The sequence below is a fragment of the Mesocricetus auratus genome, unplaced genomic scaffold, assembly GCF_017639785.1.
Source record: "Mesocricetus auratus isolate SY011 unplaced genomic scaffold, BCM_Maur_2.0 Super-Scaffold_6730, whole genome shotgun sequence".
Taxonomy (NCBI): Eukaryota; Metazoa; Chordata; class Mammalia; order Rodentia; family Cricetidae; genus Mesocricetus; species Mesocricetus auratus.
The window spans coordinates 108,597,447-108,658,912 of NW_024429184.1; the positions used below are offsets into that span (position 1 = coordinate 108,597,447).

The 61,466-nt window shown below is 42.2% G+C and overlaps 3 protein-coding genes and 1 long non-coding RNA gene across 4 annotated transcripts; 3 read left to right on the forward strand and 1 right to left on the reverse strand.

The window, feature by feature from the left end:
• Window positions 1-2,116: 2,116 nt before the first annotated feature.
• LOC101832785 (eukaryotic translation initiation factor 1A) lies at window positions 2,117-15,029 on the reverse strand. The gene is made up of 2 exons (XM_013112649.3): window positions 14,876-15,029; window positions 2,117-3,802 (listed from the first exon to the last, which is right to left on the reverse strand). The coding sequence occupies exon 2, from the start codon at window positions 3,583-3,585 to the stop codon at window positions 3,151-3,153; it is 435 nt and encodes a 144-aa protein (XP_012968103.1). The 5' UTR covers window positions 3,586-3,802; window positions 14,876-15,029; the 3' UTR covers window positions 2,117-3,150.
• Window positions 15,030-15,128: 99 nt separating this feature from the next.
• Tmed7 (transmembrane p24 trafficking protein 7) lies at window positions 15,129-24,494 on the forward strand. Its single transcript, XM_005069144.4, has 3 exons — window positions 15,129-15,556; window positions 19,116-19,361; window positions 21,718-24,494. Exons 1-3 carry the CDS (start codon window positions 15,362-15,364, stop codon window positions 21,952-21,954), a joined length of 678 nt encoding a protein of 225 aa, XP_005069201.1. The 5' UTR covers window positions 15,129-15,361; the 3' UTR covers window positions 21,955-24,494.
• A 5,785-nt stretch (window positions 24,495-30,279) lies between these two features.
• Window positions 30,280-47,066, forward strand: Ticam2 (toll like receptor adaptor molecule 2). The gene is made up of 2 exons (XM_013112742.3): window positions 30,280-30,545; window positions 44,158-47,066. Exon 2 carries the CDS (start codon window positions 44,215-44,217, stop codon window positions 44,914-44,916), a length of 702 nt encoding a protein of 233 aa, XP_012968196.1. The 5' UTR covers window positions 30,280-30,545; window positions 44,158-44,214; the 3' UTR covers window positions 44,917-47,066.
• Window positions 47,067-54,382: 7,316 nt separating this feature from the next.
• On the forward strand, window positions 54,383-58,680 carry LOC121139001. Its single transcript, XR_005875873.1, has 3 exons — window positions 54,383-54,487; window positions 58,061-58,159; window positions 58,618-58,680. It is a non-coding gene; the product is annotated as an uncharacterized LOC121139001 (long non-coding RNA).
• Window positions 58,681-61,466: the final 2,786 nt, after the last annotated feature.

The following is a 61,466-nucleotide window of genomic DNA, read 5'->3' on the forward strand; positions in this document are numbered from 1 at the left end:
GGTGAAGCTTTAGGTGGCTGGAGGGTCAAAACGGGTTTTCTCGTGCAATGACTCCCATTTGCTAAACAGGGGCAGGGTTAGGAGGCACCTCTGCCATGGTTGGAGGTGATCGTTTCCAACATATCACTCACCTTTGTGGAAGATCAGAGGAGAAATGGGGTAGTGTGGATCCTAGGCTGTGGTTCTGTGAACACAAGAGAAACACACACAGACAAAAAATTCAAGTGACAGAATAAGAGGGAGCGATAGGGCTCTTAAGTATTCCACGCTGTAAGGACACATTTGTATTTCATGTTGTAGGAAGGAATTTGCACATACATGCTGGTCACAGCTTAGCATGTGCATACTGTAACGGGCTTCTTTTTTTTCTGCACTGCTCCCTGGCCCCGGATCCACAGGGTCTTAGAGGAGTTCAAGGTGGACACTAGCAGACAGCAAACTCAGTCTGGACTGAGAAGATTGAGAGAAGGGACAGGGGTGAGGAAGGAGGGGTCAACAGAACAAAGGGCATGGCTGGTCACCTGACCAGGGCGGGGCCTGCTCTGAAATGATCAACTGCCTCTATGGCCAGCTCTCCCTGTAACATCTACTGCTTGTCTTACTCCACTGTCTTCTCAAGACTGTTAGCACTGAGCGAAACACAACTTTCAAGATCCAATCCATTGGTTGTTGTGACGGTACAAAGCCGTGATTTTCATTAAGCAGAAGTAGAGCAATGTACCAGCTAAGGGGAGGCAGAGAACAGGGCACTTCAAAGTGGATATGGACAAATGGGAGGTATTAGGATAAAATATTACACAAGAATAAGAAGATGCCAATTAAGGGCACACTATTCATGTCTGAGCTATTACTCGGAAAGCAGCTCTAAATCCTAATGTGAGCACAGCAAGGATCTCAAGGTTCGCCTGGGACAAGTGAATGACAGATACCATGATACATCCTAGGATATGAGCCACATGAATTGTTTCTGTGGTCTGACTGGAAAAAAAAAAAAAAAGCACTGGCACTGAGGGCAAGGAACGCTGAAGCTAGAATATCTGATTGATGATCTACAGAGGCAGTTTGGCATTTCCATTGCGGCCAGCTAGGGAAACTGAGGAAGGCTAAGAGCCACAGGCTTTTTGAGAGAGTGACCTTCAGGAGGCTGGAATGTGATGTAACAAAGTTGTGGGAAAGAAACACTTAGATATTTCACTACAGCTAATTTTAGTTCTAACACTGATGCCAACACTTATAATAAACACCACAAATCATTCATGTTATAAAAGAATCATTCCTTGATCTATAGAATAGTTAGAGAAAATGCAGAGATACTGACAACCAGGAGACAGGAAATGTGAATGTGACCTCAGTGTTTGCCTTTGATGGTTCAACATGAACAAGACAGCAGATTTCATGTGTGCTGATGTGTAATATGCATGTGTGCATGCTGGATGGTTGTGAGGTTAAAGGACACCTTCAGGAGGGGTCCTCACCTCCCAACTGAGACAGGATCTCTTGTTTGCTGTTGAATATGTCAGGCTAGCTGACCATGACCAAGTGATGACAGGATAAATCTCAGCCAACAGATATGCTGTGTAGAACAACGTAAAGCTCCAGCAGCATGTTCTCTTTCTAGAAGACATGCTGTCTTCCTGGGGAAAGGGACAATGCCTCTAATCTAGCACAGTGTCTAGCTTTATTACAAAAATTAGCCTTCACAAAGAACTGCATATCCATCTAAAGAGATACACCCATTGATGACCAGGAAAATTGTTTCCTTTTCTTTCTGTCTGACTGGGAAATTTTCTTAAGCTACATTATCATGGGCTAACAGGAAAAAAGATAAAGTGAATACTGTTATTTTCATGTATTTATAGGTGTTTAGAACAAAGCCTGAGAAAGGAACTATTCTTTAAAAGGAAGGCATCCTAAGATGATAGACAAGGTTTATACTTCCCAAGCAGCAAGAGTTAAACGGCAGACCATTGATACCAGCATCACTTAATGAGCAAATAATATCTTAAATGTCAGAGTCTAATTTAAAAACAAAAAGCCTCCCATGATTAACTAGAAATCTAGTCATTTATTTTTGTTGTATACCAGAGATATAATGAACACAATAAAAAGAAAAAGATTTTTCATATCAACATATTTTTATTGTCTTTCTACTTCTGGACTCCTCCACTCAGAAAATAGAAACTTCCTTTTCATTATGCTGTGGCTTTAACCTAAGCTTAGTTGAAAGAACACTTCATTTATACAATTATATAATTAACTTTAATCTAAACATAGCATTAAATTTATTCAAAGCTTCAATAGAGTAGCTAACTTTTTGAAAATGATTTTTTTTTACCCAACCTACTTTGCAAAGTAAAAAAAAATGTTATGTGCTATTAACCACCTTCTTTGAAAATTTCTCTATGCAAGTATCAAAACATATTTATTTCTCTTTCAATTTTCATTTTCTATTTTTGGGTATGCATTAGAAAAGTAAAAATTACATATAAACATTGTCAACTATTGTATTTCTAAAGTCAAGATAATTGATTATCACCTAAGCCTTTAATTTCTGCAATGACTAATTTTTAAAACTCAAAATTGCTAGCCATGTAATTTGAAAACTGCACTATGAAATGCCTATTTACGGGCGGCAACAACAAAAAAGCTAAAATGAGTGTGTAGAGCATGAAAAGTATAAAGTGGCATGGCTCCATAAATATAAAAACAGCTGCATTCTATGACTCCAAATGCAGACTGAGATTATCTGTAAATCTGACTCAAGTCTCAAAGCACAGCCAGATGTCTGAACAGATGTGTGGGAACTAGGGCACACTTCAGCCCATGATGCTCACCATGCAGAACTGCTGACACAAAACACTCGCACCAGAGACAAAGCGTCACGGATGGAAAGGCAGTTTCAACAGTGCAAACTGCTGTACCCTAAGTTCAATTACATCTAGAAGAACAAAGTATTAACACTTCATTTAAGATAACTCAACATCTTTGGTTTTCAAAGAAATATAATACCTTAAAAATTAAAACTACATCAATCTGCTTTAACAAGTCATACTCATGCTAAAAGAAGTTTTACTTAACAGCCGAAGGTCAAGATCCCAAGTATGCAGAACTATCTTCAGAAAACTTGGAATGTAACATGCTGAGTTCAGCTTAGATATCATCAATGTCTTCATCATCATCTCCAATATCATCAAACTGGATTTCATCATCATCCCCTGGACCAAATGTGTCCGTTTCATTGATTTTAGCATGTTCTGGAAGTTCTCCATATGCCTTCAGACTTCTCGCTTCATCTGCATTATACTTCAAGATTACATCAGCCTTGTTATCTTGATAGTCTCGTAGACCAATCAATATAATGTCCGAGGTATTTATCCAAACCTTTTTTCTCAACTTTCCTCTGATGTGGCATAGCCTCCTTACACCATCGAAGCACATGGCTTCCAACCGTCCATTTCCTAGCATTTTGATCACCTGCGCATACTCTTGTCCATCTTCTTTAAACACCAACTCTCTTTTTTCAGATTCATTTTCATTTTTACCTCTGCGCCTGTTTTTGCCTCCTTTACCTTTATTCTTCGGCATGATGGTAAGGGCAACCACAGGAGTCTGGGTGCAGACGGCTTGCTGTTATTGGCTGTAACTCCTTCCCAGGAGCTACTAGTAGGATGGGCAGCAGGAAGTATCTAACAGTGGTAGATCTGAAGTAACTGTGTAGCTGCTGGAGATTTCTGGTAAACGGTAAGTATAGGAGGAGATCAACAGGCAGCAAGCAGCGTTCCAGAGTCCTGGCTTCTGCTAGCTGCAAAAACAAAAATATTTTTAGTAAAAAGTCCTAGGTAAATATTAAGTCACTGTGGAGAACAAGCAGGCCAGGCCAGTTCTGTGTTGCACTATGTTGTTTGGAATATTGACTTCCTTTTTTTTTTTTTTTTTTTAGTTTTACAAGACAGGGTTTCCCTGTGGCTTTGGAGGCTGTCCTGGAACTCACTACGGAGACCAGGCTGGCCTCGAACTCACAGACCTCTGCCCAGCCATGGCTTGATGTGTCTAATGAAGCAAGCCTTGACCTGAGCTACTCCATTTTCGGTGTAAGTGCCAAGAAAGAATAGTTCCACATCTTGTTTTCACAAGTAAACACCATCATCTGCTAGCACATCAGAAGACACAAACTGATACTTTGTGCCAATAAATAATGAAATCTATCAAAGTACAAGACAGATTAGCTTTCCAAGCACAAAGACCGGAACTCCTCTTACCTGGGACTGAACCAGAAGGTGTGCCCAGAGGCCAAATGCAGCAGCACGCCTACTAACCCCTTGGTCACCTACCACAAGCTTGTCCATGACTCCTGCTTCTGTGCCAGGCCTCCAGCACAGCACAGCTTCTCCTAGCCAACATTCCACCACTTCAAACTGCCTCCTGAATGGCCTGCCTCCCAGAGCTGTATCTGATGTCCTCGCACTGTGGTCTGGTGCCCTTCAGGCCTGCCCTGCTCCTGCAGCTCTCTATCTTCAGGACAGTCCCTCTACAATATGAACACAGGCAGCCTCTCTGACCCTTTCTTAACAAAGATTCTGCAACTCACCCATATACAGTGAGGCACAGTGTGTGATCTGGGAGTTAATATTAGTAATTAAGGTTGGAATAAAAGAAACTGGAATTATCAGTGATCAGCTACCAACCAAATCTGGAATTCTTACATCAAATAAAATTAGTGTGGGCTTATGAATTTATTGCATTCAATAAATTCTGACATTGTATAATGACATAAACATGTCCATCTCTGCTTCTGACAAAACACCCAGAACACTCTTGACAGATTGTTTATTAAAAATTTGAATATTATCCTTTTGATAAACTTATGCTTTTGTTTCAAATCTGAATTACTTTTATGTGTTTGTGTACATGTATTCATGTGTTACACATGTACACACACAAACATGTTCATTTGGAGGCCAGAGGTCGTCACTGGATATCTTTCTCAATCACTCTTCATCTTGTTTTTTGAGGCAGGGTCTCTCACTCAATCTGAAGCTCACGGATTCCGCCAGAAGAGCTAGTGAGCTTGCCCCAGGGGTCCTCTTCTTGTCTCTGCTCCCTAGTGCTAGGCATGCTGGGAGACTAAGCCCAGAGTGCTGGGGATCAAGGCCTTAGGCTTGCTAGCAAGCACTTTCCCAACTGCCCCATCTCCCCAGCCTCCTAACTTTTCAGTTCTTTAGGGACTTTAGACACAATACCCCACCACACACACTTTTTTTTTAGCCTGGGTCTTGTTATGTAGCTAAGACTTGCCTGGGGATCCTCCTGCCTCAATCTCATTAATACTAGTTTATAAATTACTGATTTCAAACTGATCTAATACCATTTATCAAAAGAGTATTTGAAACATTAATCCTTCCAATAAATTGTAGTGGCATTACCTTTTCACTATTTCTGAACTAACTTGTCCCCATGTCAGTCTATCTGAATGTAGCTTTATGGCATATCTAGGGATGTGTAGTCCACATCTTTAGAATCTTTTTTTCTTCTGTGAGATTGATTTGGCTAGTTTAGCATTACGCAGCACTATATGCATTTTAAAATCAGATTGCCAATTTCCACAAACAGAAAACCTACTGAAATACAGACTGGAATTATATACCATCCACAGACCAACTGGATAGGATTAACATTAACCGAGTCTAAATGTCATATTACTCCCTTTATGTAGATATATTTTAAAGTTCTTACCTGGTGTTTTTTTTTTTTTTTTTTGGCAGAAATTATTTCTAGATTTTATTTTTTGAACTACCCCAAAACTGTCATTTAAATATTTTGAGTATTCTGATATTTATATAAAGATGGCCAGTACTTTTACTAAGCTCAAAATTCCTATTGGTAGTGGGTTTGAGGAGGGGGATGAACAAGTTTGGGTTTTACAAATAAAATCTACAGATAATAGTTTTCTCACTGGCTTTTCAAGCTCTGTACTTATTTCTTCTTGCCAAGGAGATATTGGTGAATTCTCTGTCATCTGCTTTTCTTCCTTTCTTTTTATGGTTTACAATTACTGAAAAACAAATTGTGTGGTATCAATTCCTAAGTATTTATTAAGTTTTACTTTATGGTCTAGTACATTTGTGCAAACACCACATTTCTTTTGTTACTAGCTTAATTCAGATGCTCATTTAAGGCATATATCACAGTGTATAACAGCCTCCTATGAGCATGCTTTCTTAGAATTACATCATCAACAGGCTCTTCCACTTCTTAGCAATCCAGCTCCTTTATGGAGATGGAACACATGGGAAAGTAGTGAAATCTGGGTGTGATGCATTGGACCTTTCTTTGCTATTAAGAATACCTCCATTTTGTGATTCAGGTCAGTCTCCCACTCATTTCCTTACATTACCATAAGCAACCACATGCATTTGAGGGCTAATTGGTGCAACTCTGTAGTCAGATCCTAAGCATAGTGCTGGGCAATATTGTCCTGCAACTACAAGAATGAATTACGTTTATAGCCATGACTGTTCACGAAGTCTGACTATTTCATGTGTCCTTTTCTCTACTTATGCTCTCTAGGGTGCCATCAGAATAACCCACATGAGATGATACTTTAAAAAGCATTATCACTGCAGCAATCAAGTTCCACAGCTACTTGATTTCTTAATACCTTGCCATTCCAGGTCATCAGCAGTGACAGTTGAGCAATAGTGTCCATTTCTTCCTCAAATATTGCAAAACACAATCTAGAATCTGATGCTGTTTCAAAGACTCTGCTTTGATTTCTGGGGCTAGTCAAAGTTATCAAATCCCTGTGCCAAGCAGACTGGGAGAAGACTGTAGTCAAGTTGAGTAATTTGAAGAGAAGGAATATTTATAAACATGCAATAGCAAACCACACCATAAAGAATAGTGCAATGATCTATCTGATAGTGGTGGCCCATGCCTTTAATCCCAGTACTTGGGAGGCAGAGATAGGCGGGAGTTTGATGCCAGCCCAGTCTACAGAGTGAGTTCCAGGACAGCCAAGAGAACAGTGCAATTCTCTAGGACTATAAGCAATAGAGTTTTGTATTTAGTGGAAGCGGGGACAATAATGGGTGCAAGGTTAAGATGTTTGGGCAAGAAACTGACACCTTGTTGACACTTCTGGTTTTGGCATAACTGCCTGTAACTATGAAGTTTCAATCCCGGTCTCTCAGTTCTGGGCTCTCTGTGGATTTGGAAGTCTATCCTGATGCCAGTACCACAAGCTGTGTACATTTCCACAGTAAGTTTAAAATTATGAGGTGTGACACTAAGTTTTGTTCCCTGAGGGTTTTTTTTTGTGGGGGGGACTGCTTGAGGTCTTTCCGTATCCCCATGTTTGATCCATCTGTCAATTTCAACAAAGATAACTGAAATTTTGGTAGAAATGCATTTGATATAAAGCTAATAATTTAAACTTTCTCATATATACATGGTATGCAGGTCTCCAGGCCCCACACATGAGGTTATGTCTAACATTATTCACATTATTATTTATGATATTATGAATAAAATCTCTTAGTATCACTGTTGGAAAGTGACTACAATGGAAAACCAATTCTGGTGTGTTCACTTTCCAATTTTTTTATGGTATCATGACATTTTTAATAAAAACATGTTTTTATATAGTCTCTGACTTGCTGTCACAGCACCCTGTACATTGTAACTATTATCACATACCTGGATGTCTGCTTTATGTTATGGGAACTCTCTTCTCTGCACAACTGTATGTGCCTTAGGGCAGAAATACTTGTTTCCTATGTCTCCACTTGGCAATGAGAAGGACTGTGATAGCGGAATAGAGAACTGTTTTATCTTTGACCCTTACCAATTAGAACATTTGCTTGTGCAGTTCATCCCCTCAACTAGTGTAGAGGAACCGAAGGGGCAAAGACCAGAGTCTTATTCAATTTATGAAACTGATAGCCTTAGCCACATTCTTCCAGGACCCAAGAAGAGTCAAGCAAACAAATCTTGAGAAAACAAGGACATAATAGTGCTCAAAGCAACAACACTGAGAGGCCAGAAAATAGGAAAAGACGCCCAACCTAACTACTGATCAGAGAGATGCAAGTGTATTAAGAGAATTCTTCTACCTATACAATTAGCATAAGTTATGTCAGTAAGACCCAGTGTAAGTTGGGGAAGCTGGCTTTCCTTGATTAGTTCTGCTGGAAATGGAACTTAGTGGGTATGAAGACACAAAATGTGAACATGCTTGGATACTACAATTCTGCATTTGGTAACGTGAGACACAGTGTCCATGGACCACTTGTCTTCTTCCAGTGTGCCAAGTCTGGAATACCCTGACTGCCCTTTTCTGGCTTTGTCTCAGTCATTTTTTGAGCTGCTAAATTTGAGAGCTAAGGTGTCATCTTACTTCAGACCAAGAGCAGGCTTACTTCAAACTTACAGTAAAAGCAGCTGCCCACTGAATGGACAACTCACCTTAGACGCAACACAAACCCAATCTGTGCACAGCAGCCCTCTAAGGCACCCGGATCATTCTTGAGGACTTGATGGCAAGACCATTCAACAAAAACAAGGGAGGCTCATGCTGACTACTGCAAAATGAGCAACAAAGTCTGAAAAAACCTAACACCCCAATTTTCTACAAATAATTAAACTTGGCCTATTGAAATTAAATATTTAAGTAGCTCAGTGTACAGGCCCATGCCTGTAATCCCAGCACTTGGAGGCTGAGGCAGGAGGATCGTAAGTTTGAGTTTCAAGCCAGCCTGGTTTATACAGAGACCCAGGGACTAGGGGAGTGTTTCAGCCAAGAACAGAGGACTTCTAGTGTAATGACGTCAATGTGAATAAATCATACCCCATTTCAACCCCATAGTTTCCAGAAAAGAATAAAGAGTGCAGAATCCCCGAATTAAATGTGGTGTCAGACTCTGGCTTTACCATTATTAGTTTTACAATCTTAATTTCTCCATTATTTTTTTAAAAATTGTCAGTTGTTTATGCTGAGAGATACATGTGTCTTTCTGTGTTTTGCTTCCCTAATGTGGACACTATGAACAAATATATCTGAGCCTATTATATGAAAAGAACAGTTCTGGGACAGGGTGTATGTAGCTCAGTGTTTCAGAGCTTGCCTAGCATGTGAAAGGGCTGCATTCAGTCCCCAGCACCACAAAAGCAATCTGTACCTCACATAGCAGTTAGCCATGTTTCTTTTTTTTTTTTTAAACTAACTGGAGCTAGTGAGAGGGCTTAGAGGAAAGGCCCTTTTTTCCAAGCCTGAGTTCAATCACAGAGACCTACACAGTAGAAACAGAGAACCAGGCTTATCTTTTGGCACATGGGTTAAACCTATCACTTTATGGTTGCCTCGTGTAATGGTCTGACTGGGAAACATCTCCTACATGCTCACATATTTAAAAACTTGGTTCCTGATTAGTGGCACTGTTTGGGGAGACATGGTACCTTTGGGAAATATGCCAACGGAAGTTTGAGTTTATAGCTTTGCCCCTCAACCAATTTAATCTATTTATGGTTGTAGTTTAAGACCTGATTTCTTCCCTTAAAGTAAAGAAAAAAAATCCTGACCAACAGATGTTTAAATTGCAACACAGAAATTCAAGAAACATAAAAACTGAAAGAAAAAAGCAATGTGACTCCTGGGAAGTGGGGTAAACTGTTCTTGGAGGCACCAACATAAGTTAGCTTCCTGTAGCTACAACAAAACACTTGGCATAACTAATTTATAAAGAGGAAAGGGTAGCCAGGCGTTGGTGGTGCATGCCTTTAATCCCAGCACTCGGGAGGCAGAGGCAATCTCTGTGAGTTTGAGCCTGATCTACAGAGTGAATGCCAGGGTAAGCACCAAAGCTACACAGAGAAACCTTATCTCGAAAAACAAAAACAAAAAAAAATGGGGGGTTATGCTTTGCAGGCCCAGTTTCTCAGTTTCCAGTCCACAATGAGCTTGACCCCAATGATTTGGTCAACTGCAAGAAAGCGTAACTGTTGACTTCATGACCAAGAAGGAAGGGGAGGGCTAAACATTAGGATCCCAAAATTGCCTTGAAGGCATCTAAATGCTCTGAAGCCCATCCCCCACCATACCCTGCTTTTTCAGCAGTGTATTACCTACCTACCTCCTAACAACACCTCTACCCAACCTTTCTCTCACTGCAGCCCAGAAGACTCTCACATATTCACAATTAGACTAGTGGGGAGCACACTGAACTATTTAAAGAATCTGTATGTAATTAGACTGGTGGGGACAAGGTGCTTTATGAGTTGTCGTTAGTGAAGCAGGAAATGCTGAACAGGAATGAATTCGCTGAAGGAAGGATGCACTCAATGTTAAAGTATGTCTAACATGCACAGAGCCCTGAGTTTCATCTGGGGAGTGGGGATGAATATACAAATGAGCATGAACCGGCTCCGAGTCCAGTAGAGTGAGGACATTCCAAAATAGTGACTTAGCAACTACGAAAGGCAGAAGTTAATCAGACCTAAGGGGACACGCATAGTTAACAATATATACAGCGGCCTTTCAAAGGACACTCTTAACTGGGGGTTTTTCTGAATTGTAATGTCCCTCATATAAGCTATCCCTACCCCATGGCTTACATGAGGCTAAAATACTTGTTTATTATTATTTTATTTTTTTTTTGGTTTTTACGAGACAGGGTTTCTCTGTATTGTTTTGGAGGCTGTCGGTCCAGCCCAGCCTCGAACTAACAGAGATCCGCCTGCCTCTGCCTCCCAAGTGCTGGGATTAAAGGCGTGAGCCACCACCGCCCGGCAAAATACTTGTTTATTATTATTCTTTCCAATGGTATTGGATGCACAGGACATCTCATGTAAATCCTAATTAAGCCCAAGAATTGGGATACTTTTCAACTACTTCCTATCTAGAATAGTTAAAACTATCAGCAGCTGTCAATGCAGCTTGCTTTCCAAGATACACGGCACTTTAAATAAAAAAGATAATCACATGTGATAGACGATAGCCTGGTAAATACACTGTTTGAAACATGCACACTACAAAAGACTAATATGTACAATGGTTAAAATAGCACTATGATGTACATCAAAAATAAAAGAGCAAGATTTTGGTGCACTACATTTACGCAATCATTATTTATCTTCTCTATCATTCTATAACATCTCTTTAATATTAGTTGAGCATTTGTTATGTGCCAAATACTGGAGCAAGAAGAAAATGGTCCTATATTATAAAGTAGGAGACTAACGCTGTCTTACGTAGGAAAGGAACAGACAAAGGAATGAAGTGTCTTACATGAAATGGGGGACAGTACCCTGGGCAAAACCACGAGACACCAACGTGGTGTCCAGAAGATAGAGATGACCACTTACAGATGAAAGATGCTCTTTGCTGGCCACTGAGGGGGACGCCACAGTCTCTTCTGTGTCTGCTACTGCCCCACCGTGTTCTCCAGGCCTCCCTTCCCACAAGCAGTCTCAGCTGCCGAGTCTTTTAGCACCTCCGAGCTGACTCAACCTTTCACCCCACCAAGTCGCCTTGCAGACACACTACCTTCAGCCACCCAGCCAACCAATGATTACCCTTTTGCTAACGACCTTTTCTTTCACATAGATTAATCTTACTTCCATATTTATATACCTCTAATCTAATCTAATGGGTCCAGAATGCTCCTTTTAACAACAGAACTCCAATAGGTCCTTTGGTGTATGTTTCCACTGCCCTGGAAAAAGCTTAAATTCCTAACATGACTCTCAAGAAGCAGTTGGTGTTTTTTATCCATTACCCACTCACTCTTCATTCTCCCTTTTGTTGGTCTGGTGTCTTTAGCAAGTTCTGCTCAAATGTTTCAGCTGTGTAATTTCTGTAAACCCAGAAAGCACATCAAGGCAGCCTCTGTGCCTGTGGAGAGATCTGGAAAGTGAACAGCACCACCTGCTGGCCACAAAGCTGTTGGAGCAAAGAGGTTGTCTAAAAAAGAAAGTCAGTGAGTTTCTTACTACCTTCAATTTCCATCTTGTTACACGAAGCCTTCCAATTGTGGATTTAAAATATTGGCCCCAAAACCCCAAATCTTAACTCTGCTGTGTTGAGGAATTTCTACAGGGAGATGAGCAACATGGTCTCCCATATTTTCTAACAAGTTAACCATCTAACAACTGACTGGATTCCCAGCTTCTACAGATTTCTTGCATAGTTTCTATTTCAGCTATTGGTTGGTAGCTTCTGAAAAATAGTGGCTTCTGGCCCTCGGCTTTTTCCTTGAGACAAATGTGACCTGTTTGACAAATTGATTCAGGGTTTCCTTGTGCCTTTGTTCTCCATTTAATATCAAGTAGGCTGTCACACTCACACATCAAATTCTGAATTTCAAATTTATTGTAGGGAAATCACAGGCTTGTAGAAGCACTCAGAGATTTAGGAATTCAGACTCCATGTGTCTGTCTGTCTGTCCGTCCGCCTGTCTAGCACTTGAACCAGAAGTTATGAAAAGGGTTGGGTCGATGGCCCTGTTGGTAAAGTGCATGCAGCAGAAGCATGAGGACCTGAGTTCAGATCCCCAGAGCCCACAGAGAAGCCAAAGTGGATAGCCTGTGCCTGTAAACCCAGAGCTAGGGAGATGGAGGCAGGAAGACCCCTGGGGCTTGCTAGCCAGCCTATCTAGCCCAATCTGTGAGATCTCAAAAAGCCCAAGAGGAGAGCAAGGAGGCACCTGATAACAACTGCTGTCCTCCACACCTGCACGAAGCCGCTGGGCCCATCTGACATTCTCTTAAGTATGAGAGATATTCACAAGTTTTTAAGCCAACTACCCTCATGAGGTTTGTCCATGGCCCTTATATTCCGAATCAAAAAGCCACAAACTCAGTGACTTAAAAATAACAGAAACGTCTCTGACAGCTGAGATGAAGGCACTGGCTCACTCTGTCTGGAGGCTTTGAAGAGCTTCTCTACCAGGTCCTCATGACTATGGACGAGCTTTGGTGTTCTCTGGCCTGTGCACACATCACTCCAATCTACGTGTGTGCCTTTATGTTCTTCTATGTATCGTTAATCTTCTTTTCTGTCGGGTTACCATTCATTGCATTTAGGGCTCACTCTAAATTTAAGAGAATCTCTTCTGGGGATCCTACTTACAAATAAAGTTTATCCACAGGGATGGGGATAAGGTCTTGGAATTGTGTCTGAAGGTATGCAACTCAACCCATCATACATAGGCAATATATTTGAAAATAAGGTATAACTACATCAAATAAAAGGAAAGAAAAGACATTGCTTTATATTTTTGTAAGTCTAGATTCATAGAAAACCTTGAGAGCTCACCTCCTTCAATCTACTATGGTATGCTGTTCTGATTGAAACACATCATGAAAAATCCAGCCTCAAATTACTACAAAGCCTCTGAAAGATTTTCAGAAGACACTTTGAGAATCACTGCTCTAAAGTAAATACTCTACAGTATATGTACGAAATTATAAAAAGTGGCTAAGAGGTTAGCACTGGCTGCTCTTCCTGAGCTCACAACCACTTGTAATGCCATCTGATGCCCTCTTCTGGCATACAGGCAAACATGCAAACAGAACACATATACATAAGAAATAAATCATTAAAAAATTATAAAAAGTCAAACTTGCAGGCCACACATATATATACATTTATATATGTGCATGTATTACATAACATACATGTATCTTCCGTTTTATTACATGTTGGCTTTCCCCAAATTGGTTGTCCCTTTTACATCTCCACTAGCAGTGCACAACAAAGTCTAGCATTGCTACACTTTAACATTTTTTCCTGTTTGGTGATACTTGTGATTAAAAGTGATGTTGCATTGATTTTTTTTATTATTTTATTTTTTGAGATTCCAGTTACATAATTTCCCCTTTCCTCCCTCACAAACCTCTCATATTGTACTGAGTTTTTAATCTTCCTCGGACACCGTGGACAATCCTCCCACACCCACCCCTGCAGTGCTGAGGCGTCAACCCTGGGCCTTGAACAAGCTTTGCTGGTGAGCTAGATTGCCAGCTCCGAGGTTGGTTTAAAAGAGCTATTTATTACCTGTCCAAGATCACAGAGAACAGAACCTACATTTTTCACTGTCAAATTCAGTTTTACTTTCGCTCACCAGCAAAATAGTGTTTGTTTCTGGCTTGGTCCTCAGGAAGGTGTAGTCTCCCCAGACTAAATGAAGCTGAGACTGTAACCTCTGGCCTCCATTCCTTTGTCATTGCAGAAGCTTTGGTTGCCTCGGGCTATAGAAGAGACTTCCGTCTCTCCTTTTAAATATCCTACCCCACCCTTACTCAAGACCCGGCCTCACTCTTACCTTGCCTGTTAATTACTTTTCATAAATCCTCCGCAGCCTGAAGCCCACCCCTGCCGTTTTCTAGCACTTGAAGAAACGCCATGTTGATCACAGGCAAATCGGTAACTTTGCTGCTGTTGGATCCTTAACTCCCTAATCAGTACAACGGACACAATGACCACTTATTAGTGGAAGGGGCCTGATCAAGGGTACACATCAGATGCTTGTGTTTATTAAACCGAAGCTTAGCTCGTGCTTACCACGTGCCGGCCGCTCGCTCTCCAGACAATGAACTCATGTAATAATCGTGTGTTTATCTTAGGCAGCGCGATCAGCACTCTTTAGACTAAGGCAGAGAGTTTCAAGCATCCAGGCTAAGGCCAGAGGGCCTTGTATTCAACTCTGCGAACATGCGCTTTTTGCCCGAGCTGCCTCCTCCAAACACGACTACACATTCATGAGACAAGCTCCTGCAAACTAGGCCGCTCTCGACCCCCGGCGACTGGCCCCCGTCCCTCCTGCCCCGCCCAAATGAGCTCTTCGGAGCCCCTCGGAGCGTCCCCAAACTCGGTACTCACGGTGACAAAAATGCAGCGGAACCCCCCTTGTACCAGCGAAGCCCGGCGAGCGGCGAGACGACGCGCCCCTCCTAGGCAACGGCCGGCCACGCCCCTTCCCGTGGCGTTCCCGCGCGGGCCCCGCCCCTCGCCCCGGGAGGCCGCCCCAGCAACGCCGAGGCCTCGCGCGCTTCCACGTACTCCCTCCAACGCCTCGCCCCGCCCCATATCACATCCGGGTCGCCGCAGCCTGCTCCGGCCCCGCCCCTTCCGCGTAGGCTCTCTCGCTGGGCTTCCGGTCAGCGAGGCCTCCTCCTCCTCCTCTTCCTCCTCCTCCTCCGCTGTCCTGCCGGCTGTGCCCCCTGCCCCTCCGGTCTTCCCGGCGCGGCGCCGGTCCTCCCGTGCGTCTCTTCGGAAGCCCGCGCTCGCTCCTCGTCGCACGCGTCGCCGAGGTCTGCGGGCCGCTGGGGGCCGGGCCTGCTGCGCGCGCGCGTCGAGGCCGCCGGGATGCCGCGGCCGGGGTCGGCGCCGCTCTGGGCGGCCGCCGCGGGCCGTTGGGGATGCGGGCTGCTGCCGCTGATGCTGCTGCTGCTGTCGGGCCCGAGCGGCGCCTCCGAGATCACCTTCGAGCTGCCCGACAACGCCAAGCAATGCTTCTACGAGGACATCACTCAGGGCACCAAGTGCACCCTGGAGTTCCAGGTACCCTGGGCCCCAGCCGCCGTGGGTGGCTGACCCGAGAGTCACTTCGGTTGCGGAGGCAGGGCTTTTGGCTTTTCTTTTAGGAGCTTAGAGAAAAGAAAAAAAAAAAAACCTGTGAATTCCAGACTAGCTTTTTGTGACTGTGGCATTCTCCGGTGTCGTTCATTGAAGTTAAGCCCTATTAAATAGCCTTTTAAAAAAGAAATTGTGATTTTATATTTTTAGCTGTTCCTACATACAAATGCCCGGCACCCTACTCCTGTAATCCACAATGCCAATTTAATAAGATTTGATATAACTCCATGATCCTTTCGGGTCTTTTGGGGGTTTGGTTTGGGTTGTGCATGACACCGGGACTCTTGGTCGTGATTGGAAGCTCTCTGTTAGAGGATTTTAAAAGACCGTCTGTCAAAGGTGTTGTAAAAAATGTGATTAAGAGGCCCCTTCTCAGTTTTGGGACTATGTAAAACAAGAACTTTTCTCATCATTGTGATTTCTTAAATAGTCTAAAACAGTCTACGGTTTTTGTTACTAGGCTCATTTAACATTCCAGCAACTCTTGAATTCCAGGTCTCTCTCAGTCACCTGTAACTGGAGCTACAGGGAGATTCAACAACCTCTGGCCTCTGCACTCATGTGCACATACCCTCTCTCCACACACACACACACACACACACACACACTCACACACACAGTTGAAAATAGCAAAAATATTTCTTAAAAGAAGCGACAATAGCTTACACTCGGTTAGAATAATGCAGAATGAGAAAGATTTTACAATAGGTAAAATCAACAGGACTTGGTAATATGTGTTTATATTAGTGGTAGTAATAGGTGAGAATTGAGGATATATATGTGTATCGATTCTCAACATGTATAATTACAAAGGCATTCTAAGCTATGTCAGAATTTCCTGTAAGTTCAATATATATTTCTTGAATTTTTATGTCTGTAGATACTATAGTGCTGAAACAGGTTTAAAAATCTGTTATGTGTAGACAGTATCCGAAATGTTTCAATTACATTAATTTTGAGGAAAACTAATATGAAATAGAGAAGAGTTTTTATTCCTTTCAATTGGTGAAACAGAATCCAAGATGGGTTCAGATCCAAGGTCACCCTTAGAAGTAATAGAAATGGTAGCCTCACGCTGAACTATTGTAGTAACCGCCTTAGAGTAGACACGGTCATATATTAAAGTCCAACACTACAAGTTCACACAAGCAGAATACTGGCTGGGGACAAGGGGATCATCAGGACAAGTTCAGAGGAGCACTGAGGTTTGAGCTGCATGAGGAAGGATAATTAAGGTTTGGCCTGCAATATGGCAGAGGGGAGAAAGCATACTAGCCAGATGAGTTGGAGACTAACATTAGCCTGAGCTCTTGGGCTAAAGTATGAGCAAGTGGCACTGAAGTATAAGAATACTTCTGCTCGGTGGCTGTGGAGGCTGAGAGTTTTAGGAGATAGTTTTGGATCAGTTTGCCACCCCCCCCCCCAACTAACAAGATTTGTGCTTGGTCTCTTTGCTGCCCCATAGCCCAGTTTCTGCCCCAGAGCTCTGCTCCTGAGTTTAGTTACCTGTGCCTATATGACCAGAAGGCAACTCAAAGCTCAGCTCTAGAGTCCCTGGTTGCAGGGTGTTCCTTACACACTCGAATGGCCCTGATCTGAGAGAAAGTAATCTGGCCCAGACTTCAAAGGGGAAGGACAAAGGCCCATACCTGATCTCTTCTTGTCTATGAGAGCTTTTGGCAGTGATGTTTTGTATTACATTTTCTTGTAATAAACTAGGTTTATAAGCATTTGCATTTGTGCTTCTTGGGCAAATAAGTTCTGTGGAACCCATTGTTAGTACAAAGTGAGGCGGAGAGCTTGCGAAGTCTGACTGGTAGGGAGTGGTAGATAACAGTCATGAGCTGGAAGTTGCTGAGGCCCAGAGCTGATGACAGAAGGGAGTGCATGCTGCTATTGACAAATCTGCACTTTTGATAAGTTAGACTGAGTTTTCAAGAGATTTTAAATGAGTGCTTTTTTATTTTAATGAAGGATGAAAAAAGATAGAACACCCCCACTCCCACCCCACAAGGAGAAATTGCGGGTTGTGGGGTGCTGTGATTGACATCTAATACACTAAGATTGCAGGGAACATTAATGGTACATGTGGTGTATTGCCCAGGACAACAGTCCCTGCTACCAAGTTGGGGAACCCAAGGTTAGAAGAGATTAGATTTGGAAACCTTTAGGCATTTGGGACCATGGTATATCATGGATTAGTAATGGAAGATTTATGATCAGGAAAGTGTTGTGGTCATGTGAACAGGTGGTAAAAGCTGAGTTTGAAATGATACCCAATTCCAGTCGTAAGTGACAGACAAATTTAGAAGAGGTACTATTAACTAAAACAAGGTTGCTTGTTTTAAATTTTAATAGAACCAATGTGGCTGGTAATCCATTCTGCTTTTTTTCAAGTTATTCAGAGTACTGTGATCAGGTATAGTTGAATAAAGGGCATTTTTCTCTAGGAAGAAAGGGTATTTACTTTTAGAGAGAAGAGTAAATGCCCGGTTTATAAAATGCTTTTTAAAATTGTGGTCTCAAACTGTTTCATCAGGCCCTGGGTGCTGGCAATATGTAATAGTGCCTTTGGAACTAAGGCAGTGGATTACAAGTTTGTAGTAGGCCAGGCAGTGGTGCCTCTTGCCTTTAATCCCACCCAGCACTTGGGAGGCAGAGGCAGGCAGATCTCATGAGAAACAGAGCCAGGTTTAGGATAGCCAGGGCTACAGAGAAATCCTGTCTCAAAAAACCTTGAGCTGGCTGGAAAGAGAGTTTGCCTGTTAAAGACTCTCAACCAAAACAAGTTTGTAACCATCCTGGTGAGTTTAGCCAGCTCTTGTCCACAGACAAAAACAGGCTAGGGTGTAGTTCAGCAATACACAGCCCTAGTCTTAATCCAAAGTAATCATTCATTCATTCATTCATATTTGTACTTATGTATGCATATGTGTATAATCATATGTACACACATATAGCTCCTTAAGTACAAATTGTATCTCATGTAATTATTGAAATGATCTTGTAGCATAATCCTATTAGTCATCATCTCAAGTGACAAAAGTTCATATAAGTAATAGAAATTACTTTGAAGTCTAACTTTGACCTCTTTGTTTTACTGATGTATAATGTCAACAGTATGTTGGCCAAGAGAATTAAAGCCTGAAAATAACAATCCTGTCCCATTCACTCTCCTGGGTAGGGTTTACCAAAACTGTTGTCTCTCACCATTTTTTTTTTCTTTTTTGCTATATCAACCAACACAGTTGTCTGAATGGTTAATGTGATTATGCTTCTTCTCTGCTGTTAGGAGGAAACCACTTCACTTCCTATAAAGCTTTAGTTGAATGGGAATTTTACCTCTGTTTAATCCACTGGTGAAAATCATGGTCTGTGAAATTGTGGTAGGAAGACCTCTGTATACAGCCTTGTTGTCATTTTAACAAGAAACATGGTTGACTTTCAAATGCATTAGCTGCAGTGATCTCTAAATCTCTTACAGGTGATCACTGGTGGTCACTACGATGTAGATTGTCGATTGGAAGATCCTGATGGTAAAGTGTTGTACAAGGAGATGAAGAAACAGTATGACAGCTTCACCTTCACAGCCTCCAGAAATGGGACATACAAATTTTGCTTCAGCAATGAGTTTTCTACTTTCACACACAAAACAGTGTATTTTGATTTTCAAGTTGGAGAAGACCCGCCTTTGTTTCCCAGTGAGAACCGAGTCAGTGCCCTTACCCAGGTAAATAAAAAAAGAGCAGAGCAATGATAAAAAGGGGGAGGAGTTCACAGTTTAATCATGTATGTACTCCTTGATGAAATTGAAAATTGAGACTATTTAAAAATCTAAATTCTTGCAGATTAGACATTTGAAAGGTATCTTGAGACTTGCGTGGTAAAAGATTTTATGAGCCCTGAGTGTAAAGAAGGGAAGCAGTGTTGACAGGGTGGGAACTCACAGCTCATTTTACATCGCTAATCAACTTAGCAGGGACAGGGTTTAGTTTGGTTAATGTTCCAGAAGTTTCTGGCTCTGGTCAGCTAGCCTGTGGAGAAGTAGAACACTGATGGCCAAGAATGCTCAGTAGAGGAAGGTTCCTCACCTTCACACTAGCAAAGAGAGAAGGGGGACCCAGGATCCCAAGGTCGCGCCCCCGATGACACAACTCCCTTCTGGTAAGCATTGTCACCTAAAGATTCTTCTCCCATCAGTGCCATAGACTAGTGGCCAGCGCTTTAGCATATGGTCTTTTGGGACACTGAGTATCCATACCACAGCAGCCACTAGATGGAAAATGAGTTGTAAGGAAGAGTGGGAATGCTAAGCAGTTCCAGTGTTCTAAAGCGGTTTCTTTCAGCTGTGAAGATGTTGCTACAGCATTGTAGAATGTCTTTAACTAGGATGGAATGGATGGAGAGTTGTCGTAGTAGTTAAGAGCACTTGCTGGTCTGTAGAGGACCCAAGTTTGGTTCCCAGCATCCAGATAGTAGTTCATAGCCATCAGTAACTCTAGTTCCCCAGAATCTGATGCCTCCTTCTGGCCTTGCCAATGCACCATCATGGGCGTACATACATACATACATACATGCAGAAAAACTCATACACTTAAGAAGAAGAAAAACAACTTAAAAAAAAAGAAAGATTGAAATAAGATCAGCTATGCATTAATAAATATTGATATGGGACTCACTGCTTTATTCTTTTAATGTATATGAAATTTTTCACATTAAGGGTTTAAAAAATAAACCTACATCTTAAAAATTATAGGAATAGATTTAATTTCAGTAATTTTCAGTTATTAAATCAGCTTCTTGATGTAATCCAAGGGGTTCTTACATGTTATTTGCCTATTAAAAAGTTTTGTTCTGTAATCAAGCTAGCCTGCAACTCACCACATAGTCCAGATTGATCTACTTGAGCTTGGATCTTCTTGCCAAAATTTTCCCAGGACTCATTATAGGCATGCACACTTGGCAGTAAAATTTCATTAAATAGGTTATTTCCTATTGTCTGTCTGTATACTTTAGTTAAAATTAAGACAAAGTCACATATGTCTTTTAAATTTTTCCTACATGGTTTGTGAGATAAAATAGTAATCATGGCCCGGTCTACAGAGCAAGTTCCAGGACAGCCTCCAAAACAATACAGAGAAACCCTGTCTCGAAAAACCAAAAAAAAAAAAAAAAAAGTAATCATGTATTTCATCCCCAGGGTTAGAGTTCAACAGTAGAATATTAAACCCTGCTATATGTAAAGACAATGTATAACCATTTTAAAACAGATGATAACGATCATAGAAAAAATAAAGTCGTCCGAGTAGAGGGTCACAAGCCAATTAACAATGATACTGAAACTCGAATGTACTAGGAATGTTGCTGGACTGACAGAGACTTATTTGTGGGAAAAGGTCATGCGGGAGCTGGAGAGACAGCTCAGCAGTTATGAGCACTTGTTGCTCTCTAGGAGGACCCAGGTTTGGCTCTCAGCACACATGTGGTGCCTAAGGGAATCCAGTACTCTCCAGTACATGGTACACATGCCCACATGCATGCAAAACACTCATAAAGATTAAAAAACCTACAAAAATGTGAAGGATAAAGGACATTCTCTTACCACTTTCAGATTTGAAAGTTAGCTAAAGATGTGATCGTACTTTCACTAGTTAAGGTTTCAGATAACTTTGAGTAGTTGGGCTTGGGTCTTTTGCCATATTTGGGTTATTTTTAAAGTATGTTGGCTGTGGCCTGTGCTCCCATTACTGGTGAACTTACTAACCCACTGTTGTATTCTTCTAGTTCTTAAGAATCTTTTTGAAATTTAGTAGCTACTGGCCTTAACTGAAGAAGAAAAATGTTCACTTTTGTCAGTTTGTGTCCCGTCACTGTGGCACCCTGGTTTGGGGAAAACAGACCTGTGTCAGTAGTTGTCTCGGGAATGTGCAGAAGAGCCTTGTTGCCAGGGCAACTGATGTGAGTGAAAGAATGCGAGTTCACTACAGCAGCGGTAAACCAGTGATAAGCTGAGGTTAAAAATAGAAGAATGTGGTGGGTACAGAGCTGTGAAAGATGCTAAACTAACTGGAAGTATTTCTGTTCAGATGGAATCTGCTTGTGTTTCCATTCATGAGGCACTCAAGTCCGTCATCGACTATCAGACTCACTTCCGACTGCGGGAAGCTCAAGGCCGAAGCCGAGCAGAGGATCTCAATACAAGAGTGGCCTATTGGTCAGTGGGAGAAGCCCTCATTCTTCTGGTGGTTAGCATAGGGCAGGTGTTTCTTCTGAAAAGTTTTTTCTCAGATAAAAGAACCACCACAACTCGTGTTGGATCTTAACTACGCTTCCAATGCACCATCGCCACTGTAATATTACTGTCCTCTAATTTTAGGTACTGAAGAACTTAACATTGGCAACATTCTAAAACCCTACTCACTCTTGTTGGGAGACATGTACAATGCATATCCCCATGGAGAGGACACCTTTTTTATTTGTAAAGGTGGAAAAACTTTGGACCTTAATGCAGCTATTCATGTGAAATATCTAACACCAATGATCTTCTTTTTCTTGGTTTATATCTACTCTTCATACACTAAACTTTGCTATTCTGATTCCTTTTAACCATTTAAAAGTACTTTTCTTAATAGGTAGTTGATACTTTAAAAAATTTTTAGATTTAATGTCTGTATTACAGAGAAAGAAAACTGCCTTTTAATTGTTTATAGTGAATAAAGTTGTGTTTTTAAGAAAACCAAATGTGATTAACTGTAGCCAAGCCCTATTCTGCACTGCTTAATTTTATGGGGGAAAATAATCTACCATAGAACTATTAGTTAATATTGATATAATTTTCATTGCTATATCATGATATAATTTAATTCTTGCTAGTTTGGAAAATGTACAGGTTTTTTGGTTTCTTTGTTTTTTTCCTCATCCTATGATTTATAACTAGCTATGTCATTTGTTTAAAAGTGTTACCACCACTCAGAAAAATAGCATAATGGACCTTAAAAATCACACTGTTGTAACTGTTAGGATAAAGAATAGGATACTACAGTGTGGGTGAATGAAATAGAAGCATGTTTAGTGAGTTGTCTGTGTATTGCATTACTGGGGATTTTACAAAGAAAAGAGGGTGTCTGAGTCGTTTCAACATTCTGGTGACTAGCTCTAGTCAGGTCCTTTGCAGCTTCAGTCGACACTTGTGATCCAGTGTCCCACAAGTGCCATACATGTTGTCTTCATGATGGGACGCACTGAGAAGTTAGCTTCCATCTCTTCATTTTTGTCGTTTCTACAGTCTCTGATTAGCAACCCTAAAGTTACAGTCAAGAATGCTGTGAATACTTCCTATTTAAATTCTTTAGAATTGGTTTGTACTGTTTGTGTCTTACACCTTGTGTGGATTAAGCTGATTGAAATAAGATTTTGATCCAAGTATTCCGAATAGAATACATAATGATGGAAAATTATATAGATAAGCAGGCTTCTCTGCTGCTTAAAAAAGAAACCATGTCATTTGCTTTTCAGCCAGGCCTCTTCACCACAAGTGATGAGAACTAAAATGACTCTCGTGTGTGGAGACTTTAACATGTAAACATTATAGGATAGTGACTGAGTAGCAATTCTAGTCACTTAACCATTACTGGCTAGAGGTAGACTCTTAATTCTAAGCCATCTTAAAATGTGCACACACACACACACACATCTGCATGCAAGAGCCAAATGAATTTACGTTATCTTGCGTACTAATTTCAGATGTCCCAGTGTAGAAGGAGTAAACATGTTTTCAACTTTTAGGACTCTTGAAAACCAGTTCACTACTCCTTAAATAACAGTTACAAAAGGTTAAGAAGATTTAAGATTTTGCAGATTTATCCATCTAAGTTCTTGTATTGAAGTTGTCCTGCGACTTTTTAAAAATGTCCCATCTACTTAGCAGTGAGTGTCTTAAGCACCAATGTTAATGTGATTACTAAGCATGGGCACATGTAAAACACCGTATCTGGTTGCCAGTGGGAGATTTGGATACTTACACTGTAATTAAATGGAGTCAGGTATACATTTTGTTAGATTTGGCATAAATAATGCCCTTATTTAATCTGTGCCTCTCAAAGGTCATGATAGTAAGCTATTACTGTAAGTCTTTTTTAATGAAACCATGTCAAACTTGAAATCAGCAGTTACCCATTGTCAGAAATAGTATGAATTTAGTTTCATCTCTCAATAGCTGGTTAAATTTTCTGACAGCTATCTGTTCAACTGGTATGAATACATAAGAAAATACTCAAACAAATGCTGTGTGATTTTTTTTTTTCCTCCTATGACATAATTTACAGCTTGTCTTTTTCTGTAATCTTTATATAAGTTGTTGCAGGAGTTTGGATTTTCCAAATATTTTTGTTTGGTCATATGACTATATATTTGAATATCATAATTATATTTAAAGTAGAGTAAATAATGGAAAGCAACTTGATGTTAGTTAATACTGAAATTTCAACTGAGTATATTTTAAGATATTGCTTTGCTAATAATCTAAATATTCTTTTGTTCTATTAAAAACCATAGTTTGTGGCTTACAACTTTTCCCCTGGGCTCAATAATCACCTTTGAAAATACAGTGGACTGAAAGTTTACTGAAAGGTCTCTTTTATGTCTCTGTACTTACTATCCATCTCTTGTTTCAATTTCTAAGTGTAACATTCATAGTGAAATAGGATAAAGCTGACTCTGAGTTTTGTTTTCAAAAATTAGACAAATTAATATATAAATAATTCAAAGGATTTTTGTTTACTTTTGAAAAAGAATTTTCTCTAAAGATGGTTCCACAGGATTGCACCAATCAGTTCCATGTAAAATAAAAAACATTTAAAAATCAGCAAACTGACTTCACTTGTGTCTAAAACTTAGAAATACTCAGCTCATAGACCTGTTTTAGGCTGGGCCGTGTTAATAATGTGTTGAATTGTTTGGGGGGGGGTTGGGATACAACGGAATTTTAGAGATTAGCCAGTGTATAGAAACTAGCTAGGTGTGGTTGGCACACACCTTGGATCCCAGCATTAGGGAAGCAGAGGCAGGTGGATCTCTTGAGTTTGAGGCCAGCTAGTGCTACACAGAGAAACCCTGTCTCAAAACACCAAAACAAAACAAACAAAAATGAAGAAATACACAGTTCATAGTACAGTTCTGCAACAATAGTGTTTGTTTTTTTATTTCATAAAGGAGGACATAGGAGGTACTAACCAAAACAGATTATAAAGAAATGTCAAGTGACTGCTTCAATTTCCATCTTTACAGTCCTTAATGAACATGTTCATGGAAGACAGTGATACCATCAGTTGCTCTAAAAGGTTCCTAATTTTTAAGTCTGTCTGTCTGTCTGCCTACGTGCGTGTGTGCGTGCGTGCGTGTGTGCGTGTGTGTGTGTGTGTATATACATACATACTGCTTCGTGTATGTATTACCATTTTATCCATCACAGTTCTGGTCTCTTGATCTTAAAACTTTTATTGTGGCATGAATAGAATCGAACTCTCAAGCAGGTATGTGGCAGATGCAAAAATGTGAATGTCATCAACATAATTATCTGCCAAAAGTTTGAAAAACTAAGATAGTCTGACTTCCGGTAACAAAACTGTTAAAGCAATGAACTACAGAAAGAGTGCATAGGTTAAAGTTCACTCCCTAAGGAGTTGGACCTTGTCTTCCCACAGTGGACGCCCATGGTCTGAGACCATGCCAGTACCTGATTTCATTTCTTGTTCAGGGCTTTATGGTGTGGCCCAGCCCTGTTGCTGCAAAACAAACTATAATTTTTAGCTTTGTTGAAAATAAAGGCAATATTTGATTTCCCGAATGATTTTATCTTGGAGTTTACAAATTTGGGAAGAAAATACAAATATGTATTTTCCCTAAATAAGTATGCAAATAAGATCTCATGGTTTAATTTGCATTTTTCTGATGATTAATAAAGCTAAGCTCCTTGGCTTCTGCTGCTTGCCAGTTTTATTTGATTGGAGGCAAGAGGGGAGGAACGAAGACTGCCTATTTTTTAATTATCAGGGTGCCATTTGCAGGCGAATGCTTTGCAGGCCAAGAGCATGGGCTGGTTTTACATGCTGTTGAGTGTGTCCTTTAGTCTGAGTTACTATTTGTTTATTTCTGCTTTGACTGCCTGTATTTGTGTACACTAAATGCCTGTTAGGAAAGAAGAAAGGAAGAGTTCAGCAACCTCAGCTTCCAAAAGCCAAGGAGGAAAAGTTAGATATAAAGCAGAAATAAATGAACTAGAAAACAAAAAACTATAAAAATCCATCAATAAGAGATGATCTAGTGAAGAGGTCAAAGTTGACGAATTTCCAGGCAGGGAAGTCAGGAAGAAAGATAAAGTGGATCTAAGATAGAGATTAAGGAAAGTCATATAAGGCCTACTGCACTTCTACTGCTAATACTACACTTTCTAAAGAATTAGGAAGAATGTAAACATGACAGTTCAGCAATATAAAGGAAGTAGAATTTAATTTTTAATTATCAAGAATTTTTTCTGAGATACTTCATCAATGAATTCTAATCTCATTCCACTGGAGTAAAATAATTGAACTACTTAGCTTTCTTGAGAATCATGTTATAAAAGCGTCGATTTTGGTAAATTGCTGATCCATGGTTCTTGTTGGGTGGAATACTTTCTAAATATCTATCGCATCAAGTTGGCCATTCCTGCTGAGTTTTTACTTGCTTTTTTAATTGATTATTGAAAGAAAATACTCTAGTTGACTTCTGTAATAAATGTAGATTTGTAAATTCCTCTTTGCAGTCTGTCAGGTTTTGCTTCATATATTTTGAAGCAATCTTATTGATGCATACATGTTTAGGGCTGTTGACTAAACTGGCTCCTTTGTCATGCCGTGTCCTTGTCTGGCTAATCTTAGCATGGCATATAAAAAAACTTTACTGAATTTTAACCAGTTGAGTCCATGTATTCAAAGTATGTTTTGCATTTATTTTACTTCATTTTAATTAATAGTAAAAATTACGTTTATGTATAAATATCTTTTGTTTCCAAAGTCAATTTTATTTGGAAGCTATTTAATAAGATTTTCTTTTGTGTAGCTGTACTTACAATTTCAGTATTGTTCATTCCTTTGTAAAGGTCTAGACTTCAGCCTTCTGCCTGCTGTCATTCTCTTTTTTTTTAATCTAAAGTGTTCCTGTAAATACATTACTAGGTCCCTGGTATACTCATGTTTATCTCATTTATTCTCCTGAACTTTTTCTGTGAATATTATGGTTGTTGATGTTTCCACTGTTTTTATTTTATTCATCCCCCTCCATGTGTGTGTGTGTGGTTACATGCATGTGTGCCTGTGTACCAGGGGTCATTATTCTGCCAGCATAGCTTAGTGGTCAACTAGTGATAGGTCAAAGGCTGTGTTCACACACCTCAGTCTTGTAAAACTACTCTGGTGAATATGTGTCTGGGCTGAGAAATGTATCCAAAACTCTTGCTGTTTAAACTCTAGCTTCACTCTGTTGGTCCAGATTTCATCTCTCCATACAGTGGCCTCCCATTCAGCCAGTGATATCCAGAGGACTTGAACTCCTAATTCTCTTCTGTATAAACATAGCCTTATGACTAGCCAGGAGTATAATGAGACCTGGAGTTCTCTCCATCTTCCTTGTGTGTGTGCAGGTTCCTTCCTGGCACGTAGAGATACTGGAGTTTACTGAGATCTTCAGTGGCTCTCATTTCCAACTTCTCCCTATTAATTTCTTGTGTCAAATCATGAGTCTAGGCTCACATAGCCTTGGGCTGTCCCCATTTATTCCTCTTAAGTTTGTGATTTTTTTTAAACTGATAGTTATCGCTATGTATTGCTATTCAAGTGAGGTTAGCTTGGCTTCCAACCGAAAACTTCCTGATTTGTATTGTCAGCCCATGCTAGTGATACTATATATAGTGATGAACAGTATTCTGCATGATGGTGTCTTCCCCGTACCATCACTAAAAGTCTCATTTACTTGTTACCCTTACACTAATAAAGTCGCTTGTTTCCCGGATACAGGCAAAAGACACAGAAGTCTTGGGTGTGAGACAGTGGACTTTATTTATCTCATGGGAAAACAAGCAGGTTCACTCAATACCAGCATTGTTTGCTTGGGTTCCTCTTGCCCACAAAGTCCATAGAAGTGCTGTAAGAGCTGGTGGATAACCCTGCGGTGAGCCTGAGCAATCTGCTACCTTTCGAGCAAGCACTAAGCTAGGCTTTGTCTGTCTGTCTGTCCTGGAGTTAAACATTAACCTTCCTGTCTCTGGGTTGCTCACATAAACACTACCTCAAGAAAACAGTGGCTAGGGTCTGGCATTGTTGGCAGATGTCTTGTGATCTTCATTGATATCTCCTTTTTATCCCCTTGTGTTCCTTTGTCTCTCTTCTCTTAAATATGTCCACCAATAGTTTATTTATTTTACTAGTCTGTTTCAAGTAACATTTCTTTCAAGTAACTATTTTCTTATATTTGTTCTTTATTTGAATCCATGCCCCATAGATTTTCATGGGTGTGAATGTTTGGTTAATTCTCAAACTTTGTTTTCTTCTCCTTTTTAAAAATTTAAGTTTATATGTGTGTGTGTGTGTGTGCGTGTGTGTGTGAGTGTGCGCGTGCGTGTGTGTGTGTGTGTGAGATCCATTTTAACATTTCCTTCAAGCAACACATGTATGTATTGTGATGATCAGTGTAGCATTTGAAGAAATTTAAGGGAGTGGGAAAGTGTGAGCCACCTTTCCCTGGACGTTAATGACTTCTAGCTCATTAGTGCATTTGATGTAAGTGTCAAATGGGGAAGTAGGTGTTTGTTAAATCTGTCAGTAGCAGTCTTGAGTGTTTTGGAGGAGTGGCAAGTGAGGCAGCCGTATTTATTGATGAGGGGAAGCTCTGTGGCAAACCTTGCAACTAACTCCCCGGGTTCAGCACCTTCATCTTACAGCAGGAACACACGTGGAAGAAGGTGAAGTTAGTGGTGACAGGTGGCCTTGTTTCCTTTTTGTCACACCCTAGATGACCTATCCCTTCCTACTTGATTACTAAATGGCCTGGCCCAACAAATGACCAACCTCACAATCAATCACAGACTAGCTGTTATTTTAACTAATGAAATAACAACGAAGACTGAACAAAACTAGAAGGTGCTTGTTCCTTCATTAGGAGAAACTTGGGGACATGCTGCTACAAAGGCTAATTTTCCATTGAGAACAAAAGCAAAGGTTTGCAACATTGTCCAAGTCGCCACAATACGGTTTCGGGTCACACCTCGTGTATTTAGAGATGCTGGCTGGCCTTATTGCTGTTTCATTGCAAACAGGCGGCTCTTTGAATTTCTGGAACTGGTTAGAAGCAGAAGAATCTCAGTGCATACAGTTAGATTGTATACACGTGATACACATAAGTAGTTTATATTTTACTATGGAAGAAAGAGGAGGAGGGAAAGGGGATGAAGGACCAGCAAAAGAGACTTGAGAAGAGGCAAGAGCTTTTACAAAAGCCAAGTGGCACAACGCCCAGCAACACTGGAGAAGACGATGGTCACCTTAGACAATGACCAGAGAAAGATGGAGAGTTAAGGAGCAGACAGAGGGTTCAACATGAGATCAGTCACTGCATGGCAGCAGTTGGAGTGGTGACTGTCTGCTAGCTCCCGAGGCCCAAGCTAAGTCGAGTTGGCTGCTTGGAGAGGAGAGTAACTTGGAGCTCTGTGTGGTGTGTCTCTGAGAACAGGCCCAGACTTCCAAGCCCAATTTGCTATTCACGGGCTCCCTGGATTTGGCTAAATTCCACTCCTTGGCAGCAAATGAAAATTTTCAGAATTTGCCAGGTACACATGCTTTAATCCCAGCAGAGCCTGGATCTCTGAATTGGAGGCCAGCTTGGTCTATGTTAAGTCTCAAACCCTGGGATGAATGGCTGAGGTGCCTATTTAATATATCAAAGTGAACCTGGTGGCCAGGTTCTCAGCACCCCAGTGCTCTTCCCTGTCTAATCCAGACGTTGTGGTATTCACCCTTTCTTTTACCTTTGGCTGTGTGGGCTGCTGCACCTGGTTCCCTCTTTTCTCTTCCCCAGCTCCTCACAGTCCACTCTGCACTCTCCCAGACGTCTCTGCCTCTGACTATGCTCTCCTTTTGTCTGCAATAAACTTTCTCCACCCCCGTAGATCGCGTCCGTTTTATTTCTCTTATAAATTCATCCTATGGAGTGAGTTCCCAGACAGGCAGAACTACAGAGTGAGATCCTGTCTCAAAATCACCAAAATGTCAGAATTAAAAGGTCGAGGAGAGAAGATCTAACTGAACTTTTGAAGTATGACCAGCATTGGAGCCTGAAGTTTGGGGACTATGGAAGGTTTGTAGTTTTACTTGATTCTTGTTTTGGTTAGTTTGCTTGTTTTGTTTTGTCTCGCTCTTGGGCCTTATTTGGACTGTAAGGGACAGAAGCCGAATTATTTTCCGGGTTTCTGCTACCCTGGAATTTAGGACTTAATTTAAAAGGAAGAAAACAGAAACCAGGGAGCCAAGCCAGCATTTGCCTGGGTGGTAGTTCCCCAAGGCATTTCCCCTCCTCCGCCCTTGGCCATCTGCTTCCTCCTGGGGACAGTGCACCCCACCCTCCACTCGGTGGCCCAGTCTGTCGGGGCGGAGCACGGCCTCCAAGGGCCAAGTCCACTGCCCTGAGGACTCCATGGCCAGTCCAGGTCTTCTACGCTGCAGCCTCAGTGGGCGTGGCATTCCGAGTCGCTGAGGCTTCAGGACAAGTTCTCTGGCAGTCACATCCTAACTTTCAGAGCTCTGCGACGAGCCACCTGTCAACAAGGGCTTGCTCCGTGGAAGAGGAAGACTCTGGAGGCTCGTGGCTGTGCAGCGCTGCTTCCCAGGCAAGTTGCGGGCGCCAGGGACGGGCTGGCTGGGGAGTAGCATGCAGCCCAGGTCGTTCCACATTGTCTGCTGGGCGGCCGGTGCCTCATGGTGCCTCCATCCGAGGGCTGCCCCTTTCTGAAGGGAAAACCCGCGCATCTGTTTGCCAGTCATGTGTTTCATCTTGACTAGGAAACTTTTTTTTAAAGACATGTAGTCGAGGCTAGCCTCCATCCCTATGTAGCCCAGGAGGCGTCAAATTCCAGTCCTATCCCTTTGGAGTGCTGGGAACATAATTTTGAAAGACACCCAGAATAATGAGTAAATAGCCCAGCACTGTAAGTGACTTTTTTTTTTTTTTTTTTTTTTTTTGGTTTTACGAGACAGCGTTTCTCTGTATTGTTTTGGAGGCTGTCGGTCCAGCCCGGCCTCGAACTCCCAGAGATCCGCCTGCCTCTGCCTCCCGAGTGCTGGGATTAAAGGCGTGCGCCACCACCGCCCGGCTGTAAGTGACTTTTAAGAGCTTCAGCCAGCCTTGCAGAAAGTTTTGTGGTTTTGCTTTTGGTTTGTTTGTTTGTTTGTTTTTTCTCCTTTCTGCTTTGCCAGGACTAATTTGAATGGAAGTCATTTGGGTTGGCTTCTGTGAGCTGGTTTCAGTATTGCATTAGTTAGGACCACTCAAGTCTCCTAGAACAGCAAACTTTTAAAAATTATTTTAAAATATGATCCTGAGCTAACATTTTAGTAGTGTGGTGGACATAATTGAAGTTAACTCCATTGTGTATAATTTATATCAGAAAATAGATGAACACGTATAGAATCATGAGCTATATCTGAGGCAGTCAGTGTTACTGTGTGGGACTTGAAGTACAAACCACGTGTCTGCTGTACAGTCATACCTCATTTGCTTCTCATTTATCAATTTAACAAATGTGTAATGTTGCATACCACCTTTAAATAATGCCCCCCAGGCCAAATGTCCCCATATCTCGGTTCCTCTTTATTAACTAGCCTCTTTGAAAGGCTTGCCTCTAGGCCTCTTACTTCTTCTATTTTTTTCTCCCTCTCCCTTCCCCCTTGCTGGCTCTGGGTGACATCAGGGACAGTCTTGTGAAATCTTCTCAGTTCTCATCTTTCCTGAGAAATCAGTAGCCATTGTCATAGATGTGCTCCTCCTTAGTAGTCCCATCAATCCAGTGGGCTCCTGAAAACCAGATGAGAATTAAGGGTTTCTTCACACACAGGATTGGCCTAATGTATCAATTAAGCAGTGTAAGAAATTAGTAACTGATAAAATAGAACCATGATAACAGTATGCTGTAATAAAATTGCCAAAATAAGGGCTACCTGGACACACCCTGTACTACTCTCCGACAGTTGTCTGATAATCTACATAGTGACTGCCAGGCAAGTAGCATACATAGTGTACAATCTAGATAGTGACTGTCAGGCCAGGAGCATAGACTGTAGATATTCTACATAGTAACTGCCAGACAAGGAGCATATACAGTGTGCATATGCCAGACAGGATGACTCAGGTTCAGGTGGTACACTGCTCAGAGTAGCAAGACATTTAAAGCAATAATTACACATTTCTGGATTTTTCCATTTCATAGTTTTGGATTGTGGTTAAACCCTTGAAACTGAAACTGAAGAAAAGCAAGCCTAAGTGAGCAGAGACTGCTGTACCCTGTGAAGCTGTGTGTCTATAAAACCCCAGGCTGCTGCTAATGCTAAAACTGTGCAGCCACATTCCTTTTGAGTATCATTCAGACACTACCTTGCCTTGAAATTAATTCTGGTTTTTAAAATAAATCATTTTCCTTGTTTGGAGATTTGGTTTTTATACAAGTTCTCGTTTTGTCTTCTAAATACAGAAAATTAAAGAAAAGAGCTGGATATGGTACCACTTGTCCATACTCCTTGGGCCTTGAAATGTGCCAAAAAGAATAGGCAATAATTTGGTAGAGGGCAGAGAGGAAGCCTAAAAGATAGGAGTCCCAAAGTTAAAAATATAGATATCCAGTCAGGCATTGGTGGCGCACGCCTTTAATCCCAGCACTCGGGAGGCCAAGGCAGGTGGATCTCTGTGAGTTCGAGGCCAGCCTGGTCTACAGATCGAGTTCCAGGACAGCCTCCAAAACAATACAGAGAAACTCTGTCTCAAAAAACCAATATATATATACATATGTCCAGATGAAAATCAGTTTTCCATTTCTTTTTTTTTTGTACTCTGACAGAGATATTTTTAAAAATAATTCATTTAACTTTCTTTTATATGCATTGGTACTAAGATGTCAGATTTCCTGGAACTAGAATTACAGTTAGTTGTGAGCCGCTGTGTAGGTGCTGGGAATTGAACCAGACTCTCTGGAAGAACAGCCATGCTCTTAACCACTGAGCCATCTCTCCAGCCCTAAACAGAGGCATTTTTAAGAGATTATTTATTTATTTATTTATTTATTTATTTATTTATTTGTATGCAGTGTTCTGCCTGCCTATATGTCTGTGCACCAGAAGAGGGCACCAGATCTCATTACAGATGATTTGTGAGTCACCATGTGGTTGCTGGGAATTGAACTGAGGACCTCTGGAAGAAGAGCCAGAACTCTTAAGCTCTGAGCCGTCTCTCCAGTCCTAGCTTTCTTCTTTTCCATTCAGAGTTGTAGGCCCTTGGGCTGCTGACGCATTCGGGATGGTTCTTCCTCCTCAGTTACACCTGCCTCTCTGGAAACACCCAGATGTGTGTTTCCTAAGTGAACCCAAAGCCAGTAAAGTTGACAGTGAGCATTCGTCATCACAATCTCTAATAGAATATTGGATAGCCAATGTCCAAGTTCTCTTTAATAAGGAATATACTCACATTACTCATACTGCAAACAGAAATAAAAATGTTTTCATAGGTCCTGCTATAGGAGACATTAAGCCAGTTCGATGAGTTAAAAGGAGTCCATGGAGACCCAAAGGCAGAAACACTGAAGAAGTAAAGGAGAGAGGCTTGAGATGGAGCAGAAGGAGCAATATAGGACATTGTTTGTCAAATTAAAGAGTTTGGATTCAGCAGGGCGGTGGTGGCATACTCCTTTAATTCCAACGCTCAGGAGGTAGAATCAGGCAGATCTCTGTGAGTTCCAGGACAGCCAGGGCTACACAGAGAAACCTTGTCTCAAACCAAAAAAAGAAAAAGAAAGGTTTGAATTCTAAATACAATGGGCCATTTCGGGGTTGCAAATGGGAATAACCTGATCAGCCTACCTGATGTGTTTAGAAAGATCAGTCTGGCTGCTGGTTGAAGAATGGAGTGCACACTAGGAGAGAGTGAAATATACATACTAAGGGAGAGATGTTGATCCAAAATAAAAATAAGGCAGAGGAAGTGTGATGATCTGAGAGGTACTGCGGAGGTTGAAGAGTCAGGATTTGGTGGTAGAGAGGCAAAGTGGAGTAACTTGGGAGGAATCTGGAGGCTGAACTCGCAGTGATGACTTAGAAGTGACAGGTAGAGAGGGCTGGAGAAATGGATCAGTGCTTAAGAGCACTGGCTGCTCTTCCAGAAGTCCTGAATTCAATTCCCAGCAACCACGTGGTGGCTCACAACCATCCACAATGAGGTTTGAGGCCCTCTTCTGGCCTGCAGGCGTACATGCAGGCAGAACACTGTATAATGAATAAATAAATAAATAAATAAATAAATAAATAAATCTAAAACAAAAGCAGTGACATGTAGGAGAAGCAGGGGGCGGTATCAAGGAAGCTCACGTGTAGCTGCACAAAAGCAGTGACATGTAGGAGAAGCAGGGGGCGGTATCAAGGAAGCTCACGTGTAGCTGCACAAAAGCAGTGACATGTAGGAGAAGCAGGGGGCGGTATCAAGGAAGCTCACGTGTAGCTGCACAAAAGCAGTGACATGTAGGAGAAGCAGGGGGCGGTATCAAGGAAGCTCACGTGTAGCTGCACAAAAGCAGTGACATGTAGGAGAAGCAGGGGGCGGTATCAAGGAAGCTCACGTGTAGCAGCTGCTGCCGGTCACAATGAGGGAGAAGACTGGGGGTGGGTTTGAAGCTACCTCCCAAGCCAGCAAGGATGACAAGTGTGCTGAGATATGCACAGGACACTACAGCAACACAGAGGGGCATGACTCAGTTCAACCTGGATGTGGTATCCCTTCTGACAACGTGGCCCTTAAACAATGTCTTGAAATAGAAAATGTATGTAGACAATTGGATCATATATTCTAAACAGGTAAAACACAGAGGTAAGATACATGATGGTGTGCTGGTTAGGTCTAACTGTCAACTTAAGAAATTGTGTAAGTGAGGTTGGCCTGCTGTCTGCAGGGGGTTGTCTTGATTGTTAATTGATGTAGGGAGACCCAGGCATTGTGTCACTGCTCCTCAGCTTTGGGCCTCGGTTCTATAAAAGTAAACAGCATTAGCTGAACACTAAGCGAGCAACCAAGGTTGCATTTTTTCTCTCTTTACTCTTGACTGTGGATATATTACTAGCTGCTTGACTTCCTGCCTCAGTTTCCCTGAATGATGGTGTCTTGGTTGCTGTTCTATTCTGTGAAGAGACACCATGACCAAGGCAACTTGTAAAAGAAAGCATTTACTTGTGAGCTTGCTTAGAGTTCCCGAGGGTTAGTCCATGACCATCATAGTGGGGAGTGTGGCGGCAGACATGGTACTGGAGCAATAACTGAGGGCTTTCATCTTTGTTTTTTTTTTTTTTGTTTGTTTGTTTTGTTTTGTTGAGACAGGGTTTCTCTGTATAGCTTTGTAGACCAGGCTGGCCTTGAACTTACAGAAATCTGCCTGCCTCTGCCTCCTAAGTTCTGGAATTAAAGGCATGTACCACTGACGCCTGGCTTGAGAGCTTACATCTTGATCCACAGGCAAAGAAAGTAAGACTCGTCCTTGTCTAGACTTTTGAAAACATCCAAGCCCACCCCAGTGACATGCCTCCTCCAACAAGGCCACACCTTCTAATCCTTACCAAACACTTCCAATAGCTGGGAGCCAAACATCCAAATATATGAGCCTATTCTCATTCAAACCACCACAGATGGGTTGTAACTTGGAACATAGCCAAATAAACCCTTTCTCCTCTACATCGCCTTCTGTTGGAATATTTTATCAAAGCAACAGAAATGAAGCTAGAACAGATGGTATCAGGGATTGCCAATAGCTGGATGCAGTATCTTTGAAAACTAACAAAGTCGGGTTGGACATTGTGGAGAAAAGAGATGAGGTTGTGGAGGGCCAGTATATTGCTCAAATAAAATGGAGTTTTCCCCCAAAGGTACAGATTATTACTTGGGGATCTTTAAGCAACTGAAAAAATAGCATCAGTTGTCCATTGCAGAAAAATCTTTCTAAAAATAACCTAAAAGGGAAGAGATGTGGAGGCAAGAGACCAGCTGAATCATGGGATGTATAAACATCTAAGGAGGAATGCTAGTCTTTACCTCATATAGAGACAAGACCATGGAAAGAACAGGAAAGTTTTGAGAAAGTTTAGGAGACATATTTGCAGGAATTAAAGATTGGGAAAAGCTATGGGAAGAATGTGGGGGTGATTTCCAGGGGTTTGTCTTGGTAGACCATCATTGACAGAGACACAGAGAGTCTGAGGTAGAACAGATTAAAGAGGAAAAACTGGTAAGTGTGCCCGTTAGTCCATCCACCCATCTATTTCACCCTTATTGACAGTGTATTATGGGCCAGGGATTATTAACCTGACCTAGCAAGAACAATAGTGGTCAGCTGTTCCAAAAGATGCTGTGGTCCCTGTCACTGGTGTTTATTCTTGTGGTCTTGCCTCTGTGGAAATTCCACAGAGCAGCATTCAGAGAGTGAGTGTCTCAGGCCTGGAAGATGGGGTGACTTTTAGAAATAAGAACACTAAATTTACTTTCTATCAGTCCTCTAAAGTAGAGAAGAGCTCATTGACCTGTGGAAAAAGTCTCCTAAGGTAGGAGTGGTGGCACATGAGGCAGAAGGAGACAAGGCTGGGTTACATAGCAAGACCCAGCAACCTCCTAGAGTCATGATACGCCTTCAGCCACATTTCTTCCACTCTCGCAACTGTCATTCAATCCTCCCAGGCTGCAGAAATATTTGAAGTGCTTTCTTAGCACCTAAGCATTGCTGCTGGCCCTGTAGACACATGTGTGTGCTTACATGTGGTAGCATGTGGGTGTGGTTGTACACACACACACACACACACATACACACACATATACACACACATACACACACACACACACATATATATACACTATATATATATATATATATATATAGTGAAAGCCAGAAATCAACCTATGGGATTGTCCCTTAGGATGGCCACCCACCTCGACTTTTGAAGCAGGGTCTCTTCGCTGGGGCTAGCACTGGAAGTCAGAGTGGTCGGAACTTGAAGTAGCTTGTGACATCACACCACAATCAGGGAACAGAAAGTGATGGAGGCATACTCAGTTTACTTCCTACTTTTTATTCGGTCCCACATCCCCATTCATGGAATGTAGCTAACCATAATACACAGGCCTTCCCACCACAATGACTCAGTCAAATGATCCCTTACAGGTGTGGCCAGACTAAACCAGATAATTCCTGATGGATGTGCTGGGATGCTTGGCTTCTAAGTGATTCTAGATCCCAGTTGACAATTAACACTAACCATCAGGATTTCACCTTGCCCAGCTTCACATGCAAACACATTGTTATAACCTTTTACTCTTTGTCCCCATAGGCACATAACTGCTAATGAACAATGAATTCAGTCCAACATCAAAAGATCTCAGAGTCACTAATGGTACCTATACTTTAAAAGTCAAAAAATTCTCTTAATTGTGAATTCAGATAAAACTTTAAAACCCAATCCCATACTTCTAGCACATAATGACACAAAGTCAACCTTTTTAAGATTTATTTTATTTTTAGTTATGCATATGTGTAAGTGTGGGTGTGTACTCATGACTGTGGGTGCTCTCGGAGGCCAAACGTGTCAGAGCCCCTGGAACTGGAATTGCAGGAGGTTGTAAGCTGCATGACTTGGATGCCGGGAACCGAACCTAGGTCCTCCAGCAAGAACAGTATGCTATAACATACTTTCCTAGCTATAACAGTATGCTCATAACCTCTGAGCCATCTCTCCAGTCCCACTCTCAGAGTTAGCATTCTTATTCCAAAAGAGAAGAAACCAAGCATAGCAAGGAATACCTAGATAAAAATCAAACCAAAATCCTGCAGCTCAGTGTCCGGTATAAAGGTCGTGGTCACACTGTCACAATTAAATTGGCCAGGCTCTGAAAGTCTTGGGTAGCCCAGACCCACAGATTTCCATGGCAGACATTCATAGTTTTGCCATCACCACTATCCTGGGATCTCCACTGAATCATGGATTTCATCTTCACAGTTTCACACAAAGGTCTCGCAACACTTCCTTGCACGGACTCTAACCCTGCCACATACTGCCTGTCCTCAGCTGCTGTCTGAAACTGGATCAGGTCTCAATGATCCCTCGACTTTACATCTTTCATGTCTCCAAAAACCAGCACCACTGGGATGTTCTGCTGACAGTTTAAGATTTATCTTGTCCGCCTTGAACTACTTGAGTATAGGAGCCCATAGAAGCCAGAAGAAGGTATTGAATTCGTTGGAGTTGAAGTTATAGGCAGCTGTGGGCACCCAAAATGGATACTGGGAACTGAACCCTATACCAGGCTGTTTCTTTTGGGCTACCAACCAGCTCCCAAATCATGACACAGAGACTTACCATTAGTTATGAATGCTTGACCTAGCGTAGACTTGTTTCTGGCTAGCTCTTTTAAATTAACCTGTTTCTCTTTATCTACCTTTTGCCTTGGGGCTTTTTACCTCCCTTTCTGTATGTCCTACCCAGTCTACTGGCTGGTGGCTGCCTGGCCGGCCCCTGGCATCTCCTTCTCTTTCTCCCTCGTTCTCTTCAATTTTCTCTCCTCTCTTCTTGAGTCCGGATTTCTCCTCCTATTTATTCTCTCTGCCTGCCAGCCCTACCTACCCCTGTTCTGCCTACCTATTGGCCGTTCAGCTCTTTATTAGACCCATCAGGTGCCTTAGGCAGGCAAGTCGAAACAAAGGCAACACATTCTTTATGTAATTAAACAAATGCCGCATAAACAAATGTAACTCGTCCTTACATCATTAAATAAATGCAGCATAAACAAATGCAACACACCTTTACACAAAGTAACATTCCACAGCATACAAATGTAACACATCTTTACATAGTTAGATATTCCACAACAGAACCAGACTTCTCAGCAAGCCCAGTATGACTGCTTAATTACTGAGCCATCTCTCCAGACCCCTGAACATAATGCTTTTAAGTGTCTTCTGCTCTTACTTTCCTCCAGCCTTCTCTCTTACCTCTGTACACCTCCCTGTCCCACATGTGTAAACTTGAATCCTAGAAATGGCTAGTGCAAAATGATCCTGAAGTAGTTGGGCCTCTGATTCCTGAGCATCTCTGAGAACCATGTCCTCCTGGTCCTTGCTCCTGCTGTAGGTGGTCCTCCTGAGTACATTCTTATCACCCGCATAAAGCAAGAGGGCAGTAGCTCCTAATTGTCTTTCCGTCCATCCTGGCTTTACATCCTTCAAGCCCAGCAAAGTCTTGGTGTAGAATAACTTTCAGCAAAACCTGTAAATAACAATAAAGGATTTAATTATTAATAGCAAAACGTAAGTTGGACAAGAAGCTGTTGATTTTACATATTTATGCCACGAGATGGTGCTGTTCAGATATGAAAGAAAAAAAGGTTTTCCAAATCAAGTATCACTGACATACTAGGATTTTAAATGTGTTAAATTTCAAAGGTACTTATTTAAATATATAATCTTTCCCATGGTAAACACACAGACAGACTGAAAGTTTAATGTTTATATGTATTTTATCAGATTGTTATCATTATTTCACTCCTACCATTTGAGAGCCCCTCTAACCAGGTAGTCAAATGTTTTTAAAAGATGAACATCAACTTTTAACTTAATGACAGGAAACTCTCAGGTGAGCATTCCATCAGCCGAGCTACAAGTCCAGCCTTGCAAGGAGGACTGTGTTAGGATTCCTTCTGGACAGCAGGACCAATACCAGATAAGTGGAGGCTGGGAGTAGAATGAACTTTAGAGACTGCCTTGCAGGACAGAGGGCTGAGTAAGGCAAACCAGACTGAGGACTGAGAGAGTGTTTAGCTGGGGCTGGGAATGAATCTCGGTGGTAAAGTGCCCCCCTAGCAAGTGTTAGGCGCTGGTTCAGTCTCAAGTTTGGAAAAACAACAATAGTAACAACAATAATAAGTTGATAAATTCTTGACTCTCAAGTCTGTACTGCATTCTGCAGGCAGAATCTGTCCTCTGGACATCAGCTGATGGGATGTGGCCCAGCTACATTATGAAGGCTAATCCCATTCACTCCAAGTTTACTGACTTAAATGTTAATCGCCTTCATAGATTGGCATTGGCCAAACCCCTGGCTGCCAAGGCCTTTGTGACAAAACTTTTTGAATGGTTTTCTAGGACTGGGAAGGTAACTCGGTAAGTACAGTGCTTGCAAGAGGACCTGGTTTTGATCCCCAGAACCCATGTTTTAAAAAAGAAGAAGAAAGGAGGAGCAGGAGGAGGAGGAGCAGGAGGAGAAGAAAAAGAGGAGGAGGAAGAGGAAGAGAAGGAAGAGGAGGAGGAGGAGAAGGAGGAGGAGGAGGAGGAGGAGGAAGAGGTAGAGGTAGAGGTGTTCATTTTGATCCCAGCAAACTCAGATCTCTGGGGTTTACTGGCCGGCCAGCAATAGTTGAGCTCCAACTCACTGTCTCAAAAATGTGGTGCATAGCTCCTGAGGAATAACAGTTCAGGCTTTCCTTCATCCGGCACACACACACACACACACACACACACACACACACACACACACACACACACACACACACTCACTCACTCACTCACTCGGGTCTATATTGCTTTTGTTTGTTTGTTTGGTTTTTGCTGTTTTTCAAGACAGGGTTTCTTTGTAGCTTTGAAGCCTATCCTAGAACTAGCTCTGTAGACCAGGCTGGCCTCGAACTCACAGAGATCTGCCTGCCTCTGCCTCCCAAGTGCTGGGATTAAAAGCGTGCGCCACCACCCGGCTTTCTATATTGCTTTTTTCTGGCTTCTTTGTGAGCTCTACCTAAGTGGTCTTTTCTATCACTCCCTGGCTGTGCCATGTCTCCTCACCTCATGGTACTTCTCTCTGTTCTCCATGTTTCTCAGTGCTAGTTCCCCGGGCAGTTAGTTATACACTCCCTTGAACTGGTTCTCCCCTTGGCATCGGGGCAGCACAGTCTCCTGCTTTCCCTCCACATTCCCCACCACTCAGACTCCTTGGCTGGCGCTCTCTGTTCCTGGCATCCATAATGTTGGAGGGCCTAGGGCTCAGCCCTGGGACACTTCCTTTTCCTGTCTATACTCTTTCCTTTAATGATCTCATGTGGCTTTTAAGTGTTAGTGCAATGTGTATGAAGATACATTAGTCTTTTCTATTTATTCCCTCAACAGACACACTTAAACACAAAATGTTCATCAAGAGCTTTTATTCATCTTTCTGCCCTATTTTCCCACACATATATGTGTGTGCATATATGTAAATTTTAAAATGATACATTTTTTTTAAAAAGCCCTGACATGGACAAAGAATGAACCTCCAAAGATGTCGTTGGGTTTGTTTTCTCTTGGCCATCTACTGCTGGGCATGCAGTCTATCCTTAAGGGTAGTGCTTCCCCCAATGAGGAACTACACTTTAATTTGCAAATGGCTGTCAATCATTTTAAGGACGGGTGTTCCAAGGTCTCTCACTCTCTGTATGATGTCTGGTTGTAGGTCTCTGTATTTGTTCCTATGTGCTGTAGAAGGAAGCTTCTTTGATGGAGGCTGAACACAGCTCTCTAATCCATCAGTTCTCACCCTGTGGCTTAAGACCCCTTTGAGTGGTCAAAGGACCCTATCACGGGGGTTGCCTAAGACTACCTGCAGATCATATATTTACATTATGAGTTGTTACAGCAAAAATTACATCTAGGAAGTAGCAATGAAAGTAATTTTATGATTGATGGTCACCAAAATATGAGGAACTGTATTAAAAGCTTGTAACATTAGGAAGGTTGAGAACCACTGATCTAATCTATTAGGATTGCAAAATGTCAATAGGAGTCATTTTATTGTTGTGCTTTATTTTTTTATTTATTGCCTTTATTTTTAGAGCAGTAGTATTTGGTTTTACCCTAGGTCACTCGGTTATCTGGTGTCAGGCTCATGGTTACCCAAGCAATGTCACGTAAGAGTTCCATCTTACAGAGTGAGTCTTAAGTCAAACCAGATGTTGGCTGGTCACTCCCACAGCTTTGTGCCGCCATTACACTAGCCTGTCTTGCATTCGGGACACCACTGCAGATCAAACTGTTAGTGTCTGCCTTGGTGTTTTGTATTTCTCCTTTGATAGCATGCAGAGTACCTTGCTATGCCAAAAACACTAGAACAAAGGGGTGAAGGCTCTTTGTAGGCACCAACTTGATTTCTCCATGCTCAGTGCATTGTAGAGGTGTTGTCTTTAGCAATGCAAGTTGCCATCCATTTGTGGAGAGCAATCTGTAATCTTGGCAATAGCCTGGGTTGTTTTGGGGGTTCCCCTGAGGCCTCTTTAGCCAACAATTCAATTAGAAACAACCAATCCTGGGACTTGAAGCTTCATTTGATGACAAGAGATGGACATTTGGGACTGTCTCCCCATTATTCGGCTATTTCATTTAGCTCACCTTCACTCATGTATATATTTAGGAAGCTTCTTCTGTATTGGGTTTCCATACTGTTTCTCAAATGGCCCTTGATTTTAGCTGTCTCTCCCATGTTCCCTCCCTCATATTCCTCTACTCTCCCCTTAGCCTCTTGATTCTCCTGTTCAAGTGCGCCCTGCCCCATCCATCCATTCATAAATACTCTATTTCCGTTTCCTGGGGACATCTATATGCACCCACTTACTCTATACCTAAAGTCTGTGGCTCTATGGATTGTGGCTTGGTTATCATTGACTTAATGTCTAATAGCCTCATATAAGTGAAGACTTTTTGTATTTGTCTTTCTGGGGCTGGGTTACCTTACTCAGGATAACTTTCTCTAGTTCCATCCATTTTCCTGCAAATTTCATCATTTCACTTTTTTTAAATGACTGGGCTCCACTGCATAAATGCACCACATTTTTTTAATCCACTCATCTGTTGAGGGACATGTAGGTTCTTTCTGATCTCTGGCTATTATGAGTAAAGCAGCTGAGAACATGGTTGAGCAAGTGTTGCTATGGAGGGATGAAGGATCCTTTGGGAATGTGCCCGAGAGAATCACTGTCTTTTTTTAAGATGTGAAGTAAACACAGACACACATGGTGAGCAGTGACCTCATGAGACCCTCACCAGTAACAAAAGGCAGCAGTGAATCCTAGCCAGAGAAGAATGGGCAAATCAATTAGATTTTGTTGTTTGCAATGTATGTGGGCTACATTTAGAGCGGCACTTTAGACTACCTCTTGGTCACCTAGCACCTTGGAGCCATCCTTAAAGTACAAAGACCACAAGTGACAAGCAGTGACCATCAATGCCTTCACTAACCAGAGGAAGCAGCAAGGGATTTTAGCCTGTGTATGCACTAGAATGAGATTCTGGGTGTGTTTTTCCTGTCATCACTTCTTCTAAATCGGAATTATAAGGAACTTTGCCATTGTATTATTTAGGTCATTGTGGATGTGACTGTATGCACACATATGGTGGTACAAACAGAGAAAGTTAATTAAGAAAGAGAAAGATGGCCCCAAGAATGTGTGCAAGCTAGGAAAAGGCATAGGCTTAAAAGTCTAGTTTATTTTTGAATATGGCCTTTGAGCATAAATAAAAAATAATATATCCCATAGATTATATTTCAAAATATGAAAGTGATATTCATCTATTCTAAATTGTCTTTTGATAAAAGAATTTCCCTTGAACTTAACATTGCCAACATCTTCTGAAGCTATTTAAATTCCACTCATGTGGATTACTTTTCTTTCACAGTTGGTTTAATTCTTCTAATTCCAGAATTTCAGATCACAAACGAATGAGTGGAAGTTATGTCATTCTGGGTTGGCCTTACTGGAAAAAGCTGCAGATCTTAATTCCTAGACTTTGATCCCAACTGAGATGTCAACGTCACTTGGGCGACTGTTTGTTCTCTAACATTCTGAAGACTACCTGGAAATGATGTTCTTTCCTAATTTCTTCCCCACCACAGCAATGCAGTGACTCCTGAGCACTGACATTTCAGATCTCTTGGTGCTGACTCAGTAGAGCAACTGCCAGTCATCTTTGGGATATTTGCATCATTTGTATCTGTGTTTGCTACCAAAAAGGTTCCCTTGTCCCTGGCAGCCCTTGTGAAACTCACAAAAGCCTAATAGTTTGATTTCTTGATTGGCTGCTATTTCTTTCTTAGGCCCTTATATTACAGAGTTGTTTTTTTTTCAGTTTGAACGAAGGTTTTTTTTTAATGCTTTGATTAAACAGATAATATTCTGCTTTGTTATTCCCTTTGTAGATTGTGAAGAAATGCGAGGCTCAAATAACCCTCCCTCTTCTGCCCCCTAAGTCCGCCATGGGTGTTGGGAAGTCAAAACTAGATAACTGCCCTCTTTCCTGGCATAAGAGACACAGTGAGGATGCAGATCAAGACTGCCAGGAATCAGTGGCCAAGAACTCTAAGGACGTGTGCTTGCATGGTTTTGTGGAGCATAGCAATGGAACAGAGAAGCCCATGGGAGAGCAGGAGGGAGCTGAGGCAAAGGGAGAGCTGCCTGAGGAGGAGGCTGAAGAAGAAGTCTTCCTCAAGTTTGTGATACTGCATGCAGAAGACGACATCGACGAGGCCCTCCGGGTCCAGAATCTACTGCAAAATGACTTTGGTATCAGGCCTGGGATAATTTTCGCCGAGATGCCGTGTGGCAGGCTGCATTTGCAGAATCTAGACGATGCTGTCAATGGGTCTGCCTGGACGATCTTATTACTGACTGAGAACTTTCTGAGAGACACCTGGTGTAACTTTCAGTTCTACACCTCGCTGATGAATTCTGTGAACAGGCAACACAAGTACAACTCCGTCATACCTATGCGGCCCCTGAACAGCCCTCTTCCTCGGGAAAGGACTCCCTTGGCGCTGCAGATCATCAATGCCTTAGAAGAAGAAAGCCGAGGCTTTTCTACACAAGTGGAGAGGATTTTTCAGGAGTCTGTGTATGAGAGGCAACAGACTGTGTGGAAAGAGACACGAAATGTGATGCGAGCACGGCTCGCTGCCTGAGATGAAGTGTACACCCGGCTTTGCCTCCTGTTTTGTAAACGAAATGATTCATCTTCACTTGAGGAAGCAGCGTCGAAGAAACGCTTCCGTATGAGTGAGTCGCCTTTCAAGAAATCTGTGGGGCACGAGAAAGGTACATTTCTGCAGGCCTAGGATCGTGGTGCTTTCTGATGATAAACTCAAGATGGTCAGTTTCTAGCAGTTTTTTGAAAAAATAGTTCATGGATATTCTTAGCTCATTTCCTATGTTGAGCCACGAACAGGCATATATGATAGACATTTTCAAAACACAAAGTTAAAAAATCACCTAAAGACATGAAGAAAATGCCAACGGCTGAGAGAGGTCTGACTGCCTTCCTTCCTACGTCTCTCATGAAGGTTACCACAGAGCATCCTGGTGCTGTCGCCCAGAAACACGGATGGCCAGATTGGGACATGTGCAAATGGGAGGTCAGAAGTAGACGTCAGAATGACCACACGTTTGAAAACAATGCAGCCACAGGTGGTTTTGTTTCTGCTGGAGTTTGGAACCAATTCCCGCCACGAATTACCCATCATTGCGAGACCGTGGTAGCTAGGAACTAGGCGCAGATGCCCCCTGACCTTGTCAGTGGGCGTCTGTAACCAGGGCTGTTTTATCCACAGAGCTTGGGAAGTGTGTGATTCCCCAGTCGTTTGCCTTAAAGCCAATAACCTCTTATGTGAGCCTTAAGAAATGTCCCTCATAGAGCCTTAGCCCGTTTGAGACTGGAGCATGGCAAACAAGTACAAACTGGGTCTGTGGCTAAGGCTGAGTCATGTCACATAATGAGAAAGTGCCCACTGGGGGCAGGAGACCTACTTGCAAGCCAGTCTCTGCCACTGAGGATGACTGTGCCAGTGGGCAGCTATCTCCTTTGTCTATGAAATGAAAGGGTTGGACAGATGGCTCTCTAAAGGCTTTTGTGCTCTCTCAGGATGGGAAAAACTGGAAGCCAGAAAGCAATCAGCAAAGCCTTAAATGTTTATAAGGTGATACATAGTGCGCTCATTGCAGAAGACATAATGCATGCTTACAATGAATGGATATTTTTGTGTAGTTGCATCATAGTTGATTTTTAATGGTAGTCACCGAAAAGAATCTATACATGCTTATTCAGGTTTTTGGTTTTGTTTTTATTCAGGGTCTCATTGTGTAGCCCTGGCTGGTCTGACACTTGCTGCATAGACCAGGTTGGCATCAAAATCACAGATCCACCTGCCTCTGCCTCCAGAGTGCTGGGATTAAAGGTGTGCGCCACCACTGGCTGACCAGATTTTTAAAAACTAAATAAAGAGCTAAATGTTAGGTACCAAATAATTGTAGATGTTGAAATTAGCAAGAAATGATCACCAAAAAGGAGACAGAGGCCGGGGGCCGTATCGTGGGTCAGGGTCTATGTGCACACACATAGCTTTGGATACACACATCGACCATTCTGAGAAATTCTGTCACATGCCAGGAAACTGTCATCCTGGGTACTCTGTGCCACCCACCCGGAGCTGCCACTGAAGGATATTAGGTATGCCTGAATAAACCGCTCTCCAAGACCTAAAGAGGAATTATTCCAGTACTCAGGAGGCAGAGGCAGGCAGATCTCAGTGAGTTCCAGGCCAGCTTGGTCTACAGAGCGAGTTCTAAGACAGCAGGGCTGTTACACAGAGACACCCTGTCTCAAACAAACAAGCAAGCAAACAATTAACTAATTAAATAAGAAGTATAGTTTATCTAACTTAATAAGGTACCCTAGAATGTGTGGTGGCTTAATGAGGTCACTCAAGACCTAGGTTCTTTCATACAGTGGAATATTATACAGACTTTAAAAATGGTAAAATTCTCACCCATGCTATAACATAAATGAACATTATGTTTAAAACGAAAAATATTGTATGATTGTTGCAAACTCATAGAGACAGAGTAATAGAGACAGAGTTGGGGCTGTAGAGGGAGAAATGGGATGTTAATTTTTCAGTAGTTAAAGAGTTTGGTTTGGTAAAGCCCTGGTTGTATGCATTGTGAATGGACCTAATGCCATGAAACTGTACTCTCAAAAAATGATAAAAAAAAACCTTCCCATAGCTGCATTTTGCCACAGTAACTTTAAAAAGTAAACAACAATCAAACCCCAAAAGTACAATATGATGTTAAATTGTTTATGATTTAATAAAGCCACTGGATATCAAAATGCAAAGCTAGACACAGCCATAGAGTCAGGCAATGGTGACACACACCTGTAATTCCACCAGCCACTCTAGTTAGCTCTAGAAACTGGACAGTAGTGGCACACACCTTTAATCCCAGGTCTCCGGAGACAAAGGTCACAATGAGCTACATGACATTGATCCAGTCAGAAAGAGAAACAGAGAAACAGCTCACACAAAGGAGATCTCAGCACTGGGGATCCCACGCCTTTAATCCCAGCTCTAGAGAGGAATATAAGATAGGAGTGGGGCATTCAGTATTCAATCTCAGAGATTTATTCTCCAGCCACTGAGGACAGGACAGCCCTTTAAGCCTGAGGTAGAGGTAAGAGCTGGTGGCTGGATGCTTTGCTTTTCTGATCTTCAGCTTGAACCCCAATATCTGTCTCCAGGTTTTTATGCATGTGACAGTATAAGCCTAAGGTCTTCCAGTCTTTTTTTGCTTGGCGATTCTCAGTGTTTCAGCTGAGTTTCCCTCTGAATTGTGTTGTGGCTGCCCCAGGCTAGACCACATATAGACAAGGCAGTGTCCAGAGGAGTGGTCCACCCCAGGAGGAAAAATGTTTCACTGCTGTGTTAACAAAAATTAACAAATATGCAGTGATATTGAATATCCACTCTGGCTTCTGGATGACTTTATTGGTATTTTTAAATTCTTTCAACTTGTCATTGGATGGACTCTTTCTTACATATCTGCCCCACCACACCTTGGAACACTGCCATGAAGTCACACTAAATAATCCCTGTTTGGCTCTTTATTATTATTTTTTCCAGAAGTAGCTTTAAGACACACACACACACACACACTTTTTTTTTTGGTTTTTACGAGACAGGGTTTCTCTGTTTTGGAGGCTGTCGGTCCAGCCTGGCCTGGAACTCACAGAGATCCGCCTGCCTCTGCCTCCCAAGTGCTGGGATTAAAGGTGTGCGCCACCAACGCCCGGCTACACACAATTTTTTTAAATAAACAAAATTTGGACCTGAAGGATGTGTTTCAAGTGTTAACTTGATCATCATTAAAATGTGGCAGTTGGTAGAACTTCACTAACACTGAAAGCTGGGTGAGAGCCAAGAATGCCACACAGAGGACCACTGCAGTGTCCTTGGGCCATGGTAACAGAACTCAAACCGGACAGTCTACACAGAAGTGGTTGCTCACAGTTCGGAAGCCTGAGAGGTCCAAGGGCAAGGATTTCTATTGAGCAGTTAGTGTTTCTATTGATGTGATAAAATACCATGAGGTTGGTGAGGAGGGGGTATGTTCAGCTCACACCTCCACATGGCTGTTCATCACTGAAGGAAATCATGACAGGAACTTAAACAGGGTAGGACCCGGAGGCAGGAGCTGATGCAGAGGCTATAGAGGGGTGCTGCTTATTGGCTTACTTCCCCTGGTTTGCTCAGCCTGCTTTGTTAGAGAACCCAGGATCACCAGCCCAGGGATGGCAATACCCACAATGGGGTTGGGCCCTCTCACATTGATCACTAAATGAGAAAATGTCCTTACAGCTGGATCTCATGGAGGAATTTCCTCAGCTGAGATTCCTTCATCTCTGATGACTCCGGCTTGTTTCACGTTGTCACAAAACCAGCCAGTACAAGACACTAACAGATCTGGCATCTGGTGAGGACCAGTTGCCTGGAAATGGCACCTTCTTGCTGCACCCTTGCATGGAAGAAGAGGAAACAGGTTCCTTGAAGTAGCTTTAGTCATGGCATGAGTCCTACTCTTGAGGGCAGAGCGTTCTTCCCCAATAGTCTCAAACACTATCCCGTTGTGGATTAAGTTTCCACTTTGGAATTTTGGGTGTTCACACGTATAGTCAGTCATCTATAAACCTTGATGAATCTGTGTATCCTTCTCTAAAATAAAGATAATACCCATAAAAAAGAGTCACTCTGAGGATTGTCGAATGGCTCACACACTGTCCTATCTGGCTTTCTGTTGCTGTGATAAAGGACTGACTAAAACCAACCTGGGTTTGTCTCATCTTACAACTCCCTGGTCACAGCTGAGCACTGTGAGATGTTAGGGCAAGAACCCAATGCAGAAACCTGGAGTCAAAAACTGAAGCAGAACACCAGGAACACTGCTTATGCTCTCCAGGCTCATGCTTAACTACCTTTCTTAATATCCCCCAAGACCACTTGCCCAAGGGTGGCACCACCCCCAGTAGCCAGGGCCCTCCCATATCAATCATTAACCAAGAAAATGCTCCACAGATTAACCTACAGTCATTTTTCAATTGAGATTCCCTCTTTCCAGATGATATAACACTTGTATCAAGTTGACAAGCAAAAAACGAGCTCCAAAACTAGCCAACACACACACACACACACACACACACACACACATGTCTGTGCTACTAGCACTATCATTATTTAATCCACAATATGGGAGAGGAAGGAGGAAAAAAACATGTTTAATCCTACTCACAACCCTACTCTTAGAATCATTGCTGCTTGTAGGGAACATATTTCAAACAAAAGAGAAGCTACTGGGATTTCTTTGCAAATGCAGTGGCAAGAGAGAGTAGCTCCCTGATGTACCAGAGTGTGTAAGCTGTTAATTTTGCTTGGAGAAAGCTGGTAGCAAGGATGGGGCTTCAGCAGGGTCCCACGCATCTAAAAACTTGGGAAAGTTGGGCCATAAATGAGGAAAGCAGAGAAATGCAGTATAGGAGCATTAGTCTTGAAGCCATTCAGGGGAAGAATAGATCAGGTAGGATGCCTTCAACTCAGCTTTGTGAATTAATTCTGCACACATGTGCATTTGGGAGATATGGTCTATAATCCATTTGACTTAGCGATTTTTGATGCTCGGCCCAGAGAAGTCTCATTTAGAAAGGGGTAGAAGCTGGACTGTCTCCTTTGAGTTGCAGGAAGAACAGTCATGGATCCCCTTTGCTCCTTGCTCTCCTATCTGATTTATCTTCCAGTACAACAACTTCATGCTGGGGTTTTCCCAGGGCAAGACAGTGTTGTTTACCTCAGCCCTTGACTTTGCCTTTGCAAATCCCAAGGCCTTGGGGTGAAGCTGGACCCTCCTGACATCATGGGGCATCATGCTACTATTTCTAGAAATAGCTTCCTTCACACCATCTCACTGCAACTCCAAGCCAAAACCCTGAGCCTGGTTGGTGGTGGTAGTGGCCATTCTTTTCAAAACCTGAACGAGCACAATTATTGTGTCTCCTGCTAGTAAGTTGTGTTGTCTTAAATGAGAAACATCCCCATAGTCTTGGCCATTTGAACATTTGGTCCCTAGTTGATAGCATTGTTTGGGGAGGTTTGAGACATGTGCCATTGTTGAAGGAAATATGTTACTGGGAGTGGGCCCATACCATTTCAAGTTTGACTTCTCTCTGCCTTGTGCTTGTGGCTTGAAGGTGTGAGCTCTCTGTCTCCTGCTCCAGCCACCATGCTTCTTCTCTGTCCTCATGAACCCTAACCCTCTGGAACCATCAGCCAAAATAAACTCTTTCTTCTGTAAACTGCCTTCGCCATGGTGTTTTATCACAGCAAGCCAAAAGTAACTAAGACACAATCACAAGAGTTACCTGTAGACAAGATCTTTGCCAAGCTATATCTGCCTAACAAACAGCTCTGCAAAAAAAAAAAAAAAAGGAGATCAAAGGCACTCATTATGGGGAAGAGACCCAGTGAAAATAATAACAAAAATCTTCGTGTGATTAAAGGGACAACATACCACACTACTGAGTTAGGCTAACCCATGTCCAGCTTTGGGTGAAACCAGGCCATCTGTGACATGGGGTTTGCCATGGGGCATGGAGGAAACTGTTGCCGAGACTCTTACTGGGAGATTGGATCCAGTGTGTTGACTTTGGCAGTCAATGCAGCCTCTGCGGCTCTCCTTCCCCGCACAGTTGCAAGTCACCTATTACACTATTAAAGCACATGACTGGCTACACCTTCCTCATAGTAGTTCAAAGAGCAGAGACAAAATCTCAAAGCTGCCAAGTACTTGATGTCCTTAGGTCACTGAGCAAGCAAATCGCTAGTGTTGCCCATGAGCCTGGTGTTTCCTCTGAGATCCAGGTGAAAATTTTATTAGATTTTGACCATTAATATCCGATAAGAACACTGTTACACACACACACACACACACACACACACACACACACACACACATGTTGTATTAGGCAGGCCCCCACTACCAGTTAGCACATTGAATGTGAACTGAGGCAACTATCATTTAAAGAAACCATTAACTAATAACTTGGATCATGAGCATCACTTGACTAAGCCCCACCAGGTCAACTTGTGAAAGCACAAATGAGTTTGCTGCTCTTGCCTCTCCTTCCAAGCACTCAGCTTCACAACTGTTTGTGACTCCATCAACACTCCCTCACACGTCCAGCCTTCCTGTTGTGAGTGAGAACTGTTATGAAGAGCCTTTTACCTTTTACCATTTAACTTAGCACTTCTCCTGTCTCTTCAAATACAGGGAGTTCTGAGTCATTTTGCTCCAGAGTGAATGAATGGGGATGCTCATTAGCAAAGAATAGCAATCTGTAGGTTCCTGAGCATTTAGCTTGCCTAGCTCAGTTGCTAGAGGACTGGTCTAGATGTACGAGACCCTGGGTTAAAATCACAGCACTTGTGAAGTGGAGGCAGAAAGATGAGACTTTCAAAGTCATCCTTGGTTATACGGTGAGTTCAGATCCAACCTGAGACACAAGAGACTGACCCTGTGGAAAATAAAGGAAATAAAAAAAATTTGTCCATGTAGCCAGGTGAAATAGTAAGAAATTGCCCCACTTGCTCATTCTACAATCAAACTCCATTACCAGCAGGTTGTAATCCTAAAGGTATCCACAGAAATGAACTTCGGCAAATGGATGTATTTCACTTCCCAGAGTTTGGCAGTTTGAAATATGTACACCATACCATAGACACGTTCTCAGGCTTCCAATGGGCTGCTGCCCTCACCTCTGAAAAAGCTAATTCTGTTATTACACACCTCTTAGAGGTGATGGCTGTTATGGGTATACCTGCAAAGATAAAAACTGACAATGTTCCAGCATATGTCTCCAGTAAATTGGAACAATTTTTCAAATATTACTATATAAAACATATAACTGGTATACCTTACAATCCCACAGGACAAGCAGTGGTTGAAAGATCTAACCAAACCTTAAAAGAGATGCTTCATAAAGAGCCAGGGGGAACTAAGACCCCCCCAAAAACAGGTTACATGCCCTTCTACACCAATAATTGTCTGTAGATGAGAGATTTCTCCTAATAGTTTTCAAAGATCATTAAGAGTCTGGTAACAATCTCTTCTGATCTGTACTTTCTGCGGTCTAATTTTCTGTGAGTCTATTTTATAACCTAAATAATTAATAGAATCTCCTCTTTATACTTTTTCTGGGGCAATTTGTAATCCCCAATGGGCAAAGCTTCCTTTACTGCTTCAAACACCTTTTCCAAACTATCCTTATTTGGATCAAACAGTAATATGTCACCCATATAATGATATATTAACGAATGTGGAAATTTTTTACAAATTATTTCTAGAGGTTTATGCACAAAATATTGACACAAAGTTGGGCTATTTAACATACCTTGATGCAGTACCTTCCACTGGAATCTTCTTACTGGTCGGGAATTATTATAGGTAGGTACTGTGAATGCGAACTGTTCTCTGTTGTTTTCTTGTAATAGTATAGTGAAGAAGCAATCTTTTAAGTCTATAACTATAATTGGCCAATTCTTAGGTATTAGAGAAGGTAGTGGCATCCCAGGTTGTAGAGACCCCATAGGCTGAATTACCTTGTTGATGACTCTAAGAACCATTTTCCATTTCCCAGACTTCTTCTTGATAACAAAAACAGGTGTATTACATGCACTAGTTTATTCCTCAATATGTCCAGCATCTAGCTGTTCTTGAACTAACTTTTCCAAAGCCTCTAACTTCTCAGATGTCATAGGCCATTGACATACCCAGACAGGTTCATCTGTTAGCCATTTTAAGGGTAGAGCTTTTGGTTGCTCTATAGGTTTGGCACTAACATCCTTTTTCTGTATAGCCTGTATGTTTGGCATCTGTTTTCTGTACTGACTTACTATATTCTTTCTACCACCAAGAGCTTGTCTATAATTCCTATCTGATACAGGAAGAATGTTGATCTGCATATTCCATTGCTGTAATAGATCACAACCCCAGAGATTTATAGCAATATCTGCAACATATGGCTTTAACCTTCCTCTCTGTCCTTCTGGCCCTATAAAGTCAAGCCATCTAACGCTCTGTTTAACTTGAGATAGGGTTCCAATCCATAAGAATTGAACGTTTACCTCTTTTAAAGGCCAAATCAGAGGCCAAGACTTCTGATTTATAATGGTGACATCATGTCCAGTGTCTAAAATGCCATTAATCAATGTATTATTTACTTTCACTGGTAACTTGGGTCTATGATATTATATAGAAGTTCGCCAAAATATATGTTTTGTATTTCCTCCTGATATAATTGATTCATCCTCTGTAGCTAATGTATTATCCAGCACCATATTATTTACAATGGGCAGTGGATCTTCTACTTGTCCTGGGAGAGGCTGTCCTCCACTGTTACTGGGAATGACTGGACTACCTTGGATTTTGGGGCCTTCATGAGGCCCCTGGACTAGGTTCCTGGCTGTAAAGGTCTACCTTGTCTGTCTGTAGTCGACCAGCATTCCTTGGTCCAATGTCTGCACTTGCCACACCTCCTGAAGAGACCAGAAGGCTGAGGCCTTCTGTCTGAAGCATTCCTGGTAGAAGCATTATTTCTAGGAATGCTTCATCTACAGTTCCTACTCTACTATAAGTTTTATCTTATTATTGTGTGTGTTTTGTGTGTGTGTGTGTGTGTGTGTGTGTGTGTGTGTGTGTGTGTGTGTGCAGGCATGCACCATGGCACAGGCATGGGAGTCAGTTGACAACTTTCAGAAGTAGGTTTTCCAGGTGTTAGTCCAGACCACTGGCATCCAAATGATGTCAAGGGCCACGGACATCAATATAACATCCTGGTTGTGGTAGAGCCATGGACCCAGAAATGTCCCCCAGCTGTAGCTCAGGCTTGAACATCACCATAGGGAAGGCTCTATGGCTGTGGCTAGCTTTGCATTTTGATCTCCAGTTGCTTTATTAGATCATAAACAATGTATCACCACACTATGTTTCTCTTTCTCCCCTCTCTCCCTCTCCCTCCATCCCTCCCTCCCTCCATCTCTCCTACCCCTCCCTCTGCCCTCTTTCTTTCTCTCAGGAGAGTTTTTTCCCCCTAGTTTCTTTTTATTTTAAGGAATGACTCAACCCATGTGAATATTATCCAAAAAGTACTCTCAGGTTTGTTCTAATATTTTTGTGCCTTCATTGTTTCCATAAACTCACATGAGATTTGCTGTGTGTGTGACTGGAGATAATGTTGTAAGTATTCAGTAAATATTGTTACTAAGTAAATTACTAAAATCCTCTTATGCTAATAGATCTCACTGCTCTCATCAGCTCCTGTTGGGTCTGCTCCTGGACTCCCTATCTTTTCTACTAATCTGCCACTGTATTCAATCACCACTCTCACACTGTGGCAATCTTTGTCGTTGAGGTCAGCTTTAGCACCTTCCCTAATCATAGTCGTTTGCATAACTCTAGTCTATTGTGATTGACTTCTTTCTACTGGAGGTGAAAGCTATTCATTTAAATACAGTAATATTGAAATATGCTGATCTTGCCACAAAAATCCTTGTAATATATTCAGGAGCTAGATCCATCTAACATCTTCCTATTTTTTTTTGAGATTTTGTTTATTTTTATTTCATTAAATGGCTGTGCCACCTGTGTGTATGTCTGAGTATCATGTGTATACAGTACCCACAGAGGCTAGAATAGGGTGTCAGATACCCGGGGACTGGAGTCACAAAGGGTTGTTAGCCCCTCTGTATGTACTGGGAATTGAAGTCAGGCCCTCTGCAAGAGCCAAAAGTGCTCTAACCACTTAACCAATCTCTCTAGCTCCTGAATATATTATAAGGGTTTTCGTAGCAATATCAGCTTATTTTAAATGAGCTGACAAGAGTGCTGACTCTTAAAGGAAAGCTCATGCTTTTTGTCTCAGCACTTGGGAAGCAGAGGCTGGGGGATCTCTGTGAGTTCAAGGCCAGCCTGGTCTACACAGTGAGTTAGTTCCATACAACAGACCTGACACTGTACTTTAGATGCACCTTGTGTTTTTAATCGGTGCTGCAATGCAATAAGACAGGAAATCCAACATTCTCTTTATAAATAACGAAACAGGGTGTGGATGAAAGGGGAATAGCTGGGAAAGCTGGACTTGGGGTCTGAGCTCTTGGATTCAACAGTCTAGACTTCTATATTAGCACCCTGTCATCTACCTTCTGGAAGCTGCAGCTTTCTTTCTCAAGGGGGAGTGGAAAAATACCTGTGTGTGATGCTGTCTGCATCTTCCCCAAGAGCTACCCCCTCCCCTTTCTCTCTTTCCTTACCCAAGAGTCAAACGGTTGTTACAGCACCAAATTCCAGACCCTGGTGCTCACAGTTGACCTTGTGGCAATGTGAGACTTAGTCAAGGCCACTGGAACCCAAGGAGGGGCATCGGAGGGAGGGGACATTTCTTTCACAGTGAGAATTAGTAAGAGGAGACTCCAGGAACCTGTTTTCCTTACATAAACTGCTCTGACACCTGATACTACTGATCTGAAAGGAGTGTGTCCTGGACACTGAGGGCGGCTTCAGAAAGACAGGAGTGACTGAGCCAAGGACACCTCAGAATTATGAAGTGATAAATTTTCCTTATTTCTTAAACCACATTTAATTGGACATCGAGTTACAACTCCAGAGGCAATAAATATTGCTGAGTTTGAAATCAAACTTATGGGGCACTTAGTAAGATACACGCAAACAGGAAGTGCCTGATAATGTTATTGCCATCTTCATTGATGTTTTCTGTGCATAATTTTTTTTTATTTTGTAGCTTTTGATCATTAGTAAGGTATGGAGGTTTTCTTTCTTTTTGAAGTAATCACTTCTCAGCCTGGAGAGGAATTTCAGCAGTTAAAAGTACTTGATGTTCTTGCAGAGGACCAAAATTTGGATCCCAGCCTCCCTATCAGAAGACTAATGAATCCCTGTAATTTTAGCTTCGAAGTCTTCCTAGGTACCAGCACATAGGTGGCAAACATACACATGTAAGTAAAAATAAGTTACAAATAAAATTAACACTTCTAAATTTACCAAATCAAAACACATAAGTATAGTCCTAGCCCATACACCATTAAGGGAATTGTTAGGGTCAAAGCCTGGGCCCTGACAACCCTAAGGAGCATCGTTCAGCCGTTCATCCTCAACAGGCCAACTACAGAAACAAGTGATTATGAAATGTAAAGAAATAGCTAATGGGGATGTCCTTCTATAGCTGTACATGTATGCTTCTCTTATTGGTTGATGAATTAAGATGTTTTGGTCAATGGACAGGCAGGATTTGGACAGGCAGGTACTCAAAACAGGGATACAGAAAAGTAGTAGGCAGAGTCAGAGAATTGCCATGTAGCTACCGGGAAGGTAGGATGTCCAGACATTCTCCAGTAAGCCAAGAAGATGAAGAGATACACAGATGGATAGAAATGGGTTAATAATTAAGAGAGAGCAAGTCAATAAGAAGGCTGAGTCATCTGCCAAACAGTGTATAATTAATATAGTCTCTGTATGTTTATTTGGGACTAAACTGCCACAGGACAGAGGCTTCAGTCCACAGATAGTGATTCAATGTTACCCCCACAAAGAAGAGGAATAATTAAAGAGGTCCATGACACTGGTTAAGTCCACATTCAGGGTCATAGCATGAGGTTTAGGTCTCAATAGATGGCAAAGGGGTATGCGAAGTTAAGCAGTCCTGGCCAAGGCGTGGTCCAGACTATATCCCTGACCCACCATTGTCTCAGTTCCATTCTTATCCACAACTTGTTGACTGTGTGAAATCTCTTTTCCCAGAGATTCTAGTGGTCTTTAGGCTTCAGCTTTCTCCTTTACACAGAATGAGATCCCTGGGAAAACTCCAGTTCCTTGGGGACCATGGATTTAATAGTCTGATAGCTGAAGGGAAGGGAGCAGGGTCTCTTTAGAGTATGTCCACTCCTATCAGCAAAGTTAAAGTCTATGCAATGCTGATCCAGTGATTTTATAACAGAGGGCCGAAGAGAGGACTCAGCAGGTAAAGGTGTTGCAAAGCAAGCCTGGCAGCCGGGTTCCATCTCCAGAACCCACGTGAAGGGCAGAAGGAGAAAGATGAGCCCACAGAGTTGTATTACACCCACACCCACCCACCCCCCCCACACTCACACACACCATGTTACATGTGTTTACCGCCCACAGACACACTCCCTCTAAATAAATAAATACAAGAGATTTATAGTGGAGCTGAGAAGTTCTGATTGCCTAGTGGTATGGGATTTGGATATAATGTGTTTCCCCCAAAACTTAGGTGCTGTAGGGTTGATAGCCAGGATAGCGTTTTCAGAGGTGGGCTCTGGGGAGGCAATTTTATTAGTAGACTCATAGGCAGTAGAATGGTGACAAGAATTTTAAGAAGGAAGGAGAGGTGGCTCCATCCCTAACCACAGGGGTAGGAGAGCTGGCTCTGAGGAGGTGATCCCAGTGGCCCAACCAGCTCAGCTACCACCCAGACCCACATCCTGGGCCTACGGGTAGCCCACTCTAACATCTACCCCTCCTACCACCCGCTGGAATCCGTGAAGGGACTGGTCCTGTGGAATGACACCTGCAGGATCCCTGTGACCTGGGGCAACAACAAGATAACCAAGAGGAGTTTTGGTGAGGGTCCAGTGATGATGGTGTGCTAGAGGCCTTGAACCAGACCAGTGACTCACTGCAATGGACATTTTTCAGGTGGGGCTGACGGACAAAGGGTGTGTGTACCGCGAGACACACCGCAGCTCCTGGTGCCGCTAGGATGAATGAAGAGGCGTTGGGAAGACAAGGAGTGAGGTGGGCTTTTTGTTTGTTTCTTTGTTTTGTTTGTAATTAATTTGGGGAGCATGCTGCGGGGGTGAGGGACCAGGAGGTGGATGGGATTGGGGTGCATGATGTGAAATTCCCAAAGAATCAACAAAGAATTATGTTTTTAAAATTACCAGGGAAACAACCCTTTGGGCATGTCTCGAAGGGAGGGAGTTTGTAGATCATGTAGGTCGAGGTAAGGAGGAGTGTCTTAAGCACACATCCACCGGGTGGGATCCCGGACTGAATAAAAAGCAGCAGCAAGCTGAGCAGCAGCTCCATTGCTCCGGCTTCCTGAGTGTCGACTCAACCAGCTGCCTGATGCTCCTACAGCCGTGACTTCACCACCACTGTGGGTTGTCAAGATTTTGAAGAGTATGTTTTGTCTTTGATTCCAGTCTTCACCTCTTGGTCACCATGAGGTGAAATGTTTTCCTCTCTCACAGGTTTTGCCTTGCCTTAAAGCAACTGACCAAATAAATGACTACGTACTAAACCTCTAAAACCAGGAGTTAAAATAAAACCTTTGTTGTTGTTGTTGTTTCAAGGGAAGTTCTCACTGTGAAGCTCTGGCTGGCCTGGAATTCACTATGTAGATCAGACTGGCCTCAAATTCACAGAGATTCATCTACCTCTACCTCTGCCTCTGCCTCTGCCTCTGCCTCTGCCTCTGCCTCTGCCTCTGCCTCTGCCTCTGCCTCTGCCTCTGCCTCTGCCTCTGCCTCTGCCTCTGCCTCTCTGCCTCTGCCTCTCAAGCGCTGGGAGTAAATGCGTGTGCCACCACTGTGCCCAGCTTCCTTTAAGTTGTTTTTCTCAGATATCTTGTCACAACAATAGAAAACTAACACACCTAGTGACATTGTAGTTATATCATTTTGCATTGTATTTCTTATGCTTAAAAAATGATGCTACGGGGGGGGGGCTGGAGAGTTGACTCAGAGGTTAAGAGCACAGGCTACTCTTCCAGAGGTCCTGAGTTCAATTCCTATCACCCACATTGTAGCTCACAACTATCTATAATGGGATCTGGTGCCTTCTTCTGGCCTGAAGGGATACATGCGGGAGGAATGATGTATACATAATAAATAAATAAATCTTTTTAAAAAAAGTGATGCTGGTAAAACTACACTTAACTCTTCTGCCAGCAGCATATACAATTGTATATGGCACACGTTGCTTGATGGCAGGAAGCACCCTTGCTATGAGTTTTGTATGCATTTTACTTCACTGTACATTCTGTGATGTTTGCACAGGGACATCAGAATGCACAGACAGAGCAAAACTCTTGCTTCTATTGATGGTTTATTTGATTTGGTTACAAAAGCAATTTTCTTCATTCGAAAAAACTACAAAAACGCCCACATCATCCTAAAATCAAAACTCAAGGCTGCTTGTTCAGTAGCATGTCCTTTTTGGGAAGACTCCCATGTGGCAATAGAAGATGCTGGGTCTTGGATAACCTCATGACTCCACAGATGTCAGGTCACTCATTAGTAAGAGGTGTGAAAACACTATTACTGTGTTTCTCAAATGTTATTGCGTATGGAAATGACCAGCGGGGCATGTAAGAACAGAGGTAACCTAGCCACACCTCCCATGGATATTTGACTCTCTAGGGCTCAGGAGTTTGCCTCTCCTAGCTCCCAAGTGCTGCGGAGACAACCAGAATAGTAACCACACTTGGAGAACCATTTATTCAATGGAAAAGGCATGCTCCCCATTTCTACCTGTTGAACCCACCCACCGTGTGTTGCACAATCCTCATCTCAAGGCTGGTCTTTGAACACTCGGACATCAGTTTGTGGTGGCCAGCTTCCAGTCCCCTCTTCCGTGCAGAGAGCGTTTGCTTCCTGCATCTCTGACCCTGGAACCCAGCAGTCTCAGGCTGTTTCCGAAGTCATGTTGTAAGCCCCCTCTGTCTTAGTGGGCCACCTTGACATTCCTTTGGCCTTCTCCCTGCACCCATGCGTCTTCCTCCCCCTGCACCAACCACCCCAGCTCTGCTGTCACCTGATTTCCTCTAGAAATTAATCCATAAAACGCCAACGTAGTTGAGCTTCATTGAAATAGTGTTTAAAATAAATGAGAGTTTTCCGTAGAGGCTAAAGGGAAACTTGTTCGATCGTGTTTTAAGGCAGGGCTGTGTGAAGTGATAGTGGCTGAATGGGAAAAACTGACAGCACAATAAGTCATTGGTGATTTAATTAGCACTTGGCTTCACTTGCACAAAGGCATATTGTTTTTGACATAGTCAGTCAATGTATTTGTTTTCTCTTGCTATGTGGATCTCACATAGCAAGACTGCTACAAAATACTCCTTTACTCCCCTGATTGACATCAGCCTCAAACTTTGTGGACTGTAATGATGCCAATTTGTTCTTTCCAGCTCTGTTGGTGCAAGTTTGGCTGGAGTTTCAGAAGATTGAGATCAATGTCAGCTTGCTTCATTCTCCTCTAAGGGCACCAGTGAGGAAGACTCTGTTTCTAGCCTCACCTATGTTGTTCACAGAATTTAGTTCCTTGTGTCTATAGGAGGCCCCACATTGTTGCTGTCAGCTGGATGCCAGTTTCTACTCCTCAAGGCCATTCCTTCTTACAGGCCTTCTTCCAACATAGTATCAGAGTCCTTTGATGTTGGCAGGGACACCTCCTTCGAGGTTAATTCCTCTTATGCTTTTACTGATCTCTGTTGTCTCCAGGTGGAGAAAACTCTACTTTCATAGGCTCATTAAATTAGCTAGACAAGGTAGACCTATCTAGCTAATCTTAATTTGCCGTAGAACAATAGATAGCACATTCACAGATTACACTTGACACTTGCACTTGAAAGAGGAATAACTATAAGGCTAAGAGTTACTGGGGTATGGTTTTGACTGCTATAGTTTAGTCCTAGGCCCCAGGGACCCATAAACTGTCGACACATAAAATATGTATTTACTCCAAAAGATTCACAAATATTCTTTTCCTGCCATGGCAACACTTCAAAGTCCAAAATCTTACCTAAATACCACCAGCTCAAAAACACAAAGCACTATCTGTATTGGGTCCAGATGAGGTCTCTGGAAGGAAGGAATTCCAGGCAGATTTCATCTCTGTTCACAGACCTATAGCCCTGGAAAGATAAGCTACCTGTCCCATACCTTTGACGTACCATAATGAAAGTGGAATAGGATAAAAAACCAAACAAACAAGGTTACATGGGATGGAGAGATAGTTTAGTGCGTAAGAGCCCTAGCTACGCTTCCAAAGGACCCAGGTTTGATTCCCAGCACCCACATTGTGGTTCAAATTTATC

Excerpts from the sequence above, each read along its gene's own strand:
- LOC101832785 (XM_013112649.3), bottom strand. The coding sequence starts at position 3,585 with ATGCCGAAGAATAAAGGTAAAGGAGGCAAAAACAGGCGCAGAGGTAAA.
- Ticam2 (XM_013112742.3), top strand. The coding sequence starts at position 44,215 with ATGGGTGTTGGGAAGTCAAAACTAGATAACTGCCCTCTTTCCTGGCAT.
- Tmed7 (XM_005069144.4), top strand. The coding sequence starts at position 15,362 with ATGCCGCGGCCGGGGTCGGCGCCGCTCTGGGCGGCCGCCGCGGGCCGT. Across the intron at positions 15,557-19,115 it reads AGTGCACCCTGGAGTTCCAG|GTGATCACTGGTGGTCACTA; the intron begins GTACCCTGGGCC and ends AATCTCTTACAG. Across the intron at positions 19,362-21,717 it reads GAGTCAGTGCCCTTACCCAG|ATGGAATCTGCTTGTGTTTC; the intron begins GTAAATAAAAAA and ends ATTTCTGTTCAG.